General features: G+C 40.6%; 1 long non-coding RNA gene across 1 annotated transcript; it reads right to left on the bottom strand.

The window, feature by feature from the left end:
- Positions 1 to 52,668: 52,668 nt before the first annotated feature.
- Positions 52,669 to 55,137, bottom strand: LOC146513742 (uncharacterized). Its single transcript, XR_014875428.1, has 3 exons — positions 53,823 to 55,137; positions 53,479 to 53,659; positions 52,669 to 53,106 (listed from the first exon to the last, which is right to left on the bottom strand). It is a non-coding gene; the product is annotated as an uncharacterized LOC146513742 (long non-coding RNA).
- Between the last annotated feature and the right edge of the window lie 16,952 nt (positions 55,138 to 72,089).

The following is a 72,089-nucleotide window of genomic DNA, read 5'->3' as shown; positions in this document are numbered from 1 at the left end:
TTTGAGGCATGTGGGGACCATAGACTTCTTAAACACTTAAACATGGGCCCATTTTTAGTAACCATCACTGCTGTATGGACCGATCACATGGTTATAAACCAGGTGAAAATTGACTTCAAACTTTTGAGCTGTAGTGTAGATTGCAGTGATAGTGTATAGTTATCTATTACAGAAGAATATATAGAAGTATGAGGACAGGGAGACACTGTAAAAAAGTTATGAGCTGTCTTGCTGCAGAGAAAGTGGAGTCTGTCATCCTTGAAAAGCTCCCAAGATAGGCAGCTGGCAGGTTGAATGATGCTCTGCCTCTGTGGTCAAGTACAGACATAGGCCTTAAGCAACCATGAGCCACTGATAAGCGTGAGAAATTAGTCCACTTAATGCATGTTTTCTCATTATATACGTATGAGCCACTAATAAGACAAAATGAGCACGCAATAAAGTGGACTTGTTAGGGAGAGATTGCCATCAGAGTTAAAACACTCCAACTCAATTTTTTATGATGGACACAGCTAAAAAAAATGAGCGTTTTGTTGACACTGATGACAAAATCCTGATCAGATACAGACAGACACATGCATACAACACACACTACTGCTCAAAGGTTTGTGGTCAGATTGAAACAGTCGTCTTTTAATTAATAACATACATTTACTTTAACATAATATTACACAAAGTTTACCAGTAATTTTTTGACAGTTGTGTGTTTAATGAACCATTTAAGTTAAATCACCCATGATGCATTAGGAAATGTCTAAACACTAATACATGGGCCCATTTTTAGTAACCATCACTGCTGTATGGAACGATCACATGGTTATAAACTAGGTGAAAATTGACTTCAAACTTTTGAGCTGTAGTGTAGATTGCAGTGATAGTGTATAGTTATCTATTACAGAGGAATATATAGAAGTATGAGAACAGGGAGACACTGTAAAAAAGTTATGAGCTGTCTTGCTGCAGAGAAAGTGGAGTCTGTCATCCTTGAAAAGCTCCCAAGATAGGCAGCTGGCAGGTTGAATGATGCTCTGCCTCTGTGGTCAAGTACAGACATAGGCCTTAAGCAACCATGAGCCACTGATAAGCGTGAGAAATTAGTCGACTTAATGCATATTTTCTAATTATATACGTATGAGCCACTAATAGGACAAAATGAGCACGCAATAAAGTGGACTTGTTAGGGAGAGATTGCCATCAGAGTTAAAACACTCCAACTCAATTTTTTATGATGGACACAGCTAAAAAAAATGAGCGTTTTGTTGACACTGATGACAAAATCCTGATCAGATACAGACAGACACATGCATACAACACACACTACTGCTCAAAGGTTTGTGGTCAGATTGAAACAGTCGTCTTTTAATTAATAACATACATTTACTTTAACATAATATTACACAAAGTTTACCAGTAATTTTTTGACAGTTGTGTGTTTAATGAACCATTTAAGTTAAATCACCCATGATGCATTAGGAAATGTCTAAACACTAATACATGGGCCCATTTTTAGTAACCATCACTGCTGTATGGAACGATCACATGGTTATAAACCAGGTGAAAATTGACTTCAAACTTTTGAGCTGTAGTGTAGATTGCAGTGATAGTGTATAGTTATCTATTACAGAGGAATATATAGAAGTATGAGAACAGGGAGACACTGTAAAAAAGTTATGAGCTGTCTTGCTGCAGAGAAAGTGGAGTCTGTCATCCTTGAAAAGCTCCCAAGATAGGCAGCTGGCAGGTTGAATGATGCTCTGCCTCTGTGGTCAAGTACAGACATAGGCCTTAAGCAACCATGAGCCACTGATAAGCGTGAGAAATTAGTCGACTTAATGCATATTTTCTAATTATATACGTATGAGCCACTAATAGGACAAAATGAGCACGCAATAAAGTGGACTTGTTAGGGAGAGATTGCCATCAGAGTTAAAACACTCCAACTCAATTTTGATGACAGACACAGCTAAAAAAAAATGAGCATTTTCTTGACACTGATGACAAAATCCTGATCAGATACAGACAGACACATGCATACAACACACACTGCTGCTCAAAGGTTTGTGGTCAGATTCAAATATTCTTGTCTTAATTGTAAAATTATATTTGCTTTAACATAAAATTACACAACGTTTACCAGTAATGTTTTCACAGATGTGTGTTTAATGAATCATTTATGTTAAATCACCCATGATGCATTAGGAAATGTCTACACACTTATACATAGGCCAATTTTTAGTAACAATCGCTCCTGTGTGGACCGATCACATGGTTATAAACCAGGTGAAAATTGACTCCAAACTTTTGAGCTGTAGTGTAGATTGCAATGATAGTGTATAGTTATCTATTACAGAAGAATATATAGAAGTATGAGGACAGGGAGACAATGTAAAAAAGTTATGAGCAGTCTTTCTGCAGAGAAAGTGGAGTCTGTCATCCTTGAAAAGCTCCCAAGATAGGCAGCTGGCAGGTTGAATGATGCTCTGCCTCTGTGGTCAAGTACAGACATAGGCCTTAAGCAACCATGAGCCACTGATAAGCGTGACAGATTAGGAAACATGCATACAGTTCATTAGTTAGACTCCTATGAGCCACTAATAGGAGAAAATGAGCACGCAATAAAGTGGACTTGTTAGGGAGAGATTGCCATCAGAGTTAAAACACTCCAACTCAATTTTGATGACAGACACAGCTAAAAAAATGAGCGTTTTGTTGACACTGATGACAAAATCCTGATCAGATACAGACAGACACATGCATACAACACACACTACTGCTCAAAGGTTTGTGGTCAGATTGAAACAGTCGTCTTTTAATTAATAACTTACATTTACTTTAACATAATATTACATGAAAATTATCAGAAATTTTTTCACAGATGTGTGTTTAATGAACCATTTAAGTTAAATCACCCACGATGCATTAGGAAATGTCTACACACTTATACGTGCGTCAAATTTTAGTAACAATCGCTCCTGTGTGAACCGATCACATGGTTATAAACCAGGTGAAAATTGACTTCAAACTTTTGAGCTGTAGTGTAGATTGATTGCAGTGATAGTGTATAGTTATCTATTACAGAAGAATATATAGAAGTATGAGGACAGGGAGACACTGTAAAAAAGTTATGAGCTGTCTTGCTGCAGAGAAAGTGGAGTCTGTCATCCTTGAAAAGCTCCCAAGATAGGCAGCTGGCAGGTTGAATGATGCTCTGCCTCTGTGGTCAAGTACAGACATAGGCCTTAAGCAACCATGAGCCACTGATAAGCGTGACAGATTAGGAAACATGCATACAGTTCATTAGTTAGACTCCTATGAGCCACTAATAGGAGAAAATGAGCACGCAATAAAGTGGACTTGTTAGGGAGAGATTGCCATCAGAGTTAAAACACTCCAACTCAATTTTTGATGATGAACACAGCTAAAAATAAATTTAGCGTTTTGTTTACACTGATGACAAAATCCTGATCAGATACAGACAGACACATGCATTCAACACACACTACTGCTCAAAGGTTTGTGGTCAGACTGAATCAGTCGTCTTTTAATTAATAACTAACATTTACTTTAACATAATGTAACCCAACCAGTGCAGGGGCCTCGCTACACCCCGGACTCTGCGTTGTGTGAGTTTGTGTTGGATTGGGGTGCACAGTAGAGAGACCAGTCAGACACAGGCATTCAATTTGTGGCTCGGACCGCGCCGTTTATTCAGATGCTGGGGCAAACACCACTCCAACTCTGCTGCTGGCCCTTTGCAAATCACAGTAAACACTGCGTGATTATCAACATAGTAAAAGCCAACAACAAATATATAAAAAACACATTAAGCAAAAATAATCATGTCTTTACAAAATTCCTCGGTCTCAGGAATGTGTATGACACAAAAGTAACATAGCTGGACTACTAGCAAATTGTAGCTGAAAAGCTAATCTTGCATTACTTTGCCCGAATGAGTGCTCTGCTAACTAGCGGGAATGTAGCCCGAAATTGCGGCAGATATTACAAAATGGAACATGCACACAAACTGCTCATCCTCTCATCAGACAGCACATGAACCTCTCAATAAACAAAATATATGCTCAGCAAACCGCCATTTTACACAGTGGAACACTTATTTTTAAACAAAAAACCAATGCAGTACACCACTGACAGTGCTTACTAGGGGTGCAACGATATACAAAATTCACGGTTCGGTTCGATACTTTGGTGTCACGGTTCGATATTTTTTCGATACAAAAAAAAAATGTTCATGCCTTTTTAATTTGTCATTTATTAAATTTTTACGGCACATTCTGCACCACATCTCTGTGCGTTCATCATTTGTTTGAAGCCAGCTCACCTCCTGCAACCACTTTTCCGAGAATACGAGCTTCTTTTGTGGTTCGGACTCCTTCTGACATTTCTTTGGAGGTGGAGGAACACCAAAGTAATTGCTTAAAGGAGCTTCTTCGACATCTTTAAGAGTTCTAAACAAATGTCTGTCCTCCTCCGGAAAATCTTATGTACGCAAACACGGGTTGCAACTTCTTATCTTGTGCGCGTTTTTTATTTTGACAGCGAATGCGCACCTGCGGACCACTTATGTGCACCCCTGGTTATTTAGCTCGTCATATTGCAGCCACAGAAATTCTTTTGTCCATGAAACCATAAAGCTGCACTTTCTTTTCGCCTTATAGTCTGATTTGTCATAATTTTTCTGTTTTGTGGTAAGCTTTTCTTTGGCTGTCACTTCTTCACCCTGACCTGTCTTATTTGGCTCAGCAGAACTAAAATATATATCCTGCTGCTTTTACACACGCACTAACATAACGCTCAGCGATTCTCTGTGCAATCAACCTCTCACATGTTTAAGCTTGCTGTGGGAGATCTCACTTGTCATGTTTGCATAGTAAGCTAATGATTGATAAGATGATGTCAGAGGAATTGGTGCGCAAATTATCATCGCTCACCAATCAGTACTGTCCCTCTCTATACACAGTTCACGATTGCAAAGTGAAAGCAAAAAACAAGCGCAAATTCAAACGGGATTTCAATATGTCACATATTGACAGTGGCTCACCGATGCCAATGACATAATTACCCAGCTACATTTCCGAAAGAATGCAAAAGCATTGACATATATTTTTCCTTCCTACGATAGGCCGACGGGCAGGGCAGAGATAGATTTTGGTAGCCCGACTGGAAAAATCGCTAGCCCCGGGACTTTGGGCTAGCGATTTTGCGAGCCCTGTATCTGATTGAGGAATCACTCATCTTTGGAAAAGAGAGTTTATAACAGAGAAATGGCTCTTTCCTAAATAAAAGCTATACTATACGCTTCTTCTGGGCTATATTCTCAGCAGCATATTAAACATATCAGGTCCCCATAAGGAGAATCATGTGCTAACGGCTGTCTAAATGACTCGGGTAAAGTTTGTAGCATGCGTGCTTGTTTTTGTCTGCTTCCACTTGTCTTTGCACTAGGATGATGTCAGCGTAAATGTGCAGTCATATTCGTTGTGTTTCCACTAGTGCTGTCAGCGTTAATCTGAAATGAGGTTAACGCCACAACAAGGCAAATCTCTGTTAACGAGCTACCTCGGATCGCCTGTGTGGGGCTGGAGGCCAACACGTTAACGAGCTAACTGCGCTAACACACTAGTTCCCACCCATGTAATCAGTAGCGGTTTTAGATACGGGCGACACGGGCGGTTGCCCGGGGCGGCATCGTGGTGGGGGCGGCATCGCGGCTCGTTCTCATGCTGCCCCGACATCATGCCAGCGCATATTGGGAATGGCATTGGTTTTCTATCGCCCATTTGCTGGGAGTAAGGGCGCCCTCCGTTTGCGAGGCGCGCCTGCTGCTTGAGGCACAGGGAGGAAAGGGCGGTGCGGCGGGGGATTCTCTGGCTGGCTGGAGCAGCAAAAATTACCAACTCGCAAAATAAAACAAATTACAAACAAACCAACAAACACGAAAACACCAGACATCATGATACAGACTTATCATTTGTTTTTTCAAAATTCTATACTCGAAAAGTGAGCGCGAGAGCCCTCGGTGCGCCTGCTCGCTGCTGAAGTCAAAGTAAACTTTATTGTCATCTCCGCTACATACAGTCCAGTATATATAGAGAGAGACGACAAGGCTCCAGTTACAACAGTGCAAGTAAACAAACAATATATATAAGAAGAGTAAGAAAATAAATATACACTTTAGGACCAGGGGTAAAAGGATCAATAACAATTTAAAATGTATATTTTATATTTTGTTGATCTAAAGTCTCACACACAACCCATTTTTAAACTTATTTTCTCCTTTTTTAAATGAGAAAAGAAGAGGAGGAGTGTAGCGACTTCCACAGTCGCTAGAGGCCGGGGACTGAGCCTGTCTATTTGCCTCTCAACTTTACGCAGTAATGCCAGAGGTGGAATTGCTTGCTTGTTTATTAAAGTGCTTGAAAAGTTTACAGAGCAATGTGATCGGCTCGCGATTCAAACTCTTAAAACATCACAGGCTCTAATGCAACAAGGGGAAACTCGTTGTGCTGCGGTCAACAAAAACTACGGCTACCCAGCCCTCCTCTCTGTCAAAATCAAACCAGTGAAAGACAGACTGACAACGCCCTCTTAATGTCGCCGCTAGCACCCACGTGACTCCCGTTACACATCGCCATAGCAACCAAACAAATGAAAACCGAGTGATCATTAAAATTCAATACATTTAATTATGACTCCTACAAGGAGAAACGAGCAAAAGATACAGGTAAGCAGATGTGTCATTGGATAATGGCAGGTCATGTATCCTAAAACATTAAGAATCAGGATACTTTCTTAATCCCTAAGGAAATTATTTGGGTTACAGTTCCTCCAAGAAGAAATGGTAAAAATAGTAACAGTAACAGACTAAACTCCAAACAATATATACAATAATATAATATTAATTAGTCAGTGTCAATTTTTGTTTGATTTGTCCTGTTCTCATTGTATGACGAATTATGATGTCTGTTTAGTAGCCGTTTGCATACAACGTTTGCATACAATGCATACTTTGTCTCTCTCTTCGTGTGTGAGGAGGGAGGGGGGGGGCGCGCCAGAGGGGGTGTTCGCCCAGGGCGCCAAACAGGCTAGGACCGCTACTGCATGTAATTGAGCATTGCTGGCACATCCAACATACTGTTTTACTTTAGTCCATGATGCGCTTGAAAACCAAAATAGTTCCAAACGCCAGATCTGAATGAGGGTGGGGGAGATTCAATTTGCCATGTTGCAAGGAGAGCTTAACTTCTGTCTCGCTAGCTTGCCCTGCGCTCAGTGAATCTGCGTTCGACTACTCCGCCTAGGCTGCACTGTCAAGCGCAGATCCACTGAGCGCTCAACACAGACAGCACCGTCAGAAGGAAAGTTGATAAAATAAATTAAAAAATGTTTTTATTGTTCATACATATGCCTACCGAACCGAAAGCACTGTATCGAACGGTTCAATGTCGATACGAGTATCTTTGCACCCCTAGTGCTTACCTTTGCAAATCACAGTAAACACTGAACCAAGAAGGCGCACGCGCGAACGAGAAATCTGAACTACGGTGTCCTGCAGAGGACAAATGGTCAAAATTGCTAAAATTTACAAGATATATACAGCTCAACAGCGACACCTGATGACCTATTCCAGTCACTGCCTTACAATAATATTACACAAAGTTTACCAGTAATGTTTTCACAGATGTGTGTTTAATGAATCTTTTATTGGTTAAATAACCCATGATGCATTAGGAAATGTCTACACATTTATACATAGGCCCATTTTTAGTAACAATCACTGCTGTATGGACTGATCACATGGTTATAAACCAGGTGAAAATTGACTTCAAACTTTTGAGCTGTAGTGTAGATTGATTGCAATGATAGTGTATAGTTATCTATTACAGAAGAATATATAGAAGTATGAGGACAGGGAGACACTGTAAAAAAGTTATGAGCTGTCTTGCTGCAGAGAAAGTGGAGTCTGTCATCCTTGAAAAGCTCCCAAGATAGGCAGCTGGCAGGTTGAATGATGCTCTGCCTCTGTGGTCAAGTACAGACATAGGCCTTAAGCAACCATGAGCCACTGATAAGCGTGACAGATTAGGAAACATGCATACACTTCATTAGTTATACTCCTATGAGCCACTAATAGGAGAAAATGAGCACTCGATAAAGTGGACTTGTTAGGGAGAGATTGCCATCAGAGTTAAAACACTCCAAAACAAAAACGGCCTGAGTTGAGCCAAAGTGACAAACATTGCTCTAAATAATACTCCCCTAATCCAAGTAGTCACCCAAACCTGGACGTGGATTTAGAGGCCTGAGGGCCATCTCACACATTTATTCAGAAAAAAACAAGTTTCAATTCAAATTAAACAAATCAAAATCTTGTGGACGTATGCCTTTTACATGTTGGTAAAATGTTTAGGATGAGATGGAGATATAACACTCATGCACCCTGAAAATTATGAAGGTCTAAATATGTATCAAAGGGACTCACTGAACATCAGTGGATTTTTATTGGGCAAACATACTTAAAACCAGCCACTGTGACCATTGAGGCAGAGCAGAATGAATGATACTGATGGGAACTATGGAGGGTTTGTAGTTAAATTCCTGCTCTTACAGGATCAGTGAGTGTCTGTTTAAAGATTATTAACATACTTTTTTCCCCCCAACAATATCTTTATTATTTTTTACATTTTAATGTCTTACAAACAGTCCAACATTCTAAATACTACATGAACATACACTCCTCTCAGACAGCAAAAAGAAAACAAAAAAGTTGTCAGATTTATCACTCCATTAAAGGCCTAAATTTGTCATTATCCCAAATCAAATGTCATTGCCCTCAGTCCTTGTCCTCCTCAGATCTACAAAATTCACAAATGGTCTCCACACCTTCTCAAAAACATCCAATTTCCTTTTCAGTATACATGTTATTCGCTCCAATGGCAAAGATACTCTGTTCCCTTGTTTTTTCCATTTTAGTGCAATTAATCTTTTTGCTTGTAACAAACCCATATCAATAAACATTCTGTCACTTTTTGTGTACCTCATGTTTTCTGGGTACAATCCCAGAATAAGGAAGCCAGGATCCAAAACAACCTCCTTGGATAATATTTGTGTCATAGTTTGTGTTACTGCAACCCAAAAGGAGCCAATCTTCCTGCAATCCCAAATACAATGCCAAAAGTTACCCTTATCTTCATTACATTTATTACAAGTGTCTGGAATATTAGAGTTGTACTTATTTAATTTTTCTGGAGTAACATATATTCGCATTAACCATTTGTATTGCAACAACCTTAGTCTAGAATTAATAGTTTGTTTATGAGCTTTTGCGCAAACCAATTCCCATTGTTCCATGGATATGTCCTTCTTTAAATCATTTTTCCAGGCGTTCAACCTTCCCAACGAATTGTCAGATGTTTTGGACCTAATCAATTTATATATTTCTGATATTGCCCCTTTTTTTGAACTGCTTTTGCTAATTGTGTCTTCCAATTCTGATTTTGGTGGTTTGGTGCAGGTATTATTTTGATTTGCTCGAATGTAACTTCTAATTTGGAGATATTTGAAAAATTGCTTTCTATCTATATAATATTTATTTCTAAGCATATCAAAGGACATCATATCTTGAGAATCTGTTGCATACAAATCTTGGATTTTTTGGAGTCCTTTAATTGACCATTGTCTAAAAACTTCATCCTCTCTTCCTGGTCTGAAATCCTGGTTTCCCCACATCGGTGTAAACTGTGACAATACAACAGGTTCCTTCATATATCTTTTTACATCATACAACACTTTGACCATGTTCTTTACCATTGGATTTTTCGCCTTTTTAATCAAGTTTATTGCTGTGTCTGAGAAAAAATATAAAGGTAAAGGTGGATGCAAATTAATACTTTCCATCTCTGACCACTGCAGGGCGTTATTTAAGTCAAAATAGTATCTTATAGACCTGATTTGACATGCCCAGTAATACCACTCAATATTTGGACAGATGACACCACCCTCGTTGTATGGTAGATGCAACAATGATAATCTTATCCTTGGTCTCCCATTTTTCCATAAAAAACCGAGAACAAGCTTTTTGATCCTGCTAAACCAATCAACAGGAGGCGGCAGGGGGATGTTCTGATATGCATAAAGCACCTTTGGCAGTATACTCATTTTGTATATATTAATCCGACCAATTAAAGAAACTGGTAGAGATATGCATCTGTCCACTATCTCTGTTATTTCTTTAGAAAGTCTTTCATAGTTATTTTCCACGATCTCACTTCATTTGGGCGAAATCATTATTCCTAAGTACATAAAGTCCTTTACTGTCTTAAAATGAGATGTTACTATGGGTGGGTTTTTCCTTTCTTCTTCATTTAGTAATAAAATGGATGATTTAGATTTGTTAATGACATACCCTGATATTTGACCAAACTCCCCTATCAATCTAAGCAGAGCAGGTATAGATTCTGTTATTTTAGAGAGATATACTATTATATCGTCTGCGTACAACGAAATCCTATGTTCTACTTCATTTACCATAGTTCCTGTCAATGATAAACTCGAACGTGCGGCTATAGCAAAGGGTTCCATAGCTAATATAAACAACAGTGGGCTTATCGGTGAGCCTTGCGGACAGCCCCGTTTCACCCTTATTGGTTTAGAGATATTTTTGTTTGTCAAGATTTCAGCAGTTGGATTTGAGTGTAATAATTGTATCCATCTTCGAAACACATCTCCATAACCAAATCTAGTCAGAACATCAAAAAGATAAGGCCACTCGACCCTATCGAATGCTTTTTCAGCATCCAGTGAGAGTAAGGCCCTCTCTGAAGAATCGTTTAGTCCGTCTATAATGTTAAAGACTCTTCTTACATTATGTAGACCTTGGCGCCCCAATATAAAACCGTTTTGATCTCTATGAATTACTGAGGGGAGAGTATCTTGCAGATGTGTTGCTAATATTTTACCCAACACCTTAAAATCAGAATTAAGTAAGCTTATCGGCCTCAAATTTGCACATTCATTACTCGGTTTTCCTGGTTTAGGTAACAAAATGATTAGTGAACCTGTTACTGATTTAAGAAGACTTCCTTTGCTTAATGATTCCCGATACATTTCCAATAGTGGTTTCATTAATTTTCTTTTAAATTTTTTAGAAAAATCAATTGGGAATCCATCTGGTCCAGCTTTTTTACCTGATCTCATGTTGTTAATTGCCCTGCTTATTTCCTCTTCGGTGATTTATGCATCTAATTGTTGTTTTGCGTTATCAGCAATAGTAGGAATATTAATTTTATCCAGAAACGCATTTCTGGAGTTTTGATCTGATCTATCCTGGGATTCATAAAGTTTTTCATAATAGTTTCTAAACTCCTTGTTTATTTCAATCAGATCCATTATCATTTCCCCTTTGCTGTTCTTAATCGACGTTATATTTTTCTGCACTTCAAATTGTTTAATTTGCCATGCCAATATTTTTCCAGGTTTCTCTCCTTGTTCATAAAAAGACTGATTTAATCTCAAAATGTCCGAAGCTGCTCTATCTGCCGATTCTTTATTATATTGTGCTTTTAGTATTAGCAAGTCTTTCTGTATTAATAGGTCTCTACTTTTGAACACTAGTTTCTCTAGTTTTTTAATTTCCTTTTCCATTTGCTGTCTTGTTTTGCATTTTTCTTTAGATTTCGATGAAGTATATGCTATCATAACTCCCCTTAAACATGCCTTAAATGCCTCCCACCTAATACTAGCTGATGTTTGTGAGCTATTTATAGTAAAATATTCATCTATTTCTTTTCCTACAAAAGTGAGGAATCCTTCATCATTCAGCCATTTCTGGTGTAAGCACCATCTATGTTCCATTATTAAGTTGTATTATTTTATTATCAGTAAATAATAAAATAATACAAAAAAAATCATTTGTTGTGTTTCAATGCATATTCACAAAAAAGTACATTTTTATGATATTGCAGGGAGCATGATCCGATATTAATATACTGTCATATGAACATGTCTTTATGTTTGATAGGAGGCTCGCTGATACTAAGAAATAGTCTATTCTGGAATATGTATTAAATGTTTTTGAATGGCAAGAAAAAAGTATATCATCAGGTTTTAACTGTCTCCAGATGTCAATCAAATGTAGTTCCTTCATGAAGTTAAGAATTGACTTTCGGCTTTTGTTATGGGCCTGATTAGCATACTTTTACATCATTATGGAACACCAGCAGAGGACAGAACCACCTGCTTTTGTGTTGTCATGGCAATATGAAGTCAAATAAATACAAATATATAAAATGCACATTTGAAGGAGGACAAGAAGACAGGCAACTGGAAGAGCTTTTGAAGCAGAAAACTTTTCTGGATTACTCTTAATTTAACAGGAAATTTTGGGAATACAAGTCAAGGAGGAAACAAGGAGGCTGGTTGGATTATATCTGAGGACAGGACGCATGAAGGAGAAGCATGAGGAGAGAGGAAACAGCAGAGCGATGGTGCAGAGCTAATCGTGGATCAAGTCGAAGAAGCAAGCATCAAAACTGAGTAAACATAACACATAAAGACTTAAAAATGACTGTGCTGATTAAGGAAACATTAAATTTGGTTCGTTTGGGGTCTGCAGCTTCAGGTTTGTGGGTTCAGTTGGTCTCAAAATTGAGGAAAGACAAAAAATGTTTCTTTTGACTTTCTTATTGAAAGAGACGAAAACTAATCCATGTGTGACACTGAGAAAAAAAACCTAAAAGCTTGAAAGATCTGGAGATCTAACTGTTGTTATACAAATGTGCAAACTTGTTTTAATGACATTAGAAAGAAAAATGGGATGTTTAAAAAGGTAATATATAAAACTAATTTTTATATTACTAGAAAAAAATATTTTGATTAGCGCTTCTGTACTTGGAAAACTGCTGGGTCACTAGTAAGCTGAGATTTAATGTGATAAACTGAGGAAAGGTAATATAATCTACACACTCGCTATTATTGTTGTAATCCATACACCAGTTAATATTTAATCAATCATCATTCATAATTGGTGATCTATGCAAGTTTTAAGGAATAATATTTATTTGCATTCCCAATTAATTTACAAAATCTAAAAGCAAATCTTGTTTTTTTAAGAAAAAAAGACGTTTCTAACTGACTTCAAACTTTTTTGAGCTGTAGAGTAGATTGATGAGCACGCAATAAACTGAACATGTTAGGGAAAGTTTGCCATAAACTCAATTTTAGTAATGTTTTCACAGATGTGTGTTTAATGAATCATTTATGTTAAATCACCCATGATGCATTAGGAAATGTCTACACACTTAAATGTAGCCGCTAAACTGGTGGACCTAAATCTTAACCACCACGTCCGTATATATACAAGCGGAAAAGGGAGTGAGTGGGTCAGCGCTCGGAGAACAGAAACTAAGCCAGCTTTAAACACACCATTTATTTTTAGGATAAAACACAGTCAGAACCCCCAAATACAGGCTAAAATCCCCGCTACACAATAAAAATAATGTTCGCAACCCGCTAAAAGCCCTGCCGGCAGGAATAACTATACACTAAAAACCAAAACTAAATAAATGTTTTTTTTGTATGATAAAAACTTCCCCCCCAGAGTCCTATATTCCCTCTTGTCCAGCCACACACATGCGGGCAAATGTTCCTTAGCTGGAGAAGAGACAGGAGAGGAACTCCTCTTCCGGGATGGTAAAACTCGCCAGCAGCAGACCAGGGAGGAGGCTCCTATCTCCGCCTGACTGTACGCGGCCGCGCAGTCCAGCCACTCTCCGCACCTGCACACGGCCTCCCTCGCAGCCCCGCCCTGAAACAACAGACACGGGCCAGCAACGTTGTCGGCGCAGCCGCTGTTATCCTCCCCCGGCAAAGCTACGCCTAGCGCCCAACAGTGGGAAAGCGATACTCACAAATGCAGGCAGAGGCGTCCCCCTGCCCTACTGTGGATTTCACGCGTCGCCTCCCACTGTTGCTATTTTGTCCGTCTGGACTGGATCGCCGGGTTATGCTGGCCGATCGTCGGATATCTCGTGACGTCCCACAGGCAGGCCGGTCTTTCTTTACAGGTGCTGGGCTGCACACGTTTTGTTTCCTGCTTCTCGTGTGTCTCTCCTCTGTCGTCTTTGTGCTCACTATCCCCCTTAAGTCCGTTTGGCGGCTGATAGGCCACCTCGGGGAACACCCCCACCTCACAGGTGCCTACAATTGTCCGCTTAATACACAGTGGAATAAAAATACTACACAACAACACCAAACACACTATAAATATGGGGATAAAATCATGCAATAGAAATATCAATAAAAACATGCAATATCACTATTACAATAAAAACATGCAAATAAAATCGACACTAAACAAAATATAAAAACACAATTTTCCACTGTGTGACATCCCCCCACATTTTACCTGTGACAGTCCCTGTCACACTAGTCAAACGACCTGTAACGGGCGGGTGGCTGACCAAAATTAGGCCTCGTCGAGCGGCGCACCTCTGACAACTCTCCCGCCCGCTGGGCTGGAGCGCTAGGCGCAACACCATAAAATGGAGGCTCAACTAGCATCTCTCCCTCACGGCTGACTCCCTGCCCCTCTGAGTGGTAGTCTGCTGCAGGGGTAATGCACAACTTTAGTGCATTCCGATGGAGGACCTTCTCCCCCCCCCCCCCCCCCCCCCCCCCCCCCCCCCCCCCCCCTTTCTCCGGCTGCACTCTATACACTACACCTGTATTGCCAACCTCTTCCACTACCACATACGGCTCTGAGCTCCAACCTGGGTGCAACTTGCCTTGTCCCTGCCTATTCCTGTCCCTTATCCAAACTCTCTCGCCTGGCACCAATGGCAGGGCCTGCGCACTTCGGTCATAAGCCCTCTTATTTTGGGTGGCTGCTGCCTTCATCTTCTTCCTAGCCATCTCATAGGCAAAAGATAGTTTCTGGTGATGGTCCTTAACCCACCCTCCCAGGTCGTGGCATGGGGATTCCCGCTCAACACCTAGGTTTAAGTCCACCGGCTGTCTCAAATGCCGCCCAAACATCAGGTACGACGGCGCATACCCTGTGGCACTATGGACAGTATTATTGTATGCTTGTAAGAGCTCTGGGAGATATTCTGGCCACCTCTGTTGTCTCTCTGACTCTAGGGACCGAAGCATGTGCAGCAATGTCTGGTTCATCCTCTCAACCCCACCATTTCCAGCCGGATGGTATGGGGTGGTCTTGCTTTTCGTAATGCCATAGCACTTACACAGCTGGTACATCAGGGCAGACTCAAAACTTCCACCTCTATCTGAGTGTAGCCTGGTCGGGCAACCGAAGGTCTGAATCACGTGAGCCCAAAGAGCATGCACCGCAGTCTGAGCAGTCTGGTCTTTGGTAGGAACTGCCCAGGCGTACCGTGTGAAAAGATCAGTCATCACCAGAATATTCTGGTACCTGTCTGTGGGCCTCCCCAATGTAAGAAAGTCCAGGGCCACAACCTCAAGGGGATACGACACAGTAATGGGATGCAAAGGGGCTCTAGGCCTATTTCTATCTCGCAGGCTACACGCAGCGCACCCTAGCTGGAATTCACGCACCTCCTCTTCCATGCTGGGCCAATAAAAGAAGCAACGTATCCTGGACAGTGTCTTTTCCACTCCCGCATGCGCCGCTGCCTCATGATACTTCTCCCACACCTCCTTGTGTCTCTCTGCAGGACATAGGATCTGAAGGTACATTTCGTTAGTGTTAGGGTCCCTTACCTCTCTGCACAGCGTACCCTCACAAACCTGCAGCCTTCTCCATTGCTGTAATAACTTCTGTACAGGGCTAGGCAGGGCTCTCCTCGTTGGTGCATCAGGGGGAATTCCCTCTTCCACATACTCCCTCAGGATGCTCAGATCCATGTCCTTTTCCTGCGCCTCCTTCCAGTCATTCATCTGCGGCACCAGCCCCTGTGGATCCAGACGTGGAGCACTCGTGGTGTTTATGTAGGCTGTTTGACAGTCTGTGGGAAACCTAGAGAGAGCATCAGCATTAGCATTCTCTTTTCCAGCCCTGTACTTAACCTCGAAGTCAAAGGATGCCAGCTGTGCCACCCAGCGTTGCTCTGTTGCCCCAAGTCTAGCATTCTGTAAGTGGGCCACGGGATTGTTGTCGGTATACACGACAAACTTGGCACCTGTCAAGTAATCCTTGAACTTCTCAGTGATGGCCCATTTTAGAGCTAAAAGTTCCAGTTTGAAGGAACTATAGTTTTTGTCATTTCGCTCGGTGGGGTGTAGGCTCCTGCTGGCATATGCAATCACCCATTCCTTGCCATCTTGCACCTGAGCTAACACAGCACCTAAGCCTTGATTACTGGCATCAGTATAAAGTGCAAAGGGCTCCAGGAAATCTGCATAAGCCAGAATAGGGGGCTCGGTAAGAGCACGTTTCAAACTGTTGAAGGCTTCCTGACATTCAGCAGACCACTGGACCTGCATGCTTGACCTGCTAGAAATTCCCACGAGTAGAGCATTTAAAGGTCGAGCCAACCTAGCAAACCCTGGGACGAATCGCCTGTAATAACCTGCCAGGCCAAGGAAGGCTCTGACCTGACGGGTGGTAGAGGGAACAGGCCAGTTCTGGACAGCTTGGATTTTCTCAGGGTCCGGTCTTACCCCTTGTTGGTCGACAAGATGCCCCAGGAACTTCACCTGACGGTGAAACAGCTTACATTTGTCCAGCCTCAGCTTCAGCCCATGTTGCCACAGCTTCTGCAGGACATTCTCCAACTGCTGTAGATGAGTAGAGAAGTCAGGTGAGTAGATTATTACATCATCCAGATATACCAAAACAGATTCAGAAAGGTGACTACTTAGACACCGCTGCATCAGGCGCTGGAAGGTGGCAGGGGCATTACAGAGTCCAAAAGGCATGCGGTCAAACTCAAACAAACCCAGAGGAGTGGTAAATGCAGTTTTCTCCCGATCCTTAGGATCCATTTCCACTTGCCAGTATCCACTGGCAAGATCTAGTGTGGAAAACCACTCAGCTCTGGTCAGACATGTTAAAGTCTCTTCGATTCGGGGGAGTGGGAACGCATCTTTATGAGTTACTGTGTTTAATTTCCTGTAGTCTACACAAAATCGCCAACTGCCATCCTTTTTCCTCACCAACACAATGGGGGCTGCCCAGGGACTGCTACTCTCCTGAATGACACCTTTTCTCAGCATATCTGCTAGAAGTATCTTAATCTCTTTGTACATCAGTGGTGGTAAAGGGCGATATTTTTGTTTAATGGGTGGTGCATCACCTGTGTGGATCTGGTGTTGGACCAAATCAGTTCTTCCGTAATCCTCCTCATTCACAGCAAACACCTTTCGCCACCTCTGCAGCAGAGTCTGGAGCTCGGCCTTCTGCTGGGGGATCAAGTCTATGCTGTTAATCAGTTGACTCACCTCCTCTTCAGGGATCGCAGGCTCTTCGGGCCCAGCTGCTTCAACTACGCCCACCTCGATCACACCATCGCATTGTCAGGCTAAGGTCACTGTCCGACTCCACATCCGACTCCTCCACCTGATACAACTGGCCCATTTTCTGGTAGCATCCTATAGTCACTTCGTATGGATTAGGGTTACAGACCCGGATAGGGAGCCTCCCTCCTTTGACTACTGACAGGGTTCGGGCCACCCCCCAGGGTCCAGCATCAGGTAATGCCTCCACTAGTGCCAAGCGTTCTGTCCCACCCTTGCCTTTACACGTCCGGCCCCAGACCATCACTTCACTATTTGGGGGCACCTTGATTCCCCTGCGGCTAGCAGGTTGAACATAGCCTAGGAAGCCATCAGTCTTGGTGGTGACAGTCTGTTGGCAGATGGCAAACGCCTCTTTCCATGCTCTGCGGGACTTCAGCTTTTGAGGGTGAAAAGCAGACTTGCCTTTGGCAAAAACATCATTCCAGCATGCACTAATAACATTCATACCAATAATTAAAGGGTGCGTGGAACAGTCATTTCTCACAACCACAACCCCTTTTCCTGGTATCTCCACCCCTTCCACCTCAAAATCCATAACCGCATAGCCTGAGTATGGTATCTCAAGTCCATTGGCTGCCTTTGAGGCGAACAACAGGGGTGTGTGAGTTTTATTCACTTCAGGGAAATGGAGATCCATTACCTGCTGCTGCACCAGTGTAACCTGAGAGCCTGTGTCTAGTAATGCCGTCATTTTAACTCCTCCCATACACACCTCAATAAGTGGACATTCTCCCACAAAAGCTGTACTGGCCCCCTGATTGTTTGAAATGTCCCTTGTCCCCACTGCCTGGGCCTCAGCAGTGGGGTTTATTAGTTTAAAGGTGGTTGCTGGTCTAGTGTGCTCGGACAGAATCTAGCAATATGCCCAGGTTGTTTACAACGATGGCAAATGGGTTCTCCCTCTCGGGTCCAGTTATTAGCATACCCAGAACGCTTTGGCTTAAACCTTGATTTATTAAAAGCTGAGCCGGCTGGGCTTTGCTGTGGCAAGAGCGGTTTAATTTCATTAACAACCTCTTTGACAAGATCTCGCATTTGACCCTTGACATCCTCCATAATTTCTTTTTTAAATGTCTCTTTCCAGTCTGGTTCATAAGGTGGCTTAACACATCTGGACTCACCCACTGCCAAGCACGTAGTTTGCAATCCCTGGTGTCCCAACTGTTCCTCCTCTAGGAGCAACGCCTCCCGATGGACTGTCGCGAAATCCTCTTCTGGATGGTGACGCACATAGGCTCGCAGGGTTTGTGACAACGGGCCCTCCCGCAGGCCCAACAGCATCTGTTCCTGTAAACACTTTTCAGTAGGTGCTTGATTTGGATTGCGCTGTTGTAGCCTGCAGTGCAACTCCCTCAACCTTAAGGTAAAAGACTTTACCGACTCATTTGGTTTTTGTATACAGCTAAATAACTGCGACCTCAGAACCACTAGGGAGGTATTGTCACCATATAGAGAATCTAGATATGCAAATATTTTCCTAATCTGATCTATATCTTTTTCTTCTAACACGCTTACTTGACGCTTTGCCTCACCGCTTAAAGCCCCAATTAAAATTTCTACTTTCCGGGCCTCAGCTATTTCATGAGCATTCAATAAACCTTGTATTTGTTCTTTCCAGTCTCCATATGAAAGATCTGCTTCAGGACCCTTGCATTTTGGTACCCAAGGGGCACCCGGATACACTGGCATCATCATCTCTATAACTGCACTCCAGGCGCTGAACACTGCTCCCCAAACTTGTATCCTGCCGACAACGCCAAAATTATGTAGCCACTAAACTGGTGGACCTAAATCTTAACCACCACGTCCGTATATATACAAGCGGAAAAGGGAGTGAGTGGGTCAGCGCTCGGAGAACAGAAACTAAGCCAGCTTTAAACACACCATTTATTTTTAGGATAAAACACAGTCAGAACCCCCAAATACAGGCTAAAATCCCCGCTACACAATAAAAATAATGTTCGCAACCTGCTAAAAGCCCTGCCGGCAGGAATAACTATACACTAAAAACCAAAACTAAATAAATGTTTTTTTTGTATGATAAAAACTTCTACCCCAGAGTCCTATATTCCCTCTTGTCCAGCCACACACATGCGGGCAAATGTTCCTTAGCTGGAGAAGAGACAGGAGAGGAACTCCTCTTCCGGGATGGTAAAACTCGCCAGCAGCAGACCAGGGAGGAGGCTCCTATCTCCGCCTGACTGTACGCGGCCGCGCAGTGCAGCCACTCTCCGCACCTGCACACGGCCTCCCTCGCAGCCCCGCCCTGAAACAACAGACACGGGCCAGCAACGTTGTCGGCGCAGCCGCTGTTATCCTCCCCCGGCAAAGCTACGCCTAGCGCCCAATAGTGGGAAAGCGATACTCACAAATGCAGGCAGAGGCGTCCCCCTGCCCTACTGTGGATACTCGTGTGTCTCTCCTCTGTCGTCTTTGTGCTCACTATCCCCCTTAAGTCCGTTTGGCGGCTGATAGGCCACCTCGGGGAACGCCCCCACCTCACAGGTGCCTACAATTGTCCGCTTAATACACAGTGGAATAAAAATACTACACAACAACACCAAACACACTATAAATATGGGGATAAAATCATGCAATAGAAATATCAATAAAAACATGCAATATCACTATTACAATAAAAACATGCAAATAAAATCGACACTAAACAAAATATAAAAACAAAATTTTCCACTGTGTGACATAAACATGGGTCCATTTTTAGTAACAATCGCTCCTGTGTGGACCGATCAAATGGTTATAAACCAGGTGAAAATTGACTTCAAACTTTTGAGCTGTAGTGTAGATTGATTGCAATGATAGTGTATAGTTATCTATTACAGAAGAATATATAGAAGTATGAGGACAGGGAGACACTGTAAAAAAGTTACGAGCTGTCTTGCTGCAGAGAAAGTGGAGTCTGTCATCCTTGAAAAGCTCCCAAGATAGGCAGCTGGCAGGTTGAATGATGCTCTGCCTCTGTGGTCAAGTACAGACATAGGCCTTAAGCAACCATGAGCCACTGATAAGCGTGACAGATTAGGAAACATGCATACAGTTCATTAGTTAGACTCTTATGAGCCACTAATAGGAAAAAATGAGCACGCAATAAAGTGGACTTGTTAGGGAGAGATTGCCATCAGAGTTAAAACACTCCAACTCAATTTTGATGATGGACACAGCTAAAACAAAATGAGCGTTTTGTTGACACTGATGATAAAATCCTGATCAGATACAGACAGACACATGCATACAACACACACTGCTGCTCAAAGGTTTGTGGTCAGATTGAAACAGTCGTATTTTAATTATTAACTTACATTTACTTTAACATAATTTTACACAAAGTTTACCAGTAATTTTTTGACAGTTGTGTGTTTAATGAACCATTTAAGTTAAATCACCCATGATGCATTAGGAAATGTCTAAACACTAATACATGGGCCCATTTTTAGTAACCATCACTGCTGTATGGAACGATCACATGGTTATAAACCAGGTGAAAATTGACTTCAAACTTTTGAGGTGTAGTGTAGATTGATTGCAGTGATAGTGTATAGTTATCTATTACAGAAGAATATATAGAAGTATGAGGACAGGGAGACATTGTAAAAAAAGTTATGAGCTGTCTTGCTGCAGAGAAAGTGGAGTCTGTCATCCTTGAAAAGCTCCCAAGATAGGCAGCTGGCAGGTTGAATGATGCTCTGCCTCTGTGGTCAAGTACAGACATAGGCCTTAAGCAACCATGAGCCACTGATAAGTGTGAGAAATTAGTCCACTTAATGCATGTTTTCTCATTATATACGTATGAGCCACTAATAGGAGAAAATGAGCACGCAATAAAGTGGACTTGTTAGGGAGAGATTGCCATCAGAGTTAAAACACTCCAACTCAATTTTGATGATGGACACAGCTAAAAAAAATGAGCGTTTTGTTGACACTGATGACAAAATCCTGATCAGATACAGACAGACACATGCATACAACACACACTACTGCTCAAAAGTTTGTGGTCAGATTCAAATATCCTTGTCTTAATTGCAAAATTATATTTCCTTTAACATAAAATTACACAACGTTTACCAGAAATGTTTTCACAGATGTGTGTTTAATGAATCATTTATGTTAAATCACCCATGATGCATTAGGAAATGTCTACACACTTATACATGGGCCAATTTTTAGTAACAATCGCTCCTGTGTGGACCGATCACATGGTTATAAACCAGGTGAACATTGACTTCAAACTTTTGAGCTGTAGTGTAGATTGCAATGATAGTGTATAGTTATCTATTACAGAAGAATATATAGAAGTATGAGGACAGGGAGACACTGTAAAAAAGTTATGAGCTGTCTTGCTGCAGAGAAAGTGGAGTCTGTCATCCTTGAAAAGCTCCCAAGATAGGCAGCTGGCAGGTTGAATGATGCTCTGCCTCTGTGGTCAAGTACAGACATAGGCCTTAAGCAACCATGAGCCACTGATAAGCGTGACAGATTAGGAAACATGCATACAGTTCATGAGTTAGACTCCTATGAGCCACTAATAGGAGAAAATGAGCACGCAATAAAGTGGACTTGTTAGGGAGAGATTGCCATCAGAGTTAAAACACTCCAACTCAATTTTTGATGATGAACACAGCTAAAAATAAATTTAGCGTTTTGTTGACACTGATGACAAAATCCTGATCAGATACAGACAGACACATGCATACAACACACACTGCTGCTCAAAGGTTTGTGGTCAGATTGAAACAGTCGTATTTTAATTATTAACTTACATTTACTTTAACATAATTTTACACAAAGTTTACCAGTAATTTTTTGACAGTTGTGTGTTTAATGAACCATTTAAGTTAAATCACCCATGATGCATTAGGAAATGTCTAAACACTAATACATGGGCCCATTTTTAGTAACCATCACTGCTGTATGGAACGATCACATGGTTATAAACCAGGTGAAAATTGACTTCAAACTTTTGAGGTGTAGTGTAGATTGATTGCAGTGATAGTGTATAGTTATCTATTACAGAAGAATATATAGAAGTATGAGGACAGGGAGACATTGTAAAAAAAGTTATGAGCTGTCTTGCTGCAGAGAAAGTGGAGTCTGTCATCCTTGAAAAGCTCCCAAGATAGGCAGCTGGCAGGTTGAATGATGCTCTGCCTCTGTGGTCAAGTACAGACATAGGCCTTAAGCAACCATGAGCCACTGATAAGTGTGAGAAATTAGTCCACTTAATGCATGTTTTCTCATTATATACGTATGAGCCACTAATAGGAGAAAATGAGCACGCAATAAAGTGGACTTGTTAGGGAGAGATTGCCATCAGAGTTAAAACACTCCAACTCAATTTTGATGATGGACACAGCTAAAAAAAATGAGCGTTTTGTTGACACTGATGACAAAATCCTGATCAGATACAGACAGACACATGCATACAACACACACTACTGCTCAAAAGTTTGTGGTCAGATTCAAATATCCTTGTCTTAATTGCAAAATTATATTTCCTTTAACATAAAATTACACAACGTTTACCAGAAATGTTTTCACAGATGTGTGTTTAATGAATCATTTATGTTAAATCACCCATGATGCATTAGGAAATGTCTACACACTTATACATGGGCCAATTTTTAGTAACAATCGCTCCTGTGTGGACCGATCACATGGTTATAAACCAGGTGAACATTGACTTCAAACTTTTGAGCTGTAGTGTAGATTGCAATGATAGTGTATAGTTATCTATTACAGAGGAATATATAGAAGTATGAGGACAGGGAGACACTGTAAAAAAGTTATGAGCTGTCTTGCTGCAGAGAAAGTGGAGTCTGTCATCCTTGAAAAGCTCCCAAGATAGGCAGCTGGCAGGTTGAATGATGCTCTGCCTCTGTGGTCAAGTACAGACATAGGCCTTAAGCAACCATGAGCCACTGATAAGCGTGAGAAATTAGGAAACATGCATACAGTTCATTAGTTAGACTCCTATGAGCCACTAATAGGAGAAAATGAGCACGCAATAAAGTGGACTTGTTAGGGAGAGAATAACATCAGAGTTAAAACACTCCAACACAAAAACGGCCTGAGTTGAGCAATTAACCAAAGTGACAAACATTGCTCTAAATAATACTCCCCTAATCCAAGTAGTCACCCAAACCTGGACGTGGATTTAGAGGCCTGAGGGCCATCTCACACATTTATTCAGAAAAAAACAAGTTTCAATTCAAATTAAACAAATCAAAATCTTGTGGACGTATGCCTTTTACATGTTGGTAAAATGTTTAGGATGAGATGGAGATATAACACTCATGCACCCTGAAAATTATGAAGGTCTAAATATGTATCAAAGGGACTCACTGAACATCAGTGGATTTCTATGGGGCAAACGTACTTAAACCAGCCACTGTGACCATTGAGGCAGAGCAGAATGAATGATACTGATGGGAACTATGAGGGTTTGTAGTTAAATTCCTGCTCTTACAGGATCAGTGAGTGTCTGTTTAAAGATTATTAACATACTTTTACATCATTATGGAACACCAGCAGAGGACAGAACCACCTGCTTTTGTGTTGTCATGGCAATATGAAGTCAAATAAATACAAATATATGAAATGCACATTTGAAGGAGGACAAGAAGACAGGCAACTGGAAGAGCTTTTGAAGCAAGAAAACTTTTCTGGATTACTCTTAATTTAACTGGAAATTTTGTGAATACAAGTCAAGGAGGAAACAAGGAGGCTGGTTGGATTATATCTGAGGACAGGACGCATGAAGGAGAAGCATGAGGAGAAGCATGAGGAGAGAGGAAACAGCAGAGCGATGGTGCAGAGCTAATCGTGGATCAAGTCGAAGAAGCAAGCATCAAAACTGAGTAAACATAACACATAAAGACTTAAAAATGACTGTGCTGATTAAGGAAACATTACATTTGGTTAGTTTGGGGTCTGCAGCTTCAGGTTTGTGGGTTCAGTTGGTCTCAAAATTGAGGAAAGACAAAAAATGTTTCTCTTGAAAGGTTGTTGGAGGATTCTTACTGTAAGAAATATCTGGGTGTGCAACTGCTTTCATTTAAAAAAAAAGTTGAATTTTATTTAGTCACATTGGAAAGGGAAAATTGGAGGATCGGGACAATAATGCGGCCAGATTTACTGTTTCCTTAATCAGAACAATAATTTTGATCTGAACTAGACATTTTGAAATGGGTTATTTTCTTTCTTCTCTATTGATCACTGTGTTAAAGGTTGAGTTACTTGTCAGTCTACATTTATGTTAATGGTACTTTTAAAAAATGCAGTTTATTCGTAATTTTGTAGAAAAAGGCTCTGCACCTGTGAAAAAAAATAGGTATCCACACCCCCAAAATCACTGTAGATCAGAGTAGCTAAGCCCTGGTTAACTGCAATTATATAACAGGAGATGAAAAATATTGGAATGATTGAAAGAAACAAAGATTGCTTTAGGGTTTGAAGATTTGACTTTCTTATTGAAAGAGACAAAAACTAATCCATGTGTGACACTGAGAAAAAAAACTAAAAGCTTGAAAGATCTGGAGGTCCAGCTGTTGTTATACAAATGTGCAAACTTGTTTTAATGACATTAGAAAGAAAAATGGGATGTTTAAAAAGGTAATATATAAAATTGATTTTTATATTACTTGAAAAAAATATGTTGATTAGCGCTTCTGTACTTGGAAAACTGCTGGGTCACTAGTAAGCTGAGATTTAATGTGATAAACTGAGGAAAGGTAATATAATCTACACACTCGCTATTATTGTTGTAATCCACACACCAGTTAATATTTAATCAATCATCATTCATAATTGGTGATCTATGCAAGTTTTAAGGAATAATATTTATTTGCATTTCCAATTAATTTACAAAATCTAAAAGCAAATCTTGTTTTTTTTAAGAAAAAAAGACGTTTGTAACTAACTTCAAACTTTTTTGAGCTGTAGAGTAGATTGATGAGCACGCAATAAACTGAACATGTTAGGGAGAGTTTGCCATAAACTCAATTTTAGTAATGTTTTCACAGATGTGTGTTTAATGAATCATTTAAGTTAAATCACCCATGATGCATTAGGAAATGTCTACACACTAATACATGGGCCCATTTTTAGTAACAATCGCTCCTGTGTGGACCGATCACATGGTTATAAACCAGGTAAAAATTGACTTCAAACTTTTGAGCTGTAGTGTAGATTGCAGTGATAGTGTATAGTTATCTATTACAGAAGAATATATAGAAGTATGAGGACAGGGAGACACTGTAAAAAAATTATGAGCTGTCTTGCTGCAGAGAAAGTGGAGTCTGTCATCCTTGAAAAGCTCCCAAGATAGGCAGCTGGCAGGTTGAATGATGCTCTGCCTCTGTGGTCAAGTACAGACATAGGCCTTAAGCAACCATGAGCCACTGATAAGCGTGACAGATTAGGAAACATGTATACAGTTCATTATTTAGACTCCTATGAGCCACTAATAGGAGAAAATGAGCACGCAATAAAGTGGACTTGTTAGGGAGAGATTGCCATCAGAGTTAAAACACTCCAACTCAATTTTGATGACAGACACAGCTAAAAAAATGAGTGTTTTGTTGACACTGATGACAAAATCCTGATCAGATACAGACAGACACATGCATACAACACACACTACTGCTCAAAAGTTTGTGGTCAGACTGAAACAGTCGTCTTTTAATTAATAACTTACATTTACTTTAACATAATATTACATGTAATTTATAAGAAATGTTTTCACAGTTGTGTGTTTAATGAATCATTTACGTTAAATCACCCATGATGCATTAGGAAATGTCTACACACTTAAATATGGGCCCATTTTTAGTAACCATCACTGCTGTATGGACCGATCACATGGTTATAAACCAGGTGAAAATTGACTTCAAACTTTTGAGCTGTAGTGTAGATTGCAGTGATAGTGTATAGTTATCTATTACAGAAGAATATATAGAAGTATGAGGACAGGGAGACACTGTAAAAAAGTTATGAGCTGTCTTGCTGCAGAGAAAGTGGAGTCTGTCATCCTTGAAAAGCTCCCAAGATAGGCAGCTGGCAGGTTGAATGATGCTCTGCCTCTGTGGTCAAGTACAGACATAGGCCTTAAGCAACCATGAGCCACTGACAAGCGTGAGAGATTAGGAAACATGCATACAGTTCATTAGTTAGACTCCTATGATCCACCAATAGGAGAAAATGAGCACGCAATAAAGTGGACTTGTTAGGGAGAGATTGCCATCAGAGTTAAAACACTCCAACTCAATTTTGATGATGGACACAGCTAAAAAAATGAGCGTTTTGTTTACACTGATGACAAAATCCTGATCAGATACAGACAGACACATGCATACAACACACACTACTGCTCAAAAGTTTGTGGTCAGATTCAAATATTCTTGTCTTAATTGTAAAATTATATTTGCTTTAACATAAAATTACACAATGTTTACCAGTAATGTTTTCACAGATGTGTGTTTAATGAATCATTTAAGTTAAATCACCCATGATGCATTAGGAAATGTCTACACACATCAAGGTTCAAGGTTCTTTATTTGTCACATGCATAGTTATACAAGTATAACACACAGTGTAATGTAGCCTTACACGCTCCTCAACATGTGGAAAGATGGGGGGGGGGGGTGTAGAGGAAGAACATTTTATATATATATATACATACATATATATATAGAGTATATACATTGGGTGAATGTGCAGTAGTAGCAGCAAGCAGGTGAATTCTGTACATTAATATGAATAGACATCTGACTATTTTACAGAATAGACAATATAAACATATTTAAAATTAAAGGAATTTGGAATGTACATTGTGCCTGGGTTTAGAGTGTCTGGAACAGAGTCCTGTCTCAGTCAATTATAGATGATGTGAGACGGCGGGTGTGTGTGTTTAGAGCCCGGATGGCTTGGGGATAGAAGCTCCTCTTTAGTCTCTCTGTCCTTGCCCGGATGATGAGGAAACTTCTGCCAGATCGCAGAAGTTGGAACAGTTTGTTGCCAGGATGGGACGGGTCCTTCAGTATCTGCTCTGCTATAGTCCAGCATCTCCTGGTGTAGGTGTCCTGAAGCGGGGGGAGAGCAATCCTGCAGCAGCGTTCTGCTGTATGGATCACTCTCTGGAGAGCTTTTTGGTCCTTCACACAGCTGTTCCCAAACCACGATATCATGTTCTGTGTGAGGATGCTCTCCACAGAAAATCCTGAGGATCTTTGGAGAGACCCTGAACTTCCTCAGTTGTCGTAGGTGATACAGGCGCTGCCTAGCCTTTTTGGTCTGGACCTGAATGTGGGCAGACCATGTCAGGCCTGAGGAGATGTGGACACCAAGATACTTGAAGGACTGCACCCTCTCCACTGGAGCTCCATTGATGATAATGGGCTTGTAGTCTCTGTGCTGACTCCTTCTGAAGTCCACCGGCAGCTCCTTGGTCTTGCCGACGTTCAGCTGGAGGTGGTTGTCCTGGCACCATGATGCCAGATTCTTCACTTCGTCCATGTAGGCCGCCTCATCGTTGTTGGAGATGGCACCCAACACCACTGTGTCGTCAGCAAACTTCACAATGGTGTTGGAGCCGTGGGTGGCCACACAGTCTGAAGTGTAGAGGGATTAGAGCAGTGGCAAGAGGACACATCGCTGAGGTGCTCCTGTGTTGATGGTGATGCTGTTAGAGACGCATCTACCCACCCTCACCACCTGAGTTCTGCCAGTGAGGAAGTCCAACACCCATGCACACAGATGGCTGTTAAGTCCCAGATCCCTCAGCTTTGTGAACAGTCTGCAAGGCACTATTGTGTTAAACGCTGAACTGTAATCAACAAACAGCATTCTCACATAGTTACCGTTTCTTGTCAAAGTAGCTGAGGGTGGTGTGCAGGACGTGGGCGATGGCGTCCTCTGTGAATCTGTTGGATCGGTAGGCGAACTGCAGCGGATCTGTGGTGTCTGGGATGGAGGAGGAGATGATGTTCTTCAGCAGCCTCTCAAACACCTTCATTACTACCGAGGTCAGTGCAACTGGCCGTTAATCGTTCAGGGATGAGGGTTTGCTGTTCTTGGGCACAGGGATGATGGTGGATCTTTTGAGGCATGTGGGGACCATAGACTTCTTAAACACTTAAACATGGGCCCATTTTTAGTAACCATCACTGCTGTATGGACCGATCACATGGTTATAAACCAGGTGAAAATTGACTTCAAACTTTTGAGCTGTAGTGTAGATTGCAGTGATAGTGTATAGTTATCTATTACAGAAGAATATATAGAAGTATGAGGACAGGGAGACACTGTAAAAAAGTTATGAGCTGTCTTGCTGCAGAGAAAGTGGAGTCTGTCATCCTTGAAAAGCTCCCAAGATAGGCAGCTGGCAGGTTGAATGATGCTCTGCCTCTGTGGTCAAGTACAGACATAGGCCTTAAGCAACCATGAGCCACTGATAAGCGTGACAGATTAGGAAACATGTATACAGTTCATTAGTTAGACTCCTATGAGCCACTAATAGGAGAAAATGAGCACTCGATAAAGTGGACTTGTTAGGGAGAGATTGCCATCAGAGTTAAAACACTCCAACTCAATTTTGATGACAGGCACAGCTAAAAAAATGAGCGTTTTGTTGACACTGATGACAAAATCCTGATCAGATACAGACAGACACATGCATACAACACACACTACTGCTCAAAGGTTTGTGGTCAGATTGAAACAGTCGTCTTTTAATTAATAACTTACATTTACTTCAACATAATATTAAAGTAAATGTCCAGTCTTACTTCTTATTTCTAACCGAAACCTGGCAGCGCGATGGCGACTTTTCATCCTTCATCTAACTCTGTCCGAGTGTGTTCTCATTCATCAGCCAGCCTCGGACGTCGGGTCGAGGAGGAGGTGTCGCTGCGGTGTTTGGAAGCCGGTTTTACTGTCGCGCAGTGTTGGTCGGGCATTTTTCATCCTTTGAACTACAGCTAGTTAGAATTGGACATAAAGATCCATTTTACTGCGCTGTAGTGTATCGTCCGCCTGGCCTAAACAGTATGTTTTTAAAGGAGTTCAGTGACTTTTTATCCTCGACTTTGAAGCTGTCCAGACTGGTTATAGTCGGGGATTTTAATATACACGTTGATGATGACTCTGACCTCTTTGCCAGAGGTTTCCTTAGCGTCATGGATTCTTTTCATTTTACTCAGCATGTATCTGGTCCCACACACACCAAAGGACACACACTGGACCTTGTTTTTACTTTAGGTTTAAACATTGATTTTATTTGTACTGAGGACATTTTTATTTCGGATCATCATTGTATTCTTTTTAATCTGTCTTTTCATTTGTCCCTCTCTCCTATTCGACATGTGGTTAGCTCTCGCATCTTAACTTCCTCTACTGCTGTTAAATTTTCCGATGCTTTTAATTTAGTTTTATCTCCTTATAAAGATGTTCATTTTTTAACAAATCTCTTTAATAATCATTGTCTTTGTATTTTAGACAATGTTTGTCCTGTCAAAACTAGACTAGCTCCGGTTTCAAAGTCGTCTCCCTGGATAAATGACAGCATTCGCTCCTTAAAGCGTTGCTGCCGTAAGGTTGAGCGTTTATGGAGGAAAACGCATTTGCATGTCCATCTCCTTCATTTAAAGGACCTTTAGTCTCTTTTAACACTTCAGTTCGAGATGCGATTGCGGCCTATTTCTCAGACTTAGTGTCTAAGAGCAGAGGTAACCCTAAGGTGCTATTCGACACCATTAATGATATTGTTGCTCCTGCTCCACATGCTGTCCCAATTATATCAAATGAAGATTGTGAAAAATTTCTTTCTTTCTTCGTTGAAAAAGTCAGTAATGTGAGGAACAATATCTCTCCTTCTGTGTCTCTCTTGTCTGCTCCAACTCAAGCTAGGCCTTTAATTTTAGAAAGATTTTTACCTGTGTCCTTACCTGAGCTGGTCAAGTTAGTTAATTCAATGAAAGCATCCTCCTGCTCTCTTGATATTTTACCTGGATCTTTGTTTAAAAATGTCTTTCAGTCTGTTGGTCCCTGTGTGCTCACAATTATCAATACCTCACTGGTTTCTGGTCAGGTCCCTGTTTATTGTAAGAATGCTGTCATTCACCCACTGTTAAAAAAACCTAAGCTTGATGCTTCTCTTCTTAGTAGCTACAGACTGATTTCAAAATTACCGTTCATTTCTAAGATTTTAGAAAAGGTTGTGGCTAAGCAGCTTATAGCTGTTTTAGATGAATACAGCATTCTGGATAAATTCCAATCTGGCTTTCGTAGAGCTCACTCTACTGAAACTGCACTTTAGAGTCTCCAACGACATTTTGATGAGATGTGATGCAGGAGAATGCTCCGTTCTGTTGATGTTGGACCTGACCTCCGCCTTTGATACTGTGGACCATCATATTCTGCTAGATAGGCTGAGACACTGGGTGGGTATATCAGGGGCTGCTTTGGACTGGTTTGAATCCTATTTGCATGAACGATCCTTTTCTGTGGCTACCTCTAAGTACAGTTCCTCTTCTACTTTTCTTGCTTATTGTGTGCCACAAGGTTCAGTTTTGGGGCCTTTATTGTTCTTACTGTATTTACTTCCTCTTCAACACTTATTGAGCACTTTTAAGGACATTTCATATCACTGCTATGCAGATGATATTCAGTTATATATCTCCTTTAAGCCCCATGATGTTTCCAAGCTACAGATTTTGCATAAGTGCATAGACTCCATTAGATGTTGGATGGCTGGAAACTTTCTTCAACTAAATGAGGAGAAGACTGAAGTTCTTGTTTGTGCTCCTAAAAATGTTGTACCTAGTGTTATGGAAAACTTGGGTCCACTTGCTACATTTGCAAAACCGTCTATCAGGAGCCTTGGTGTTAGTATTGACTCAGCTCTGACTTTGGACGCCCATGTAAAATCTTTGGTCCGCTCCTGTTTTTATCACTTGAGAAACATTGCTAAGCTGAGTCCCATTGTATCGCGCTCCGAATTAGAAATTGTTATTCATGCATTTGTTTCATCTCGTCTGGACTATTGTAACTCTTTGTTTACTTGTTTATGTAAAGCCTCTTTGGAGCGTCTGCAAGTCGTTCAGAACGCTGCTGCAAAGCTTCTGACCAAGTCCTCCAAGTTTTCCCATGTCACACCCCTGCTGATTCAGCTGCACTGGCTCCCCGTTAAATTCAGAATCCAGTTTAAGGTTTTGACCTTGACTTTCAGGGCTCTGCATGGACAAGCACCAACATATATAAGTGAACTTTTACATGCATACATTCCCAGCAGGTCCCTGAGGTCATGTGACCAGGGCTTGCTTGCTGTCCAACACACGAGGCTGAAAACAAAAGGCGACAAAGCTTTTGGAACTGTGGCCCCCAGACTGTGGAACTCTCTCCCTTTGAGCCTGAGATCTGTGGACTCAGTGGTCGCTTTTAAAAAACAGCTAAAAACTCATCTTTTTAAACTTGCTTTTGTTTGATTTTCATTTTTAGGTTTTAGCTTCTGTGAAGCACTTTGTGATTTTTATCTTGAAAGGTGCTATATAAATAAAGTTTTACTTACTTACTTACTTACATGAAAATTATCAGAAATGTTTTCACAGATGTGTGTTTAATGAATCATTTATGTTAAATCACCCATGATGCATGGGGAAATGTCTACAGACTTATACGTGCGCCAAATTTTAGTAACAATCGCTCCTGTGTGGACCGATCACATGGTTATAAACCAGGTGAAAATTGACTTCAAACTTTTGAGCTGTAGTGTAGATTGATTGCAATGATAGTGTATAGTTATCTATTACAGAGGAATATATAGAAGTATGGGGACAGGGAGACACTGTAAAAAAGTTATGAGCTGTCTTGCTGCAGAGAAAGTGGAGTCTGTCATCCTTGAAAAGCTCCCAAGATAGGCAGCTGGCAGGTTGAATGATGCTCTGCCTCTGTGGTCAAGTACAGACATAGGCCTTAAGCAACCATGAGCCACTGACAAGCGTGAGAAATTAGTCCACTTAATGCATGTTTTCTCATTATATACGTATGAGCCACTAATAGGAGAAAATGAGCACGCAATAAAGTGGACTTGTTAGGGAGAGATTGCCATCAGAGTTAAAACACTCCAACTCAATTTTTTATGATGGACAGAGCTAAAAAAAATGAGCGTTTTGTTGACACTGATGACAAAATCCTGATCAGATACAGACAGACACATGCATACAACACACACTACTGCTCAAAGGTTTGTGGTCAGGTTGAAACAGTCGTCTTTTAATTAATAACTTACATTTACTTTACATAATATTAGATGACAATTATCAGAAATGTTTTCACAGATGTGTGTTTAATGAATCATTTACGTTAAATCACCCATGATGCATTAGGAAATGTCTAAACACTAATACATAGGCCCATTTTTAGTAACAATCACTGCTGTATGGACCGATCACATGGTTATAAACCAGGTGAAAATTGACTTCAAACTTTTGAGCTGTAGTGTAGATTGCATTGATAGTGTATAGTTATCTATTACAGAAGAATATATAGAAGTATGAGGACAGGGAGACACTGTAAAAAAGTTATGAGCTGTCTTGCTGCAGAGAAAGTGGAGTCTGTCATCCTTGAAAAGCTCCCAAGATAGGCAGCTGGCAGGTTGAATGATGCTCTGCCTCTGTGGTCAAGTACAGACATAGGCCTTAAGCAACCATGAGCCACTGATAAGCGTGACAAATTAGTCGACTTAATGCATATTTTCTAATTATATACGTATGAGCCACTAATAAGACAAAATGAGCACGCAATAAAGTGGACTTGTTAGGGAGAGATTGCCATCAGAGTTAAAACACTCCAACTCAATTTTGATGATGGACACAGCTAAAGAAATGAGCGTTTTGTTGACACTGATGACAAAATCCTGATCAGATACAGACAGACACATGCATACAACACACACTACTGCTCAAAGGTTTGTGGTCAGATTGAAACAGTCGTCTTTTAATTAATAACTTACATTTACTTTAACATAATATTACACAAAGTTTACCAGTAATTTTTTGACAGTTGTGTGTTTAATGAACCATTTAAGTTAAATCACCCATGATGCATTAGGAAATGTCTAAACACTAATACATGGGTCCATTTTTAGTAACCATCACTGCTGTATGGACCGATCACATGGTTATAAACCAGGTGAAAATTGACTTCAAACTTTTGAGCTGTAGTGTAGATTGCAGTGATAGTGTATAGTTATCTATTACAGAAGAATATATAGAAGTATGAGGACAGGGAGACACTGTAAAAAAGTTATGAGCTGTCTTGCTGCAGAGAAAGTGGAGTCTGTCATCCTTGAAAAGCTCCCAAGATAGGCAGCTGGCAGGTTGAATGATGCTCTGCCTCTGTGGTCAAGTAGGGAAGACCGGGGGTAGCTGTAACATTTTTGACATTTCTGTCTGTAAATTGGAGCTCTTTTAAGGTTGTGGATTCAAAATGTAATGCAAAGTATTTACATGTCTCGGCTATTAAATAGTGCAGCTATTTTCTCTGCAGCACAATTACCCATTGTATGGTATGGTCTCAAACACAAAGAGTGAAATGTTACAATTAACCCCATAGTCTGGGTTAGTTGTAACATATCCTGGGGTGAAATGTAACACAATGAAAAAGGGGTACTAACAAAACATTAACATGTAATCTTTGTTTATTCAACACATGAATGCACTTAGAGCCATTTATGTAGCTATGTGTGTGTGACAGAATGCAGAAATCTAGCTTTTGAACATATGTCAACCCCCCAAAAAAGACAAATTATGGAATTTTCTGCAACTGAATATTTCATTAATTTTGGTTGGTCTTCCTTGAGTTTGGCCTCATTGGCTCAGTGGGCATTATAACCTACAACTCTTGCACCAACTTTTGAACATAACAATGAAGCTGAAAAAATGTAGTTGTTGACCAGCATCGCAATTCCATTACTTTTTTTCATGGCTTACCTTGGTGTGGTTTGCAAAGTGCTTCAGAAAGCTGAGGAAATCTGTTTCTTGCACCCATCCTGATTTATTTCCATTACCAATACTTCCTACTAGTCCATCTCTGACACAGTGGTCTGCATAATGTATGTGTGGGAACACAAACAGTGGAGGAATTGTGTTGCCAATGGCATTAACCGCATATACAAAAGCGACCAGTGAACCTATCTCTGCTGATGTCGTTGCCCCAACTTGTTTAATATAAGTTAAAGTAATAGTGTGGTAAGTAGTAACATCTGCATTATTGTTACAACTGACCCAGACTCCTATAGCCATGAACTAGCTAACATTACAGCCAACGGCTAAAACATTAGCACTAAAGACCTACACAGAATATATCCCCATAGACATACAAATAACATAATTTAAGTTTGATGAGTTTAACTGCAAAGCAGATAATGCTATTAGAAATTAAAATAAAGTAGAAAAACTTACTTTTTGGCATACAAATTACTTTTTTTCATGTTAAATTGTCTGTGTTTGACAAAATGTGCTGATTTTTCACATGTGATAGCAGAACTGAATTGAGCATGCACAGGATGAGTCACATCATTTGAAACTTAGCCCTGATTGGAGAAATTGGAAGTGTTACAACTGACCCATGTTACAACTATCCCCGGTCTCCCCTACAGACATAGGCCTTAAGCAACCATGAGCCACTGATAAGTGTGAGAAATTAGTCCACTTAATGCATGTTTTCTAATTATATACATATGAGCCACTAATAGGAGAAAATGAGCACGCAATAAAGTGGACTTGTTAGGGAGAGTTTGCCATCAGAGTTAAAACACTCCAACTCATTTTTGATGACAGACACAGCTAAAAAAAATGAGCGTTTTGTTGACACTGATGACAAAATCCTGATCCGACACAGACAGACACATGCATACAACACACACTACTGCTCAAAAGTTTGTGGTCAGACTGAATCAGTCGTCTTTTAATTAATAACTTACATTTACTTTAACATAATATTACATGAAAATTATCAGAAATGTTTTCACAGATGTGTGTTTAATGAATCATTTACGTTAAATCACCCATGATGCATTAGGAAATGTCTACACACTTATACATGGGCCCATTTTTAGAAACAATCGCTCCTGTGTGAACCGATCACATGGTTATAAACCAGGTGAAAATTGACTTCAAACTTTTGAGCTGTAGTGTAGATTGATTGCAATGATAGTGTATAGTTATCTATTACAGAAGAATATATAGAAGTATGGGGACAGGGAGACACTGTAAAAAAGTTATGAGCTGTCTTGCTGCAGAGAAAGTGGAGTCTGTCATCCTTGAAAAGCTCCCAAGATAGGCAGCTGGCAGGTTGAATGATGCTCTGCCTCTGTGGTCAAGTACAGACATAGGCCTTAAGCAACCATGAGCCACTGATAAGCGTGACAGATTAGGAAACATGCATACAGTTCATTAGTTAGACTCCTATGAGCCACTAATAGGACAAAATGAGCACTCGATAAAGTGGACTTGTTAGGGAGAGATTGCCATCAGAGTGAAAACACTCCAAAAAAAAAAAACGGCTTGAGTTGAGCAATTAACCAAAGTGACAAACATTGCTCTAAATAGTACTCCCCTAATCCAAGTAGTCACCCAAACCTGGACGTGGATTTAGAGGCCTGAGGGCCATCTCACACATTTATTCAGAAAAAAACAAGTTTCAATTCAAATTAAACAAATCAAAATCTTGTGGACGTATGCCTTTTACATGTTGGTAAAATGTTTAGGATGAGATGGAGATATAACACTCATGCACCCTGAAAATTATGAAGGTCTAAATATGTATCAAAGGGACTCACTGAACATCAGTGGATTTCTATGGGGCAAACATACTTAAAACCAGCCACTGTGACCATTGAGGCAGAGCAGAATGAATGATACTGATGGGAACTATGGAGGGTTTGTAGTTAAATTCCTGCTCTTACAGGATCAGTGAGTGTCTGTTTAAAGATTATTAACATACTTTTTTCCCCCCAACAATATCTTTATTATTTTTTACATTTTAATGACTTACAAACAGTCCAACATTCTAAATACTACATGAACATACACTCCTCTCAGACAGCAAAAAGAAAACAAAAAAGTTGTCAGATTTATCACTCCATTAAAGGCCTAAATTTGTCATTATCCCAAATCAAATGTCATTGCCCTCAGTCCTTGTCCTCCTCAGATCTACAAAATTCACAAATGGTCTCCACACCTTCTCAAAAACATCCAATTTCCTTTTCAGTATACATGTTATTCGCTCCAATGGCAAAGATACTCTGTTCCCTTGTTTTTTCCATTTTAGTGCAATTAATCTTTTTGCTTGTAACAAACCCATATCAATAAACATTCTGTCACTTTTTGTGTACCTCATGTTTTCTGGGTACAATCCCAGAATAAGGAAGCCAGGATCCAAAACAACCTCCTTGGATAATATTTGTGTCATAGTTTGTGTTACTGCAACCCAAAAGGAGCCAATCTTCCTGCAATCCCAAATACAATGCCAAAAGTTACCCTTATCTTCATTACATTTATTACAAGTGTCTGGAATATTAGAGTTGTACTTATTTAATTTTTCTGGAGTAACATATATTCGCATTAACCATTTGTATTGCAACAACCTTAGTCTAGAATTAATAGTTTGTTTATGAGCTTTTGCGCAAACCAATTCCCATTGTTCCATGGATATGTCCTTCTTTAAATCATTTTTCCAGGCGTTCAACCTTCCCAACGAATTGTCAGATGTTTTGGACCTAATCAATTTATATATTTCTGATATTGCCCCTTTTTTTGAACTGCTTTTGCTAATTGTGTCTTCCAATTCTGATTTTGGTGGTTTGGTGCAGGTATTATTTTGATTTGCTCGAATGTAACTTCTAATTTGGAGATATTTGAAAAATTGCTTTCTATCTATATAATATTTATTTCTAAGCATATCAAAGGACATCATATCTTGAGAATCTGTTGCATACAAATCTTGGATTTTTTGGAGTCCTTTAATTGACCATTGTCTAAAAACTTCATCCTCTCTTCCTGGTCTGAAATCCTGGTTTCCCCACATCGGTGTAAACTGTGACAATACAACAGGTTCCTTCATATATCTTTTTACATCATACAACACTTTGACCATGTTCTTTACCATTGGATTTTTCGCCTTTTTAATCAAGTTTATTGCTGTGTCTGAGAAAAAATATAAAGGTAAAGGTGGATGCAAATTAATACTTTCCATCTCTGACCACTGCGGGGCGTTATTTAAGTCAAAATAGTATCTTATAGACCTGATTTGACATGCCCAGTAATACCACTCAATATTTGGACAGATGACACCACCCTCATTGTATGGTAGATGCAACAATGATAATCTTATCCTTGGTCTCCCATTTTTCCATAAAAAACCGAGAACAAGCTTTTTGATCCTGCTAAACCAATCAACAGGAGGCGGCAGGGGGATGTTCTGATATGCATAAAGCACCTTTGGCAGTATACTCATTTTGTATATATTAATCCGACCAATTAAAGAAACTGGTAGAGATATGCATCTGTCCACTATCTCTGTTATTTCTTTAGAAAGTCTTTCATAGTTATTTTCCACGATCTCACTTCATTTGGGCGAAATCATTATTCCTAAGTACATAAAGTCCTTTACTGTCTTAAAATGAGATGTTACTATGGGTGGGTTTTTCCTTTCTTCTTCATTTAGTAATAAAATGGATGATTTAGATTTGTTAATGACATACCCTGATATTTGACCAAACTCCCCTATCAATCTAAGCAGAGCAGGTATAGATTCTGTTATTTTAGAGAGATATACTATTATATCGTCTGCGTACAACGAAATCCTATGTTCTACTTCATTTACCATAATTCCTGTCAATGATAAACTCGAACGTGCGGCTATAGCAAAGGGTTCCATAGCTAATATAAACAACAGTGGGCTTATCGGTGAGCCTTGCGGACAGCCCCGTTTCACCCTTATTGGTTTAGAGATATTTTTGTTTGTCAAGATTTCAGCAGTTGGATTTGAGTGTAATAATTGTATCCATCTTCGAAACACATCTCCATAACCAAATCTAGTCAGAACATCAAAAAGATAAGGCCACTCGACCCTATCGAATGCTTTTTCAGCATCCAGTGAGAGTAAGGCCCTCTCTGAAGAATCGTTTAGTCCGTCTATAATGTTAAAGACTCTTCTTACATTATGTAGACCTTGGCGCCCCAATATAAAACCGTTTTGATCTCTATGAATTACTGAGGGGAGAGTATCTTGCAGATGTGTTGCTAATATTTTACCCAACACCTTAAAATCAGAATTAAGTAAGCTTATCGGCCTCAAATTTGCACATTCATTACTCGGTTTTCCTGGTTTAGGTAACAAAATGATTAGTGAACCTGTTACTGATTTAAGAAGACTTCCTTTGCTTAATGATTCCCGATACATTTCCAATAGTGGTTTCATTAATTTACTTTTAAATTTTTTAGAAAAATCAATTGGGAATCCATCTGGTCCAGCTTTTTTACCTGATCTCATGTTGTTAATTGCCCTGCTTATTTCCTCTTCGGTGATTTATGCATCTAATTGTTGTTTTGCGTTATCAGCAATAGTAGGAATATTAATTTTATCCAGAAACGCATTTCTGGAGTTTTGATCTGATCTATCCTGGGATTCATAAAGTTTTTCATAATAGTTTCTAAACTCCTTGTTTATTTCAATCAGATCCATTATCATTTCCCCTTTGCTGTTCTTAATCGACGTTATATTTTTCTGCACTTCAAATTGTTTAATTTGCCATGCCAATATTTTTCCAGGTTTCTCTCCTTGTTCATAAAAAGACTGATTTAATCTCAAAATGTCCGAAGCTGCTCTATCTGCCGATTCTTTATTATATTGTGCTTTTAGTATTAGCAAGTCTTTCTGTATTAATAGGTCTCTACTTTTCAACACTAGTTTCTCTAGTTTTTTAATTTCCTTTTCCATTTGCTGTCTTGTTTTGCATTTTTCTTTAGATTTCGATGAAGTATATGCTATCATAACTCCCCTTAAACATGCCTTAAATGCCTCCCACCTAATACTAGCTGATGTTTGTGAGCTATTTATAGTAAAATATTCATCTATTTCTTTTCCTACAAAAGTGAGGAATCCTTCATCATTCAGCCATTTCTGGTGTAAGCACCATCTATGTTCCATTATTAAGTTGTATTATTTTATTATCAGTAAATAATAAAATAATACAAAAAAAATCATTTGTTGTGTTTCAATGCATATTCACAAAAAAGTACATTTTTATGATATTGCAGGGAGCATGATCCGATATTAATATACTGTCATATGAACATGTCTTTATGTTTGATAGGAGGCTCGCTGATACTAAGAAATAGTCTATTCTGGAATATGTATTAAATGTTTTTGAATGGCAAGAAAAAAGTATATCATCAGGTTTTAACTGTCTCCAGATGTCAATCAAATGTAGTTCCTTCGTGAAGTTAAGAATTGACTTTCGGCTTTTGTTATGGGCCTGATTAACATACTTTTACATCATTATGGAACACCAGCAGAGGACAGAACCACCTGCTTTTGTGTTGTCATGGCAATATGAAGTCAAATAAATACAAATATATAAAATGCACATTTGAAGGAGGACAAGAAGACAGGCACCTGGAAGAGCTTTTGAAGCAGAAAACTTTTCTGGATTACTCTTAATTTAACTGGAAATTTTGGGAATACAAGTCAAGGAGGAAACAAGGAGGCTGGTTGGATTATATCTGAGGACAGGACGCATGAAGGAGAAGCATGAAGAGAGAGGAAACAGCAGAGCGATGGTGCAGAGCTAATCGTGGATCAAGTCGAAGAAGCAAGCATCAAAACTGAGTAAACATAACACATAAAGACTTAAAAATGACTGTGCTGATTAAGGAAACATTAAATTTGGTTCGTTTGGGGTCTGCAGCTTCAGGTTTGTGGGTTCAGTTGGTCTCAAAATTGAGGAAAGACAAAAAATGTTTCTTTTGACTTTCTTATTGAAAGAGACGAAAACTAATCCATGTGTGACACTGAGAAAAAAAACCTAAAAGCTTGAAAGATCTGGAGATCTAACTGTTGTTATACAAATGTGCAAACTTGTTTTAATGACATTAGAAAGAAAAATGGGATGTTTAAAAAGGTAATATATAAAACTAATTTTTATATTACTAGAAAAAAATATTTTGATTAGCGCTTCTGTACTTGGAAAACTGCTGGGTCACTAGTAAGCTGAGATTTAATGTGATAAACTGAGGAAAGGTAATATAATCTACACACTCGCTATTATTGTTGTAATCCATACACCAGTTAATATTTAATCAATCATCATTCATAATTGGTGATCTATGCAAGTTTTAAGGAATAATATTTATTTGCATTCCCAATTAATTTACAAAATCTAAAAGCAAATCTTGTTTTTTTAAGAAAAAAAGACGTTTCTAACTGACTTCAAACTTTTTTGAGCTGTAGAGTAGATTGATGAGCACGCAATAAACTGAACATGTTAGGGAAAGTTTGCCATAAACTCAATTTTAGTAATGTTTTCACAGATGTGTGTTTAATGAATCATTTATGTTAAATCACCCATGATGCATTAGGAAATGTCTACACACTTAAATGTAGCCGCTAAACTGGTGGACCTAAATCTTAACCACCACGTCCGTATATATACAAGCGGAAAAGGGAGTGAGTGGGTCAGCGCTCGGAGAACAGAAACTAAGCCAGCTTTAAACACACCATTTATTTTTAGGATAAAACACAGTCAGAACCCCCAAATACAGGCTAAAATCCCCGCTACACAATAAAAATAATGTTCGCAACCCGCTAAAAGCCCTGCCGGCAGGAATAACTATACACTAAAAACCAAAACTAAATAAATGGTTTTTTTGTATGATAAAAACTTCCCCCCCAGAGTCCTATATTCCCTCTTGTCCAGCCACACACATGCGGGCAAATGTTCCTTAGCTGGAGAAGAGACAGGAGAGGAACTCCTCTTCCGGGATGGTAAAACTCGCCAGCAGCAGACCAGGGAGGAGGCTCCTATCTCCGCCTGACTGTACGCGGCCGCGCAGTGCAGCCACTCTCCGCACCTGCACACGGCCTCCCTCGCAGCCCCGCCCTGAAACAACAGACACGGGCCAGCAACGTTGTCGGCGCAGCCGCTGTTATCCTCCCCCGGCAAAGCTACGCCTAGCGCCCAACAGTGGGAAAGCGATACTCACAAATGCAGGCAGAGGTGTCCCCCTGCCCTACTGTGGATTTCACGCGTCGCCTCCCACTGTTGCTATTTTGTCCGTCTGGACTGGATCGCCGGGTTATGCTGGCCGATCGTCGGATATCTCGTGACGTCCCACAGGCAGGCCGGTCTTTCTTTACAGGTGCTGGGCTGCACACGTTTTGTTTCCTGCTTCTCGTGTGTCTCTCCTCTGTCGTCTTTGTGCTCACTATCCCCCTTAAGTCCGTTTGGCGGCTGATAGGCCACCTCGGGGAACACCCCCACTTCACAGGTGCCTACAATTGTCCGCTTAATACACAGTGGAATAAAAATACTACACAACAACACCAAACACTCTATAAATATGGGGATAAAATCATGCAATAGAAATATCAATAAAAACATGCAATATCACTATTACAATAAAAACATGCAAATAAAATCGACACTAAACAAAATATAAAAACACAATTTTCCACTGTGTGACATCCCCCCACATTTTACCTGTGACAGTCCCTGTCACACTAGTCAAACGACCTGTAACGGGCGGGTGGCTGACCAAAATTAGGCCTCGTCGAGCGGCGCACCTCTGACAACTCTCCCGGCCGCTGGGCTGGAGCGCTAGGCGCAACACCATAAAATGGAGGCTCAACTAGCATCTCTCCCTCACGGCTGACTCCCTGCCCCTCTGAGTGGTAGTCTGCTGCAGGGGTAATGCACAACTTTAGTGCATTCCGATGGAGGACCTTCTCTCCCCCCCCCCCCCCCCCCCCTTCTCCGGCTGCACTCTATACATTACACCTGTATTGCCAACCTCTTCCACTACCACATACGGCTCTGAGCTCCAACCTGGGTGCAACTTGCCTTGTCCCTGCCTATTCCTGTCCCTTATCCAAACTCTCTCGCCTGGCACCAATGGCAGGGCCTGCGCACTTCGGTCATAAGCCCTCTTATTTTGGGTGGCTGCTGCCTTCATCTTCTTCCTAGCCATCTCATAGGCAAAAGATAGTTTCTGGTGATGGTCCTTAACCCACCCTCCCAGGTCGTGGCATGGGGATTCCCGCTCAACACCTAGGTTTAAGTCCACCGGCTGTCTCAAATGCCGCCCAAACATCAGGTACGACGGCGCATACCCTGTGGCACTATGGACAGTATTATTGTATGCTTGTAAGAGCTCTGGGAGATATTCTGGCCACCTCTGTTGTCTCTCTGACTCTAGGGACCGAAGCATGTGCAGCAATGTCTGGTTCATCCTCTCAACCCCACCATTTCCAGCCGGATGGTATGGGGTGGTCTTGCTTTTCGTAATGCCATAGCACTTACACAGCTGGTACATCAGGGCAGACTCAAAACTTCCACCTCTATCTGAGTGTAGCCTGGTCGGGCAACCGAAGGTCTGAATCACGTGAGCCCAAAGAGCATGCACCGCAGTCTGAGCAGTCTGGTCTTTGGTAGGAACTGCCCAGGCGTACCGTGTGAAAAGATCAGTCATCACCAGAATATTCTGGTACCTGTCTGTGGGCCTCCCCAATGTAAGAAAGTCCAGGGCCACAACCTCAAGGGGATACGACACAGTAATGGGATGCAAAGGGGCTCTAGGCCTATTTCTATCTCGCAGGCTACACGCAGCGCACCCTAGCTGGAATTCACGCACCTCCTCTTCCATGCTGGGCCAATAAAAGAAGCAACGTATCCTGGACAGTGTCTTTTCCACTCCCGCATGCGCCGCTGCCTCATGATACTTCTCCCACACCTCCTTGTGTCTCTCTGCAGGACATAGGATCTGAAGGTACATTTCGTTAGTGTTAGGGTCCCTTACCTCTCTGCACAGCGTACCCTCACAAACCTGCAGCCTTCTCCATTGCTGTAATAACTTCTGTACAGGGCTAGGCAGGGCTCTCCTCGTTGGTGCATCAGGGGGAATTCCCTCTTCCACATACTCCCTCAGGATGCTCAGATCCATGTCCTTTTCCTGCGCCTCCTTCCAGTCATTCATCTGCGGCACCAGCCCCTGTGGATCCAGACGTGGAGCACTCATGGTGTTTATGTAGGCTGTTTGACAGTCTGTGGGAAACCTAGAGAGAGCATCAGCATTAGCATTCTCTTTTCCAGCCCTGTACTTAACCTCGAAGTCAAAGGATGCCAGCTGTGCCACCCAGCGTTGCTCTGTTGCCCCAAGTCTAGCATTCTGTAAGTGGGCCACGGGATTGTTGTCGGTATACACGACAAACTTGGCACCTGTCAAGTAATCCTTGAACTTCTCAGTGATGGCCCATTTTAGAGCTAAAAGTTCCAGTTTGAAGGAACTATAGTTTTTGTCATTTCGCTCGGTGGGGTGTAGGCTCCTGCTGGCATATGCAATCACCCATTCCTTGCCATCTTGCACCTGAGCTAACACAGCACCTAAGCCTTGATTACTGGCATCAGTATAAAGTGCAAAGGGCTCCAGGAAATCTGCATAAGCCAGAATAGGGGGCTCGGTAAGAGCACGTTTCAAACTGTTGAAGGCTTCCTGACATTCAGCAGACCACTGGACCTGCATGCTTGACCTGCTAGAAATTCCCACGAGTAGAGCATTTAAAGGTCGAGCCAACCTAGCAAACCCTGGGACGAATCGCCTGTAATAACCTGCCAGGCCAAGGAAGGCTCTGACCTGACGGGTGGTAGAGGGAACAGGCCAGTTCTGGACAGCTTGGATTTTCTCAGGGTCCGGTCTTACCCCTTGTTGGTCGACAAGATGCCCCAGGAACTTCACCTGACGGTGAAACAGCTTACATTTGTCCAGCCTCAGCTTCAGCCCATGTTGCCACAGCTTCTGCAGGACATTCTCCAACTGCTGTAGATGAGTAGAGAAGTCAGGTGAGTAGATTATTATATCATCCAGATATACCAAAACAGATTCAGAAAGGTGACTACTTAGACACCGCTGCATCAGGCGCTGGAAGGTGGCAGGGGCATTACAGAGTCCAAAAGGCATGCGGTCAAACTCAAACAAACCCAGAGGAGTGGTAAATGCAGTTTTCTCCCGATCCTTAGGATCCATTTCCACTTGCCAGTATCCACTGACAAGATCTAGTGTGGAAAACCACTCAGCTCTGGTCAGACATGTTAAAGTCTCTTCGATTCGGGGGAGTGGGAACGCATCTTTATGAGTTACTGTGTTTAATTTCCTGTAGTCTACACAAAATCGCCAACTGCCATCCTTTTTCCTCACCAACACAATGGGGGCTGCCCAGGGACTGCTACTCTCCTGAATGACACCTTTTCTCAGCATATCTGCTAGAAGTATCTTAATCTCTTTGTACATCAGTGGTGGTAAAGGGCGATATTTTTGTTTAATGGGTGGTGCATCACCTGTGTGGATCTGGTGTTGGACCAAATCAGTTCTTCCGTAATCCTCCTCATTCACAGCAAACACCTTTCGCCACCTCTGCAGCAGAGTCTGGAGCTCGGCCTTCTGCTGGGGGATCAAGTCTATGCTGTTAATCAGTTGACTCACCTCCTCTTCAGGGATCGCAGGCTCTTCGGGCCCAGCTGCTTCAACTACGCCCACCTCGATCACACCATCGCATTGTCAGGCTAAGGTCACTGTCCGACTCCACATCCGACTCCTCCACCTGATACAACTGGCCCATTTTCTGGTAGCATCCTATAGTCACTTCGTATGGATTAGGGTTACAGACCCGGATAGGGAGCCTCCCTCCTTTGACTACTGACAGGGTTCGGGCCACCCCCCAGGGTCCAGCATCAGGTAATGCCTCCACTAGTGCCAAGCGTTCTGTCCCACCCTTGCCTTTACACGTCCGGCCCCAGACCATCACTTCACTATTTGGGGGCACCTTGATTCCCCTGCGGCTAGCAGGTTGAACATAGCCTAGGAAGCCATCAGTCTTGGTGGTGACAGTCTGTTGGCAGATGGCAAACGCCTCTTTCCATGCTCTGTGGGACTTCAGCTTTTGAGGGTGAAAAGCAGACTTGCCTTTGGCAAAAACATCATTCCAGCATGCACTAATAACATTCATACCAATAATTAAAGGGTGCGTGGAACAGTCATTTCTCACAACCACAACCCCTTTTCCTGGTATCTCCACCCCTTCCACCTCAAAATCCATAACCGCATAGCCTGAGTATGGTATCTCAAGTCCATTGGCTGCCTTTAAGGCGAACAACAGGGGTGTGTCAGTTTTATTCACTTCAGGGAAATGGAGATCCATTACCCGCTGCTGCACCAGTGATCTGAGAGCCTGTGTCTAGTAATGCCGTCATTTTAACTCCTCCCATACACACCTCAATAAGTGGACATTCTCCCACAAAAGCTGTACTGGCCCCCTGATTGTTTGAAATGTCCCTTGTCCCCACTGCCTGGGCCTCAGCAGTGGGGTTTATTAGTTTAAAGGTGGTTGCTGGTCTAGTGTGCTCGGACAGAATCTAGCAATATGCCCAGGTTGTTTACAACGATGGCAAATGGGTTCTCCCTCTCGGGTCCAGTTATTAGCATACCCAGAACGCTTTGGCTTAAACCTTGATTTATTAAAAGCTGAGCCGGCTGGGCTTTGCTGTGGCAAGAGCGGTTTAATTTCATTAACAACCTCTTTGACAAGATCTCGCATTTGACCCTTGACATCCTCCATAATTTCTTTTTTAAATGTCTCTTTCCAGTCTGGTTCATAAGGTGGCTTAACACATCTGGACTCACCCACTGCCAAGCACGTAGTTTGCAATCCCTGGTTTCCCAACTGTTCCTCCTCTAGGAGCAACGCCTCCCGATGGACTGTCGCGAAATCCTCTTCTGGATGGTGACGCACATAGGCTCGCAGGGTTTGTGACAACGGGCCCTCCCGCAGGCCCAACAGCATCTGTTCCTGTAAACACTTTTCAGTAGGTGCTTGATTTGGATTGCGCTGTTGTAGCCTGCAGTGCAACTCCCTCAACCTTAAGGTAAAAGACTTTACCGACTCATTTGGTTTTTGTATACAGCTAAAAAACTGCGACCTCAGAACCACTAGGGAGGTATTGTCACCATATAGAGAATCTAGATATGCGAATATTTTCCTAATCTGATCTATATCTTTTTCTTCTAACACGCTTACTTGACGCTTTGCCTCACCGCTTAAAGCCCCAATTAAAATTTCTACTTTCCGGGCCTCAGCTATTTCTTGAGCATTCAATAAACCTTGTATTTGTTCTTTCCAGTCTCCATATGAAAGATCTGCTTCAGGACCCTTGTATTTTGGTACCCAAGGGGCACCCGGATACACTGGCATCATCATCTCTATAACTGCACTCCAGGCGCTGAACACTGTTCCCCAAACTTGTATCCTGCCGACAACGCCAAAATTATGTAGCCACTAAACTGGTGGACCTAAATCTTAACCACCACGTCCGTATATATACAAGCGGAAAAGGGAGTGAGTGGGTCAGCGCTCGGAGAACAGAAACTAAGCCAGCTTTAAACACACCATTTATTTTTAGGGTAAAACACAGTCAGAACCCCCAAATACAGGCTAAAATCCCCGCTACACAATAAAAATAATGTTCGCAACCTGCTAAAAGCCCTGCCGGCAGGAATAACTATACACTAAAAACCAAAACTAAATAAATGTTATTTTTGTATGATAAAAACTTCTACCCCAGAGTCCTATATTCCCTCTTGTCCAGCCACACACATGCGGGCAAATGTTCCTTAGCTGGAGAAGAGACAGGAGAGGAACTCCTCTTCCGGGATGGTAAAACTCGCCAGCAGCAGACCAGGGAGGAGGCTCCTATCTCCGCCTGACTGTACGCGGCCGCGCAGTGCAGCCACTCTCCGCACCTGCACACGGCCTCCCTCGCAGCCCCGCCCTGAAACAACAGACACGGGCCAGCAACGTTGTCGGCGCAGCCGCTGTTATCCTCCCCCGGCAAAGCTACGCCTAGCGCCCAACAGTGGGAAAGCGATACTCACAAATGCAGGCAGAGGCGTCCCCCTGCCCTACTGTGGATACTCGTGTGTCTCTCCTCTGTCGTCTTTGTGCTCACTATCCCCCTTAAGTCCGTTTGGCGGCTGATAGGCCACCTCGGGGAACGCCCCCACCTCACAGGTGCCTACAATTGTCCGCTTAATACACAGTGGAATAAAAATACTACACAACAACACCAAACACACTATAAATATGGGGATAAAATCATGCAATAGAAATATCAATAAAAACATGCAATATCACTATTACAATAAAAACATGCAAATAAAATCGACACTAAACAAAATATAAAAACACAATTTTCCACTGTGTGACATAAACATGGGTCCATTTTTAGTAACAATCGCTCCTGTGTGGACCGATCAAATGGTTATAAACCAGGTGAAAATTGACTTCAAACTTTTGAGCTGTAGTGTAGATTGATTGCAATGATAGTGTATAGTTATCTATTACAGAAGAATATATAGAAGTATTGGGACAGGGAGACACTGTAAAAAAGTTATGAGCTGTCTTGCTGCAGAGAAAGTGGAGTCTGTCATCCTTGAAAAGCTCCCAAGATAGGCAGCTGGCAGGTTGAATGATGCTCTGCCTCTGTGGTCAAGTACAGACATAGGCCTTAAGCAACCATGAGCCACTGATAAGCGTGACAGATTAGGAAACATGCATACAGTTCATTAGTTAGACTCCTATGAGCCACTAATAGGACAAAATGAGCACTCGATAAAGTGGACTTGTTAGGGACAGATTGCCATCAGAGTTAAAACACTCCAAAATAAAAACGGCTTGAGTTGAGCAATTAACCAAAGTGACAAACATTGCTCTAAATAGTACTCCCCTAATCCAAGTAGTCACCCAAACCTGGACGTGGATTTAGAGGCCTGAGGGCCATCTCACACATTTATTCAGAAAAAAACAAGTTTCAATTCAAATTAAACAAATCAAAATCTTGTGGACGTATGCCTTTTACATGTTGGTAAAATGTTTAGGATGAGATGGAGATATAACACTCATGCACCCTGAAAATTATGAAGGTCTAAATATGTATCAAAGGGACTCACTGAACATCAGTGGATTTCTATGGGGCAAACGTACTTAAACCAGCCACTGTGACCATTGAGGCAGAGCAGAATGAATGATACTGATGGGAACTATGAGGGTTTGTAGTTAAATTCCTGCTCTTACAGGATCAGTGAGTGTCTGTTTAAAGATTATTAACATACTTTTACATCATTATGGAACACCAGCAGAGGACAGAACCACCTGCTTTTGTGTTGTCATGGCAATATGAAGTCAAATAAATACAAATATATGAAATGCACATTTGAAGGAGGACAAGAAGACAGGCAACTGGAAGAGCTTTTGAAGCAAGAAAACTTTTCTGGATTACTCTTAATTTAACTTGAAATTTTGGGAATACAAGTCAAGGAGGAAACAAGGAGGCTGGTTGGATTATATCTGAGGACAGGACGCATGAAGGAGAAGCATGAGGAGAAGCATGAGGAGAGAGGAAACAGCAGAGCGATGGTGCAGAGCTAATCGTGGATCAAGTCGAAGAAGCAAGCATCAAAACTGTGAGTAAACATAACACATAAAGACTTAAAAATGACTGTGCTGATTAAGGAAACATTACATTTGGTTAGTTTGGGGTCTGCAGCTTCAGGTTTGTGGGTTCAGTTGGTCTCAAAATTGAGGAAAGACAAAAAATGTTTCTCTTGAAAGGTTGTTGGAGGATTCTTACTGTAAGAAATATCTGGGTGTGCAACTGCTTTCATTTAAAAAAAAAGTTGAATTTTATTTAGTCACATTGGAAAGGGAAAATTGGAGGATCGGGACAATAATGCGGCCAGATTTACTGTTTCCTTAATCAGAACAATAATTTTGATTTTGATGAATTTTGAACTAGACATTTTGAAATGGGTTATTTTCTTTCTTCTCTATTGATCACTGTGTTAAAGGTTGAGTTACTTGTCAGTCTACATTTATGTTAATGGTACTTTTAAAAAATGCAGTTTATTTGTAATTTTGTAGAAAAAGGCTCTGCACCTGTGAAAAAAAATAGGTATCCACACCCCCAAAATCACTGTAGATCAGAGTAGCTAAGCCCTGGTTAACTGCAATTATATAACAGGAGATGAAAAATATTGGAATGATTGAAAGAAACAAAGATTGCTTTAGGGTTTGAAGATTTGACTTTCTTATTGAAAGAGACGAAAACTAATCCATGTGTGACACTGAGAAAAAAAACTAAAAGCTTGAAAGATCTGGATTGACTTCAAACTTTTGAGCTGTAGTGTAGATTGATTGCAGTGATAGTGTATAGTTATCTATTACAGAAGAATATATAGAAGTATGAGGACAGGGAGACACTGTAAAAAAGTTATGAGCTGTCTTGCTGCAGAGAAAGTGGAGTCTGTCATCCTTGAAAAGCTCCCAAGATAGGCAGCTGGCAGGTTGAATGATGCTCTGCCTCTGTGGTCAAGTACAGACATAGGCCTTAAGCAACCATGAGCCACTGATAAGCGTGACAGATTAGGAAACATGCATACAGTTCATTAGTTAGACTCCTATGAGCCACTAATAGGACAAAATGAGCACGCAATAAAGTGGACTTGTTAGGGAGAGATTGCCATCAGAGGTAAAACACTCCAACTCAATTTTGATGATGGACACAGCTAAACAATTTAGCGTTTTGTTGACACTGATGACAAAATCCTGATCAGATACAGACAGACACATGCATACAACACACACTACTGCTCAAAGGTTTGTGGTCAGACTGAATCAGTCGTCTTTTAATTAATAACTTACATTTACTTTAACATAATGTAACCCAACCAGTGCAGGGGCCTCCCTACACCCCGGACTCTGCGTTGTGTAAGTTTGTGTTGGATTGGGGTGCACAGTAGAGAGACCAGTCAGACACAGGCATTCAATTTGTGGCTCGGACCGCGCCGTTTATTCAGATGCTGGGGCAAACACCACTCCAACTCTGCTGCTGGCCCTTTGCAAATCACAGTAAACACTGCGTGATTATCAACATAGTAAAAGCCAACAACAAATATATAAAAAACACATTAAGCAAAAATAATCATGTCTTTACAAAATTCCTCGGTCTCAGGAATGTGTATGACACAAAAGTAACATAGCTGGACTACCAGCAAATTGTAGCTGAAAAGCTAATGCTTCATCTTGCATTACTTTGCCCAAATGAGTGCTCTGCTAACTAGCGGGAATGTAGCCCGAAATTGCGGCAGATATTACAAAATGGAACATCCACACAAACTGCTCATCCTCTCATCAGACAGCACATGAACCTCTCAATAAACAAAATATATGCTTAGCAAACCGCCATTTTACACAGTGGAACACTTATTTTTAAACAAAAAACCAATGCAGTACACCACTGACAGTGCTTACTAGGGGTGCAACGATATACAAAATTCACGGTTCGGTTCGATACTTTGGTGTCACGGTTCGATATTTTTTCGATACAAAAAAAAATGTTCATGCCTTTTTAATTTGTCATTTATTAAATTTTTACGGCACATTCTGCACCACATCTCTGTGCGTTCATCATTTGTTTGAAGCCAGCTCACCTCCTGCAACCACTTTTCCGAGAATACGAGCTTCTTTTGTGGTTCGGACTCCTTCTGACATTTCTTTGGAGGTGGAGGAACACCAAAGTAATTGCTTAAAGGAGCTTCTTCGACATCTTTAAGAGTTCTAAACAAATGTCTGTCCTCCTCCGGAAAATCTTATGTACGCAAACACGGATTGAAACTTCTTATCTTGTGCGCGTTTTTTATTTTGACAGCGAATGCGCACCTGCGGACCACTTATGTGCACCCCTGGTTATTTAGCTCGTCATATTGCAGCCACAGAAATTCTTTTGTCCATGAAACCATAAAGCTGCACTTTCTTTTCGCCTTATAGTCTGATTTGTCATAATTTTTCTGTTTTGTGGTAAGCTTTTCTTTGGCTGTCACTTCTTCACCCTGACCTGTCTTATTTGGCTCAGCAGAACTAAAATATATATCCTGCTGCTTTTACACACGCACTAACATAACGCTCAGCGATTCTCTGTACAATCAACCTCTCACATGTTTAAGCTTGCTGTGGGAGATTTCACTTGTCATGTTTGCATAGTAAGCTAATGATTGATAAGATGATGTCAGAGGAATTGGTGCGCAAATTATCATTGCTCACCAATCAGTACTGTCCCTCTCTATACACAGTTCACGATTGCAAAGTGAAAGCAAAAAACAAGCGCAAATTCAAACGGGATTTCAATATGTCACATATTGACAGTGGCTCACCGATGCCAATGATATAATTACCCAGCTACATTTCTGAAAGAATGCAAAAGCATTGACATATATTTTTCCTTCCTACGATAGGCCGACGGGCAGGGCAGAGATAGATTTTGGTAGCCCGACTGGAAAAATCGCTAGCCCGACGTCCCGGGGCTAGCGATTTTGCGAGCCCTGTATCTGATTGAGGAATCGCTCATCTTTGGAAAAGAGAGTTTATAACAGAGAAATGGCTCTTTCCTAAATAAAAGCTATACTATACGCTTCTTCTGGGCTATATTCTCAGCAGCATATTAAACATATCAGGTCCCCATAAGGAGAATCCCCAGATAGCAAGGAAACATTGAAACAACGTGGAGTCAATATCAGGCGACGTCATTGAACCAACGTTGAAGTGTGACGTTGACCTAACGTCTCTCTTGCACCCTTTTTTAATGTTGAAACAACGTCAGGTTTTGATGTTGAATCAATGTTGAAACCTGACATTGAAACAATGTCAGATTCTGATATTGAAACACTGTTGAGCTATGGTGTTGATTTTCCACCTCTTTCGCACAGTTGCTTTTTATTAAAACAACAGTTAAATCATGACTGGAAATCTACCTTTCTTTATAAGTATTTTAACCAATACTAAACTACTGCATGTTTCCATCAATACTTAAACCACCTAAACACATAATTGTACTTATTCCTCAAATTGGACACCCTTTATAAAAAAAAAAACAACAACAAATGTCTCACAATGTATCATGTCAATATTAATATCCTAAAATAAGAAAGCATTGCATGTGATGTAACAGAGAAAAAAAATAAACAAAAAAAGGTCAATAGGCATGTTTCGTTTGCTAAATACTTTATTAAAAGACAGTTTCCTATTTACATTTATATGTTTCACAGAAGTTTGTAATTTTTTACTCTGGGATGGGGATGCATGATGTGCGTCCTGCACCACCCATACCCATACGATCTGGGGCGTATCGGAGCCATTTCTGCACTGCTTGTGCAAAGACAAACTCGGACATAGAGTTTGCCCCTAACTGCTGCGTCAGGCCATCTAGGAAAAAAATACACACACACAAACAAAAAAAGTGAATTAGAGCACATGAATAAGCTCTTGTTAACTGTCTTCAGCGGGGAGAAAGTATGTAAACTCCTAGGCTGATAAACATGAAAGTCACCAGGCGTAAATCTGCAAACTGCCGCATTTGATTCCCAAAGAGCTATGAGCGGAAAAAGTGATAAGTCTTAGCATGGTGTGCCGTGTAGCCTTTAAAACAAAATAAACATGGGGTCCTCGGGCTGTACAACTACAACCCGAGGACTAAACAAGCCAAAGACCAAAGACTCCATCTCCAGATTAACCGGACATGAAAGTCTTGTTATTAAGAAAGACAAAGTAATATAGCAAAAAAACTGTAAAACTTACCACCATATATGCATTTGCAGAGCGCTGTATCTTTAAATGCCATTTTTTGCTTTGTCTGGTCCTTGGTTTTTTTCCCTGCCCAGTTGAGTACCGAGGCCAGCTCATTTGTAATGGCATAAGCCATTACACGGCGGACTCGCACCTCCAGTGTGGTCCCTCCAATCAAGGCAAAGCGTCTCACCTATAGACACATTTTAAGAGATGGAATTAGCGTGTCTCATGTCTTAAATGTGTATGCAAGTGCTTGTGTGTTTAATCAACAGGCCGTTGTTATGTATTTAAATCACATCTGACAGCTATTACACTTTATAGTTACAAAGTGTACATAACCTTTATATACTTACCATTGCCTTATTTGCCTCTTATGATTGAAGAGCTGCCTCTGCATTGTTTAGCTCCTCAATGTTGTGCAAGGGCAAATCCAGAGGCAGTACCCCAGCATCTACCGATTCATTTCAGCAGGGATGGCGGATGGCTCTGACCTCCTCACGGAGTTCGTTAACAGCTGTCGTCAGGTCTGACAGCATAGCTAATATCTTTTGCGAGGTCGCATCTGTTTAAAAAAACAATTCCAGAAAGATTAATGGCTTAAGCAGTGAGAGGCGAAAAACTAATAAATAAATAATAAAACGCAGTTTACGTGTGGACAAAAGGTGCAAACACAAGGTAGGTGAGCGTGCAACGTAAAGTTAGGTGAGCGTGCAACGTAAAGTTAGGTGAGCGTGCAACGTAAAGTTAGGTGAGCGTGCAACGTAAAGTTAGGTGAGCGTGCAACGTAAAGTTTGAATTGAGTGCGAATCGAAGCGGGTGCTCTCCAATCATTAAAAGTACCAAAGTCATTGAACACATTTATACAGTTACCTTTACGTTTATCAATCATATATCACAGATTTACAATTTTTTGTAGTACTATGCTAAAAAGCAACTACAGAGCGAAAGTCTGGGTCAAGCGCCGAGGCGACGGCAAGAACAAAGGAACCCTCGAAGCGTTAAAGCTAGCTAGCTAGCTTTGTAAGGGAATATAACGGAAAAGTATGAAACGAAAATGTTTTCTTTGTTGACTTTGTTCGCAGTGCAATTTATTTGTTGCCGGATTGTAAGATGAAAGTAGACACAATTTCGGGCTCCCACATTTTGTCCGAAACTTCACATTAACAAGTTTGTTTGTTTTTTACTGTTATTCAAATGCAACCGTGGAAATAACGAATAGAACAAAAGTCATTCATTCTTACCTTATATTAATCGTGGTGCAGGCCAGTGCAGTGCATGAACTGATGCCTTCTCCGGTCAATTCCGCTGAGAGTAAATCTAATGTCCCGCTCTACTGTACAAGACAATGGTTACCTGAAGGGATGTACCACTGTGAGAGGGGGGGCTATGGAATAGTCCAAGTGGTAGCAGCTTTAATTTCCCGCGAAACCATAAATCAATGGTTTTTCAACGTGATTGTTGTCACCTTGTCAACTATAAATAGATCAACAATCAACGATGACAGAACAACAGTGAATCAATGTTATTTCAATGTCAGTGTCAGGTTTCATCAGTATTTCAATGTTGTTTCAACATTGGTTTTGTGTTGACATTTCAAGCATGACGATTCTGATGGTTCAGATGGAAAATCAACATCTGTTCAATGTCTCCTTGCTATCTGGGTCATGTGCTAACGGCTGTCTAAATGACTCGGGTAAAGTTTGTAGCATGCGTGCTTGTTTTTGTCTGCTTCCACTTGTCTTTGCACTAGGATGATGTCAGCGTAAATGTGCAGTCATATTCGTTGTGTTTCCACTAGTGCTGTCAGCGTTAATCTGAAATGAGGTTAACGCCACAACAAGGCAAATCTCTGTTAACGAGCTACCTCGGATCGCCTGTGTGGGGCTGGACGGCCAACACGTTAACGAGCTAACTGCGCTAACACACTAGTTCCCACCCATGTAATTGAGCATTGCTGGCACATCCAACATACTGTTTTACTTTAGTCCATGATGCGCTTGAAAACCAAAATAGTTCCAAACGTCAGATCTGAATGAGGGTGGGGGAGATTCAATTTGCCATGTTGCAAGGAGAGCTTAACTTCTGTCTCGCTAGCTTGCCCTGCGCTCAGTGAATCTGCGTTCGACTACTCCGCCTAGGCTGCACTGTCAAGCGCAGATCCACTGAGCGCTCAACACAGACAGCACCGTCAGAAGTAAAGTTGATAAAATAAATTAAAAATGTATTGTTCATACATATGCCTACCGAACCGAAAGCACTGTATCGAACGGTTCAATGTCGATACGAGTATCTTTGCACCCCTAGTGCTTACCTTTGCAAATCACAGTAAACACTGAACCAAGATGGCGCACGCGCGAACGAGAAATCTGAACTACGGTGTCCTGCAGAGGACAAATGGTCAAAATTGCTAAAATTTACAATGTATATGCAGCTCAACAGCGACACCTTATGACCTATTCCAGTCACTGCCTTATAATAATATTACACAAAGTTTACCAGTAATGTTTTCACAGATGTGTGTTTAATGAATCTTTTATTGGTTAAATCACCCATGATACATTAGGAAATGTCTACACACTTATACATAGGCCCATTTTTAGTAACCATCACTGCTGTATGGACTGATCACATGGTTATAAACCAGGTGAAAATTGACTTCAAACTTTTGAGCTGTAGTTTAGATTGATTGCAATGATAGTGTATAGTTATCTATTACAGAGGAATATATAGAAGTATGAGGACAGGGAGACACTGTAAAAAAGTTATGAGCTGTCTTGCTGCAGAGAAAGTGGAGTCTGTCATCCTTGAAAAGCTCCCAAGATAGGCAGCTGGCAGGTTGAATGATGCTCTGCCTCTGTGGTCAAGTACAGACATAGGCCTTAAGCAACCATGAGCCACTGATAAGCGTGACAGATTAGGAAACATGCATACAGTTCATTAGTTATACTCCTATGAGCCACTAATAGGAGAAAATGAGCACTCGATAAAGTGGACTTGTTAGGGAGAGATTGCCATCAGAGTTAAAACACTCCAAAACAAAAACGGCCTGAGTTGAGCAATTAACCAAAGTGACAAACATTGCTCTAAATAGTACTCCCCTAATCCAAGTAGTCACCCAAACCTGGACGTGGATTTAGAGGCCTGAGGGCCATCTCACACATTTATTCAGAAAAAAAAACAAGTTTCAATTCAAATTAAACAAATCAAAATCTTGTGGACGTATGCCTTTTACATGTTGGGAAAATGTTTAGGATGAGATGGAGATATACCACTCATGCACCCTGAAAATTATGAAGATCTAAATATGTATCAAAGGGACTCACTGAACATTAGTGGATTTCTATGGGGCAAACGTACTTAAACCAGCCACTGTGACCATTGAGGCAGAGCAGAATGAATGATACTGATGGGAACTATGAGGGTTTGTAGTTAAATTCCTGCTCTTACAGGATCAGTGAGTGTCTGTTTAAAGATTATTAACATACTTTTACATCATTATGGAACACCAGCAGAGGACAGAACCACCTGCTTTTGTGTTGTCATGGCAATATGAAGTCAAATAAATACAAATATATGAAATGCACATTTGAAGGAGGACAAGAAGACAGGCAACTGGAAGAGCTTTTGAAGCAAGAAAACTTTTCTGGATTACTCTTAATTTAACTGGAAATTTTGGGAATACAAGTCAAGGAGGAAACAAGGAGGCTGGTTGGATTATATCTGAGGACAGGATGCATGAAGGAGAAGCATGAGGAGAAGCATGAGGAGAGAGGAAACAGCAGAGCGATGGTGCAGAGCTAATCGTGGATCAAGTCGAAGAAGCAAGCATCAAAACTGTGAGTAAACATAACACATAAAGACTTAAAAATGACTGTGCTGATTAAGGAAACATTACATTTGGTTAGTTTGGGGTCTGCAGCTTCAGGTTTGTGGGTTCAGTTGGTCTCAAAATTGAGGAAAGACAAAAAATGTTTCTTTTGAAAGGTTGTTGGAGGATTCTTACTGTAAGAAATATCTGGGTGTGCAACTGCTTTTATCTAAAAAAGTTGAATTTTATTTAGTCACATTGGAAAGGGAAAATTGGAGGATCAGGACAATAATGCGGCCAGATTTACTGTTTCCTTAATCAGAACAATAATTTTGATCGGAACTAGACATTTTGAAATGGGTTATTTTCTTTCTTCTCTATTGATCACTGTGTTAAAGGTTGAGTTACTTGTCAGTCTACATTTATGTTAATGGTACTTTTAAAAAATGCAGTTTATTCGTAATTTTGTAGAAAAAGGCTCTGCACCTGTGAAAAAAAATAGGTATCCACACCCCCAAAATCACTGTAGATCAGAGTAGCTAAGCCCTGGTTAACTGCAATTATATAACAGGAGATAAAAAATATTGGAATGATTGAAAGAAACAAAGATTGCTTTAGGGTTTGAAGATTTGACTTTCTTATTGAAAGAGACAAAAACTAATCCATGTGTGACACTGAGAAAAAAAACTAAAAGCTTGAAAGATCTGGAGGTCCAGCTGTTGTTATACAAATGTGCAAACTTATTTTAATGACATTAGAAAGAAAAATGGGATGTTTAAAAGGTAATATATAAAATAGATTTTAATATTACTTGAAAAAAATATGTTGATTAGTGCTTCTGTACTTGGAAAACTGCTGGGTCACTAGTAAGCTGAGATTTAATGTGATAAACTGAGGAAAGGTAATATAATCTACACAATCGCTATTATTGTTGTAATCCATACACCAGTTAATATTTAATCAATCATCATTCATAATTGGTGATCTATGCAAGTTTTAAGGAATAATATTTATTTGCATTCACAATTAATTTACAAAATCTAAAAGCAAATCTTGTTTTTTTAAGAAAAAAAGACGTTTGTAACTAACTTCAAACTTTTTTGAGCTGTAGAGTAGATTGATGAGCACGCAATAAACTGAACATGTTAGGGAGAGTTTGCCATAAACTCAATTTTAGTAATGTTTTCACAGATGTGTGTTTAATGAATCATTTAAGTTAAATCACCCATGATGCATTAGGAAATGTCTACACACTAATACATGGGCCCATTTTTAGTAACCATCACTGCTGTATGGACCGATCACATGGTTATAAACCAGGTGAAAATTGACTTCAAACTTTTGAGCTGTAGTGTAGATTGCAATGATAGTGTATAGTTATCTATTACAGAGGAATATATAGAAGTATGAGGACAGGGAGACACTGTAAAAAAGTTATGAGCTGTCTTGCTGCAGAGAAAGTGGAGTCTGTCATCCTTGAAAAGCTCCCAAGATAGGCAGCTGGCAGGTTGAATGATGCTCTGCCTCTGTGGTCAAGTACAGACATAGGCCTTAAGCAACCATGAGCCACTGATAAGCGTGAGAAATTAGTGCACTTAATGCATGTTTCCTAATTATATACATATGAGCCACTAATAGGAGAAAATGAGCACACAATAAAGTGGACTTGTTAGGGAGAGATTGCCATCAGAGTTAAAACACTCCAACTCAATTTTGATGACAGACACAGCTAAAAAAATGAGCGTTTTGTTGACACTGATGACAAAATCCTGATCAGATACAGACAGACACATGCATACAACACACACTACTGCTCAAAAGTTTGTGGTCAGATTCAAATATTCTTGTCTTAATTGTAAAATTATATTTGCTTTAACATAAAATTATACAACGTTTACCAGTAATGTTTTCACAGATGTGTGTTTAATGAATCATTTATGTTAAATCACCCATGATCAGTGTTGGGAAGGTTACTTTTAAAATGTATTCCACTACAGAATACAGAATACATGCCCCAAAATGTATTCTGTAACGTATTCCGTTACGTTACTCAATGAGAGTAACGTATTCTGAATACTTTGGATTACTTAATATATTATCATGCTGTTCACAACTACGTGAATGTACTATTGCTGTGATTTATTACTGTAACTGAAGGTCCGCGGCTCCGAACCGTAGTAAAGGGACCTCTGACTAATACGGTGGGTTCTGTGTCGGGCTCATAGCCGAAAACTAGCTTTACTTTGTTGTCTGGGTCAACTTTGCTTGCGAGAGACAGAGAGAGGCGTTGAACGGCTGCTCCAACAGAACTTATTGTTTTTGGAGGAAAACACGAACAAGGTGTACAGTCGAGTCTTAATAGCTTACTTACAACTGGGCTCGTCAGGCACTCTTCTTGGCTGCAGTGGTTATTATTATATTTACATGCTTCCAGCTCCCGTTTTTGCTCGATGACAGCTCATACTTTTCCTTTTTCTCCTTCCCTCGCTCACAGACATATAACGGGTATGGCAGTCCATTCTCCCTGCAGCACGGACTACACTGCCTATGATGCTACATTCTTTAGAGCTATACCGGTAGCATTCTGCCTATTAGCTTAGCATAACAACAACAGGCGCTCTCTCACCCAGGAAACACGCAGAGAGAGAGCGTCACCCTGTAACCATGGCAACCGTAACGCTGCCACCTGGAACAACAGGACGTAGCTGTCAAACAAAACCCAAACAGTCCTGACCCGCCACAATATGAAACAGGGAAGTACCGCCGTGTAATCCATTTATTTCAACAAAGTAACTGTATTCTAAATACCACCTTTTTAAACGGTAACTGTAACGGAATACAGTTACTCATATTTTGTATTTTAAATACGTAACGGCGGTACATGTATTCCGTTACTCCCCAACACTGCCCATGATGCATTAGGAAATGTCTACAGACTTAAACATGGGTCCATTTTTAGTAACAATCGCTCCTGTGTGGACCGATCACATGGTTATAAACCAGGTGAAAATTGACTTCAAACTTTTGAGCTGTAGTGTAGATTGCAGTGATAGTGTATAGTTATCTATTACAGAAGAATATATAGAAGTATGAGGACAGGGAGACACTGTAAAAAAGTTATGAGCTGTCTTGCTGCAGAGAAAGTGGAGTCTGTCACCCTTGAAAAGCTCCCAAGATAGGCAGCTGGCAGGTTGAATGATGCTCTGCCTCTGTGGTCAAGTACAGGCATAGGCCTTAAGCAACCATGAGCCACTGATAAGCGTGACAGATTAGGAAACATGCATACAGTTCATTAGTTAGACTCCTATGAGCCACTAATAGGAGAAAATGAGCATGCAATAAAGTGGACTTGTTAGGGAGAGATTGCCATCAGAGTTAAAACACTCCAACTCAATTTTGATGATGGACACAGCTAAAAAAATGAGTGTTTTGTTGACACTGATGACAAAATCCTGATCAGATACAGACAGACACATGCATACAACACACACTACTGCTCAAAGGTTTGTGGTCAGATTGAAACAGTCGTCTTTTAATTAATAACTTACATTTACTTTAACATAATATTACACAAAGTTTACCAGTAATTTTTTGACAGTTGTGTGTTTAATGAACCATTTAAGTTAAATCACCCATGATGCATTAGGAAATGTCTACACACTTATACGTGCGCCAAATTTTAGAAACAATCACTGCTGTATGGACCGATCACATGGTTATAAACCAGGTGAAAATTGACTTCAAACTTTTGAGCTGTAGTGTAGATTGATTGCAGTGATAGTGTTGTTGTGGAAGTTTTCCACTTAAATATAGCCTGCAGACGAGCGGTGAGCGGTAGCTAACATTCTTTAATCCATGCACACAATATACAAACAAGCTTATGGAGCCCCCATGGCCGCGGGACAGACGGTCAGCAGAGTCTCACTGAGCCTAGCATGGCTCTCAGTTAAATACCTTCTCCAGGAACAAAAGGCAGTACACAGCTGTTTCACACCTTAAGGTTCACACTCCCTTGCTACCTCCCAGAGTCCTCGAAGAGACAAAAGACTCTTCCTGTGGAGTTCCTGTTTTCCCCCCAACAGCCTTACTACACCCCCTACCATTTGTCTTAAGTATGAGTGTCAGACATGTTAAAACAATGAAATAATGTGATTAATACCTTAGTGAAAGAAATTCCTATACAGTGTATAGTTATCTATTACAGAAGAATATATAGAAGTATGAGTAAGTCAAGTAGGGAAGACCGGGGATAGTTGTAACATTTTTGAAATTTCTGTCTGTAAATTGGAGCTCTTTTAAGGTAGTGGATTCAAAATGTAATGCAAAGTATTTACATGTCTCGGCTATTAAATAGTGCAGCTATTTTATCTGCAGCACAATTACCCATTGCATGGTATGGTCTCAAACACAAAGAGTGAAATGTTACAATTAACCCCATAGTCTGGGTTAGTTGTAACATATCCTGGGGTGAAATGTAACACAATGAAAAAGGGGTACTAACAAAACATTAACATGTAATCTTTGTTTATTCAACACATGAATGCACTTAGAGCCATTTATGTAGCTATGTGTGTGTGACAGAATGCAGAAATCTAGCTTTTGAACATATGTCAACCCCCCAAAAAAGACAAATTATGGAATTTTCTGCAACTGAATATTTCATTAATTTTGGTTGGTCTTCCTTGAGTTTGGCCTCGTTGGCTCAGTGGGCATTATAACCTACAACTCTTGCACCAACTTTTGAACATAACAATGAAGCTGAAAAAATGTAGTTGTTCACCAGCATCGCAATTCCATTACTTTTTTTCATGGCTTACCTTGGTGTGGTTTGCAAAGTGCTTCAGAAAGCTGAGGAAATCTGTTTCTTGCACCCATCCTGATTTATTTCCATTACCAATACTTCCTACTAGTCCATCTCTGACACAGTGGTCTGCATAATGTATGTGTGGGAACACAAACAGTGGAGGAATTGTGTTGCCAATGGCATTAACCGCATATACAAAAGCGACCAGTGAACCTATCTCTGCTGATGTCGTTGCCCCAACTTGTTTAATATAAGTTAAAGTAATAGTGTGGTAAGTAGTAACATCTGCATTATTGTTACAACTGACCCAGACTCCTATAGCCATGAACTAGCTAACATTACAGCCAACGGCTAAAATATTAGCACTAAAGACCTACACAGAATATATCCCCATAGACATACAAATAACATAATTTAAGTTTGGTGAGTTTAACTGCAAAGCAGATAATGCTATTAGAAATTGAAATAAAGTAGAAAAACTTACTTTTTGGCATACAAATTACTTTTTTTCATTTTAAATTGTCTGTGTTTGACAAAATGTGCTGATTTTTCACATGTGATAGCAGAACTTAATTGAGCATGCACAGGATGAGTCACATCATTTGAAACTTAGCCCTGATTGGAGATATTGGAAGTGTTACAACTGACCCACGTCTCCCCTACAGATATAGGCCTTAAGCAACCATGAGCCACTGATAAGTGTGAGAAATTAGTCCACTTAATGCATGTTTTCTAATTATATACATATGAGCCACTAATAGGAGAAATAGGAGCACGCAATAAAGTGGACTTGTTAGGGAGAAATTGCCATCAGAGTTAAAACACTCCAACTAATTTTTGATGACAGACACAGCTAAAAAAAAATGAGCGTTTTGTTGACACTAATGACAAAATCCTGATCAGATACAGACAGACACATGCATACAACACACACTACTGCTCAAAAGTTTGTGGTCAGACTGAATCAGTCGTCTTTTAATTAATAACTTACATTTACTTTAACATAATATTACATGAAAATTATCAAAAATGTTTTCACAGATGTGTGTTTAATGAATCATTTACTTTAAATCACCCATGATGCATTAGGAAATGTCTACACACTTATACATGGGCCCATTTTTAGAAAAAATCGCTCCTGTGTGAACCGATCACATGGTTATAAACCAGGTGAAAATTGACTTCAAACTTTTGAGCTGTAGTTTAGATTGCAGTGATAGTGTATAGTTATCTATTACAGACGAATATATAGAAGTATGAGGACAGGGAGACACTGTAAAAAAGTTATGAGCTGTCTTGCTGCAGAGAAAGTGGAGTCTGTCATCCTTGAAAAGCTCCCAAGATAGGCAGCTGGCAGGTTGAATGATGCTCTGCCTCTGTGGTCAAGTACAGACATAGGCCTTAAGCAACCATGAGCCACTGATAAGCGTGACAGATTAGGAAACATGCATACAGTTCATTAGTTAGACTCCTATGAGCCACTAATAGGACAAAATGAGCACGCAATAAAGTGGACTTGTTAGGGAGAGATTGCCATCAGAGTTAAAACACTCCAAAACAAAAACGGCCTTAGTTGAGCAATTAACCAAAGTGACAAACATTGCTCTAAATAGTACTCCCCTAATCCAAGTAGTCACCCAAACCTGGACGTGGATTTAGAGGCCTGAGGGCCATCTCACACATTTATTCAGAAAAAAACAAGTTTCAATTCAAATTAAACAAATCAAAATCTTGTGGACGTATGCCTTTTACATGTTGGTAAAATGTTTAGGATGAGATGGAGATATAACACTCATGCACCCTGAAAATTATGAAGGTCTAAATATGTATCAAAGGGACTCACTGAACATCAGTGGATTTCTATGGGGCAAACGTACTTAAACCAGCCACTGTGACCATTGAGGCAGAGCAGAATGAATGATACTGATGGGAACTATGAGGGTTTGTAGTTAAATTCCTGCTCTTACAGGATCAGTGAGTGTCTGTTTAAAGATTATTAACATACTTTTACATCATTATGGAACACCAGCAGAGGACAGAACCACCTGCTTTTGTGTTGTCATGGCAATATGAAGTCAAATAAATACAAATATATAAAATGCACATTTGAAGGAGGACAAGAAGACAGGCAACTGGAAGAGCTTTTGAAGCAAGAAAACTTTTCTGGATTACTCTTAATTTAACTTGAAATTTTGGGAATACAAGTCAAGGAGGAAACAAGGAGGCTGGTTGGATTATATGTGAGGACAGGACGCATGAAGGAGAAGCATGAGGAGAAGCATGAGGAGAGAGGAAACAGCAGAGCGATGGTGCAGAGCTAATCGTGGATCAAGTCGAAGAAGCAAGCATCAAAACTGTGAGTAAACATAACACATAAAGACTTAAAAATGACTGTGCTGATTAAGGAAACATTACATTTGGTTAGTTTGGGGTCTGCAGCTTCAGGTTTGTGGGTTCAGTTGGTCTCAAAATTGAGGAAAGACAAAAAATGTTTCTCTTGAAAGGTTGTTGGAGGATTCTTACTGTAAGAAATATCTGGGTGTGCAACTGCTTTCATTTTAAAAAAAAGTTGAATTTTATTTAGTCACATTGGAAAGGGAAAATTGGAGGATCGGGACAATAATGCGGCCAGATTTACTGTTTCCTTAATCAGAACAATAATTTTGATCGGAACTAGACATTTTGAAATGGGTTATTTTCTTTCTTCTCTATTGATCACTGTGTTAAAGGTTGAGTTACTTGTCAGTCTACATTTATGTTAATGGTACTTTTAAAAAATGCAGTTTATTCGTAATTTTGTAGAAAAAGGCTCTGCACCTGTGAAAAAAAATAGGTATCCACACCCCCAAAATCACTGTAGATCAGAGTAGCTAAGCCCTGGTTAACTGCAATTATATAACAGGAGATGAAAAATATTGGAATGATTGAAAGAAACAAAGATTGCTTTAGGGTTTGAAGATTTGACTTTCTTATTGAAAGAGACGAAAACTAATCCATGTGTGACACTGAGAAAAAAAACTAAAAGCTTGAAAGATCTGGAGGTCCAGCTGTTGTTATACAAATGTGCAAACTTGTTTTAATGACATTAGAAAGAAAAATGGGATGTTTAAAAAGGTAATATATAAAATTGATTTTTATATTACTTGAAAAAAATATGTTGATTAGCGCTTCTGTACTTGGAAAACTGCTGGGTTACTAGTAAGCTGAGATTTAATGTGATAAAGTGAGGAAAGGTAATATAATCTACACAATCGCTATTATTGTTGTAATCCATACACCAGTTAATATTTAATCAATCATCATTCATAATTGGTGATCTATGAAAGTTTTAAGGAATAATATTTATTTGCATTAACAATTAATTTACAAAATCTAAAAGCAAATCTTGTTTTTTTAAGAAAAAAAGACGTTTGTAACTAACTTCAAACTTTTTTGAACTGTAGAGTAGATTGATGAGCACGCAATAAACTGAACATGTTAGGGAGAGTTTGCCATAAACTCAATTTTAGTAATGTTTTCACAGATGTGTGTTTAATGAATCATTTAAGTTAAATCACCCATGATGCATTAGGAAATGTCTACACACTAATACATGGGCCCATTTTTAGTAACAATCGCTCCTGTGTGGACCGATCACATGGTTATAAACCAGGTAAAAATTGACTTCAAACTTTTGAGCTGTAGTGTAGATCGATTGCAGTGATAGTGTATAGTTATCTATTACAGAGGAATATATAGAAGTATGAGGACAGGGAGACACTGTAAAAAAATTATGAGCTGTCTTGCTGCAGAGAAAGTGGAGTCTGTCATCCTTGAAAAGCTCCCAAGATAGGCAGCTGGCAGGTTGAATGATGCTCTGCCTCTGTGGTCAAGTACAGACATAGGCCTTAAGCAACCATGAGCCACTGATAAGCGTGACAGATTAGGAAACATGCCTACAGTTCATTAGTTAGACTCCTATGAGCCACTAATAGGAGAAAATGAGCACGCAATAAAGTGGACTTGTTAGGGAGAGATTGCCATCAGAGTTAAAACACTCCAACTCAATTTTGATGACAGACACAGCTAAAAAAAATGAGCGTTTTGTTGACACTGATGACAAAATCCTGATCAGATACAGACAGACACATGCATACAACACACACTACTGCTCAAAAGTTTGTGGTCAGACTGAAACAGTCGTCTTTTAATTAATAACTTACATTTACTTTAACATAATATTACATGTAATTCATAAGAAATGTTTTCACAGTTGTGTGTTTAATGAATCATTTAAGTTAAATCACCCATGATGCATTAGGAAATGTCTACACACTTAAACATGGGCCCATTTTTAGAAACAATCACTCTTGTGTGGACCGATCACATGGTTATAAACCAGGTGAAAATTGATTTCCAACTTTTGAGCTGTAGTGTAGATTGATTGCAATGATAGTGTATAGTTATCTATTACAGAAGAATATATAGAAGTATGAGGACAGGGAGACACTGTAAAAAAGTTATGAGCTGTCTTGCTGCATAGAAAGTGGAGTCTGTCATCCTTGAAAAGCTCCCAAGATAGGCAGCTGGCAGGTTGAATGATGCTCTGCCTCTGTGGTCAAGTACAGACATAGGCCTTAAGCAACCATGAGCCACTGACAAGCGTGAGAGATTAGGAAACATGCATACAGTTCATTAGTTAGACTCCTATGAGCCACTAATAGGAGAAAATGAGCACGCAATAAAGTGGACTTGTTAGGGAGAGATTGCCATCAGAGTTAAAACACTCCAACTCAATTTTGATGATGGACACAGCTAAAAAAATGAGCGTTTTGTTGACACTGATGACAAAATCCTGATCAGATACAGACAGACACATGCATACAACACACACTACTGCTCAAAAGTTTGTGGTCAGATTCAAATATTCTTGTCTTAATTGTAAAATTATATTTGCTTTAACATAAAATTGCACAATGTTTACCAGTAATGTTTTCACAGATGTGTGTTTAATGAATCATTTAAGTTAAATCACCCATGATGCATTAGGAAATGTCTACACACATCAAGGTTCAAGGTTCTTTATTTGTCACATGCATAGTTATACAAGTATAACACACAGTGTAATGTAGCCTTACACGCTCCTCAACATGTGGAAAGATGGGGGGGGGGGGGGGGGGGGGGTGTAGAGGAAGAACATTTTATATATATATATACATACATATATATATAGAGTATATACATTGGGTGAATGTGCAGTAGTAGCAGCAAGCAGGTGAATTCTGTACATTAATATGAATAGACATCTGACTATTTTACAGAATAGACAATATAAACATATTTAAAATTAAAGGAATTTGGAATGTACATTGTGCCTGGGTTTAGAGTGTCTGGAACAGAGTCCTGTCTCAGTCAATTATAGATGATGTGAGACGGCGGGTGTGTGTGTTTAGAGCCCGGATGGCTTGGGGATAGAAGCTCCTCTTTAGTCTCTCTGTCCTTGCCCGGATGATGAGGAAACTTCTGCCAGATTGCAGAAGTTGGAACAGTTTGTTGCCAGGATGGGACGGGTCCTTCAGTATCTGCTCTGCTATAGTCCGGCATCTCCTGGTGTAGGTGTCCTGAAGCGGGGGGAGAGCAATCCTGCAGCAGCGTTCTGCTGTATGGATCACTCTCTGGAGAGCTTTTTGGTCCTTCACACAGCTGTTCCCAAACCACGATATCATGTTCTGTGTGAGGATGCTCTCCACAGCGCCTGTATAGAAAATCCTGAGGATCTTTGGAGAGACCCTGAACTTCCTCAGTTGTCGTAGGTGATACAGGCGCTGCCTAGCCTTTTTGGTCTGGACCTGAATGTGGGCAGACCATGTCAGGCCTGAGGAGATGTGGACACCAAGATACTTGAAGGACTGCACCCTCTCCACTGGAGCTCCATTGATGATAATGGGCTTGTAGTCTCTGTGCTGACTCCTTCTGAAGTCCACCGGCAGCTCCTTGGTCTTGCCGACGTTCAGCTGGAGGTGGTTGTCCTGGCACCATGATGCCAGATTCTTCACTTCGTCCATGTAGGCCGCCTCATCGTTGTTGGAGATGGCACCCAACACCACTGTGTCGTCAGCAAACTTCACAATGGTGTTGGAGCCGTGGGTGGCCACACAGTCTGAAGTGTAGAGGGATTAGAGCAGTGGCAAGAGGACACATCGCTGAGGTGCTCCTGTGTTGATGGTGATGCTGTTAGAGACGCATCTACCCACCCTCACCACCTGAGTTCTGCCAGTGAGGAAGTCCAACACCCATGCACACAGATGGCTGTTAAGTCCCAGATCCCTCAGCTTTGTGAACAGTCTGCAGGGCACTATTGTGTTAAACGCTGAACTGTAATCAACAAACAGCATTCTCACATAGTTACCCTGTTTCTTGTCAAAGTAGCTGAGGGTGGTGTGCAGGACGTGGGCGATGGGGTCCTCTGTGAATCTGTTGGATCGGTAGGCGAACTGCAGCGGATCTGTGGTGTCTGGGATGGAGGAGGAGATGATGTTCTTCAGCAGCCTCTCAAACACCTTCATTACTACCGAGGTCAGTGCAACTGGCCGTTAATCGTTCAGGGATGAGGGTTTGCTGTTCTTGGGCACAGGGATGATGGTGGATCTTTTGAGGCATGTGGGGACCATAGACTTCTTAAACACTTAAACATGGGCCCATTTTTAGTAACCATCACTGCTGTATGGACCGATCACATGGTTATAAACCAGGTGAAAATTGACTTCAAACTTTTGAGCTGTAGTGTAGATTGCAGTGATAGTGTATAGTTAACTATTACAGAAGAATATATAGAAGTATGAGGACAGGGAGACACTGTAAAAAAGTTATGAGCTGTCTTGCTGCAGAGAAAGTGGAGTCTGTCATCCTTGAAAAGCTCCCAAGATAGGCAGCTGGCAGGTTGAATGATGCTCTGCCTCTGTGGTCAAGTACAGACATAGGCCTTAAGCAACCATGAGCCACTGATAAGCGTGAGAAATTAGTTCACTTAATGCATGTTTTCTCATTATATACGTATGAGCCACTAATAGGAGAAAATGAGCACGCAATAAAGTGGACTTGTTAGGGAGAGATTGCCATCAGAGTTAAAACACTCCAACTCAATTTTGATGACAGACACAGCTAAAAAAATGAGCGTTTTGTTGACACTGATGACAAAATCCTGATCAGATACAGACAGACACATGCATACAACACACACTACTGCTCAAAGGTTTGTGGGCAGATTGAAACAGTCGTCTTTTAATTAATAACATACATTTACTTTAACATAATATTACACAAAGTTTACCAGTAATTTTTTGACAGTTGTGTGTTTAATGAACCATTTAATTTAAATCACCCATGATGCATTAGGAAATGTCTAAACACTAATACATGGGCCCATTTTTAGTAACCATCACTGCTGTATGGACCGATCACATGGTTATAAACCAGGTGAAAATTGACTTCAAACTTTTGAGCTGTAGTGTAGATTGATTGCAATGATAGTGTATAGTTATCTATTACAGAAGAATATATAGAAGTATGAGGACAGGGAGACACTGTAAAAAAGTTATGAGCTGTCTTGCTGCAGAGAAAGTGGAGTCTGTCATCCTTGAAAAGCTCCCAAGATAGGCAGCTGGCAGGTTGAATGATGCTCTGCCTCTGTGGTCAAGTACAGACATAGGCCTTAAGCAACCATGAGCCACTGATAAGCGTGACAGATTAGGAAACATGCATACAGTTCATTAGTTAGACTCCTATGAGCCACTAATAGGAGAAAATGAGCACTCGATAAAGTGGACTTGTTAGGGAGAGATTGCCATCAGAGTTAAAACACTCCAACTCAATTTTGATGACAGGCACAGCTAAAAAAATGAGCGTTTTGTTGACACTGATGACAAAATCCTGATCAGATACAGACAGACACATGCATACAACACACACTACTGCTCAAAGGTTTGTGGTCAGATTGAAACAGTCGTCTTTTAATTAATAACTTACATTTACTTCAACATAATATTAAAGTAAATGTCCAGTCTTACTTCTTATTTCTAACCGAAACCTGGCAGCGCGATGGCGACTTTTCATCCTTCATCTAACTCTGTCCGAGTGGGTTCTCATTCATCAGCCAGCCTCGGACGTCGGGTCGAGGAGGAGGTGTCGCTGCGGTGTTTGGAAGCCGGTTTTACTGTCGCGCAGTGTTGGTCGGGCATTTTTCATCCTTTGAACTACAGCTAGTTAGAATTGGACATAAAGATCCATTTTACTGCGCTGTAGTGTATCGTCCGCCTGGCCTAAACAGTATGTTTTTAAAGGAGTTCAGTGACTTTTTATCCTCGACTTTGAAGCTGTCCAGACTGGTTATAGTCGGGGATTTTAATATACACGTTGATGATGACTCTGACCTCTTTGCCAGAGGTTTCCTTAGCGTCATGGATTCTTTTCATTTTACTCAGCATGTGTCTGGTCCCACACACACCAAAGGACACACACTGGACCTTGTTTTTACTTTAGGTTTAAACATTGATTTTATTTGTACTGAGGACATTTTTATTTCGGATCATCATTGTATTCTTTTTAATCTGTCTTTTCATTTGTCCCTCTCTCCTATTCGACATGTGGTTAGCTCTCGCATCTTAACTTCCTCTACTGCTGTTAAATTTTCCGATGCTTTTAATTTAGTTTTATCTCCTTATAAAGATGTTCATTTTTTAACAAATCTCTTTAATAATCATTGTCTTTGTATTTTAGACAATGTTTGTCCTGTCAAAACTAGACTAGCTCCGGTTTCAAAGTCGTCTCCCTGGATAAATGACAGCATTCGCTCCTTAAAGCGTTGCTGCCGTAAGGTTGAGCGTTTATGGAGGAAAATGCGTTTGCATGTCCATCTCCTTCATTTAAAGGACCTTTTAGTCTCTTTTAACACTTCAGTTCGAGATGCGAGGGCGGCCTATTTCTCAGACTTAGTGTCTAAGAGCAGAGGTAACCCTAAGGTGCTATTCGACACCATTAGTGATATTGTTGCTCCTGCTCCACATGCTGTCCCAATTATATCAAATGAAGATTGTGAACAATTTCTTTCTTTCTTCGTTGAAAAAGTCAGTAATGTGAGGAACAATATCTCTCCTTCTGTGTCTCTCTTGTCTGCTCCAACTCAAGCTAGGCCTTTAATTTTAGAAAGATTTTTACCTGTGTCCTTACCTGAGCTGGTCAAGTTAGTTAATTCAATGAAAGCATCCTCCTGCTCTCTTGATATTTTACCTGGATCTTTGTTTAAAAATGTCTTTCAGTCTGTTGGTCCCTGTGTGCTCACAATTATCAATACCTCACTGGTTTCTGGTCAGGTCCCTGTTTATTGTAAGAATGCTGTCATTCACCCACTGTTAAAAAAACCTAAGCTTGATGCTTCTCTTCTTAGTAGCTACAGACTGATTTCAAAATTACCGTTCATTTCTAAGATTTTAGAAAAGGTTGTGGCTAAGCAGCTTATAGCTGTTTTAGATGAATACAGCATTCTGGATAAATTCCAATCTGGCTTTCGTAGAGCTCACTCTACTGAAACTGCACTTCTTAGAGTCTCCAACGACATTTTGATGAGATGTGATGCAGGAGAATGCTCCGTTCTGTTGATGTTGGACCTGACCTCCGCCTTTGATACTGTGGACCATCATATTCTGCTAGATAGGCTGAGACACTGGGTGGGTATATCAGGGGCTGCTTTGGACTGGTTTGAATCCTATTTGCATGAACGATCCTTTTCTGTGGCTACCTCTAAGTACAGTTCCTCTTCTACTTTTCTTGCTTATTGTGTGCCACAAGGTTCAGTTTTGGGGCCTTTATTGTTCTTACTGTATTTACTTCCTCTTCAACACTTATTGAGCACTTTTAAGGACATTTCGTATCACTGCTATGCAGATGATATTCAGTTATATATCTCCTTTAAGCCCCATGATGTTTCCAAGCTACAGATTTTGCATAAGTGCATAGACTCCATTAGATGTTGGA

The sequence above is a fragment of the Neolamprologus multifasciatus genome, chromosome 7 (assembly GCF_963576455.1).
Source record: "Neolamprologus multifasciatus chromosome 7, fNeoMul1.2, whole genome shotgun sequence".
Taxonomy (NCBI): domain Eukaryota; kingdom Metazoa; phylum Chordata; class Actinopteri; order Cichliformes; family Cichlidae; genus Neolamprologus; species Neolamprologus multifasciatus.
This window is presented reverse-complemented; position numbering and strand designations above follow the sequence as displayed.